The 60,948-nt window shown below is 53.3% G+C and overlaps 2 protein-coding genes and 1 pseudogene across 2 annotated transcripts; 1 reads left to right on the forward strand and 2 right to left on the reverse strand.

The window, feature by feature from the left end:
• The first annotated feature begins 13,082 nt into the window (after positions 1-13,082).
• Positions 13,083-14,477, forward strand: LOC141471180 (ammonium transporter Rh type A pseudogene; annotated as a pseudogene).
• Positions 14,478-20,349: 5,872 nt separating this feature from the next.
• Positions 20,350-26,256, reverse strand: C12H20orf204 (chromosome 12 C20orf204 homolog). Its single transcript, XM_074157686.1, is given in 7 exon segments — positions 20,350-21,273; positions 22,215-22,367; positions 22,473-22,535; positions 22,775-22,924; positions 26,061-26,117; positions 26,120-26,190; positions 26,193-26,256. Coding segments are annotated over 7 exon segments (714 nt in total). The 3' UTR covers positions 20,350-21,117.
• A 2,209-nt stretch (positions 26,257-28,465) lies between these two features.
• Positions 28,466-53,763, reverse strand: PRPF6 (pre-mRNA processing factor 6). The gene is made up of 21 exons (XM_074157031.1): positions 53,585-53,763; positions 52,512-52,680; positions 51,581-51,699; positions 50,860-50,938; positions 49,743-49,919; positions 48,741-48,896; positions 47,941-48,035; positions 47,065-47,221; positions 46,709-46,871; positions 43,848-43,966; positions 42,958-43,176; positions 41,275-41,397; positions 40,325-40,446; positions 39,037-39,175; positions 37,911-38,030; positions 36,518-36,694; positions 35,547-35,680; positions 34,977-35,068; positions 32,776-32,890; positions 30,590-30,716; positions 28,466-29,784 (listed from the first exon to the last, which is right to left on the reverse strand). The coding sequence occupies exons 1-21, from the start codon at positions 53,653-53,655 to the stop codon at positions 29,632-29,634; spliced, it is 2,826 nt and encodes a 941-aa protein (XP_074013132.1). The 5' UTR covers positions 53,656-53,763; the 3' UTR covers positions 28,466-29,631.
• Positions 53,764-60,948: the final 7,185 nt, after the last annotated feature.

The raw sequence follows: 60,948 nt of genomic DNA on the forward strand, positions 1-60,948 counted from the left end.
GGATGCTCTTCCCGGCTCTGCTCCCCAGCAGTTTCCCAGCAGCGGCGAGCCCTGGGTGCTGGCAGGCACGTCCTGCACCGCTCCGCCGGCTGCTGCAGGCAGAGGAGGGCAGCTGCCTGCAGGGACTTGGGGCCGTGGTATCGTAAATATTACAGGTTTTGTGAAAGAAAAAGGAAATAAGCCAGCAAGGGGTCCTTAATGTGCCCTGGAAAGTCTGCACAGCCTGAAACTCATTTTTTAGCATTTCTCTTGCTGCAAGGTTCAGCCTCTCCATCACGGGTGGAGCTCTGGTTGTGGTCCCCCAGCTCCCAGCATTGTCCCTGCCAGCCTCAGATCCCTCTCCCAGTCTTGGTGCCACCACCAGTACCTGGCCCCACAGCCCCCCGGTCCCATGTCACCCATCTGTTCGCCTAATACCATACTGAAGTCTCCACGGGAACATAAGGGAGGCAGGTTTGGTCCTCATTGCATGAGCCATGGGGGAGTTTGGGGGCTTGGTCTCCCCAGTGGCTCTCAGCCCAGCTGAGCCCCACAGACATCCATCAGAGCCACTTTGTGCTCCTCTTCCGAGCTGAGCCAGCAATGCTGAGACGTACTCAGAGGCCAAAGGATCACGAGGAGGTTTGATAGCGCTCTCCAGAGGTCACCTGCCTCAACCCAATACAACCCAACTCAACACAACACAACCCAATACAACCAACACAACGCAACTTAACCCAACACAACCCAGCACAACCCAATACAACCCAACCGAGCCAACACAACCCCAAATAAGCCAACACAACCGAAGGTAACCCAACCTAAACTAACAAACCCAACCCAATGCAACCAACCTAATTGATCTTAACCAACACAACCCAACTAACCCAACCAAGCGCAACCCAACCAACTCAACCTAGCCTACCCAACCCAACAAGTAACTCAACCTCCCGTGGAAACCAAGCTTCCCCATTCCCTCCCGTGCAGCTAAGCTCAGCCCTTCTGGGATGTTGCAGGGGTCTTGGTGGAAAGCTCTCCCTCCTCCTGTGCTCCAGGGGGATGAGCCCGGCAGGGAGCTGAATCATGTCCCCCCCCGCCGGCGCGGGAGCGTCACAGACTGTCTGAGGCTCGTCAGGAGAGTCAGGCCAGGCCGCGCGGGGCCGTTCTGGGAAGCCGTCCAGCCATCCGCTGGAGAGAGGAGTCTGCCTAAAAATGACTCTCCTGGCTCCTCTCCACACTCCGACCGTCCCATATGGAACAAATGTACATTTTCCATCAATTGTTTGTATTTTTCATTTAAAGAAAGAAGGGGAGGGGGGGGGGAAGACAGAAAGCAAGCGGGCTATACATATATGCGAAGTGTCGGTGACAGCAGATAGGCCCCATCGCAGAGAGGGAGAAACACTGGCCTGCGTTCAAGAGACTCAAACGTATGGTATGAAACAATAAATTTTAAGTGTGTTTTGACATATTTGGTGGTCTCTGCCTCACGCTTAATGAGCGTTGGTCCATGTTACGGGGGAACCGCACAGCTCGAGGTGGTTGGCAGGCTGTGCTGGGGGCCGAGGGGGGGGCTGGTGGCCAGCAAGGCCGGAGGTAGACATCGAGGTGGTCCAGGCATGTGTGCCCCAAGGAGACGTGGCACGGGAACGTGGCACGGGGGGACTGCGCCGGCAGGCTCGGAGGAAGGGATGCTGCGGGCACCGCGGCGCCTCGGCACCCGCAGGGGACGAGCTGCAGCAGTGACGATGCCAACTTGCAGGAGGAAGCATCAGGAGGTGGAGTTGGGTTGTAGCTGGTGCTGGGGGACACGACGCAACGGTGATGTCCCAGGGTAGCATCTCTTGCCACCGCAGGCCTTGGACAACCTGTACTCATATCTCTAGGCTGGCTCCCGGCCGGGCTGCGTCGCTCTGCCTGCAGGAAGACCACAAGCTCCCACATCCCCATCACCGCGGGGAGACAGCCCGAGAGGACGGGAGAAGCGGCAGGAGAGGCCAGCGCAGCCCTCCCGCGTCCCCCGCGTCCCCCGCCGCTGTGCCAGGCTACCCGGCTCCCCCCGTCTGACAGGGCTTGATCAGAAAGATGGACATGAAAGTGGAGCTTGGCTCTGGTTTCTCTCTCATTCAGAACATTCAAAAACTATTAACTGTGGTGGGGGTAAGCAAGCAGCTGGTTTTAATATTGTGCTCTTCCAATTGTGTTGGGTTTTTTTTTTTTTTTCCCCTGCTTTTCGCGAGCACTTTAAGTGACATGGTTACATGTATTTGATTAAAAAGCTGTAATTCAACGAGTGCGTTTTCTTGTACTGTACAAAACGGCTTAAAGACACAGGATTTATTTATGGTGGTCTCCCGGTTTTCCAGCTCTGCCGAAAGACAAGATGACAAGGCAATCGCGGATGGGGGGGATGGATAGCGGCAGAGGGGGACACAAAATCCTGCCTGGCTTTCCCAGCATGGGGACAGCAGTCGGACCCTTTCCTCTGCTGTAAGGCTCAGCCTCCTGCCACAAGCCTGGTCCTTGGGGCCATTCACCACTCCCAAAGGCACGAGTTCCTTTTCAGTGTCCCCAAGGTTGGGTCTCAGCTCACAGAGGCTGGAAGAGAGGGGACAGCGAGGAGGGAACACCCAGGGTTTGTCCAAACTGGTCCCCATCTTGCCTGCAGCAAGATGCTGAAGGATCTGGCGGGAGGCGGGGGGAGATGTTTTCTGCCCATGCCCACCCCCTGCCCGCGCAGGGATGCTGCCAGCACTGAGGAGCCTGTCCCAAGACAGCAGCTCTTTTTCCTAAGGAGGAAAAAGCCTTTACGAGATCCCAGCGAGGAGCCGTGGCCCAGTGCCGCCGAGAGCCCGGGATCGTCTCCCGTTAACCCCAGCATCTCCCGCCGCACGGCCACAGCTTGGAGCCACGGGCACCCACACCCCATCGACTTGACTGCTTCAAAGGTGATGTGTTTCACCCCAAAAGGCAGGCGTGGAAGCTGCAGAGGAGGTGATGAGAGAGCTGGGGTGCTGTGCACCCCCTTGAGTACCCCGATAGCCCCATGTCCCCACTCTGCCGGCACCGAGGAGCCACAGCACGGCTGCGGCACGGACTCTGTGCCCCATCCCATCCCCGGGCTGTCTGCGTTCCTGTGCCTGTCCCTGGCCTGTGAGGCAGGAGTGTGTGTGTGTGTGGAAAGCAGCTCCACCCGGCACAGCTTCACCCCTCTCACCCGGATTTGCTTATATATAATAAAAAATAACCCAGCGATGCATCCACCTCACCTGTCCCAAAGCTCCCCCGCGATGTGCAACCCTGGGGACGTGGACACCAATCCCAGTATCACCCAGAACCACCCCAGGGCACCCCATCCACACCCCCACCACCACCCCCCCCCCATCCCTGCCTGGGGGGGCCCGGGGGCCACCCGGCTGCTGGCCATGCCAAGCTGTGTCTTTTCCTCGGCTCGCTCCTGCCCGGGGATCACCTGCAGTTCAGTTGATTTATGAACGGAGAATTTTTCAAGCTCCGTTTCCTTTTCATTGTTGTTTCAGTTGCTGCGCTCGCTTCCGCCCGCCTTTGAATAACTCCTGCCACGCTGCGAGCGGTGAGAAAGGCAGCGAGTAAACACTCACACTCGGGCTGGGAGCCGGGGGGCAAGAGCCTTCTCCCCTCCCCGAAACCAGGGGGGCACGGGGCTGGCTGTCCACCGGCCGGTCCCACCTGCGGCAGGAGGATGCTGGGCTCAGAAAAGCCCGAAAGCAGATCCCTCTTTTGCCGCGGCTGTGGTTTGGGGTGGGGAGCAGCATCCCAGTCCCTCGCCCCACGGCACGGCCCCGTGGGGGTGCTGCTCTCCCACGCTGAAACTGGGGAAAGGGCGGGGATGGGGATGGTGGGTGACTTTATTGGAGGGACCCTAAAAAGTGCCTCGGGGGGGGGTGTTCATCTCTCTGGGGAGGGCAGGGTGTCCCCCCCAAGACCTCTGCTCCACCATGGTTGGGCTGAGTGATGGCACCCAGCTCCATGCCCATTCTCACGCCAGGGTGATGCCCAAATGGAGGCGGGGGGGGCTCCTCCAGCCAGTGTCACCCCCCCTGCGATGCAGAGAGGATGCTCTGGAGGGACCTTGGGCTGTTTTACAGCAAAATCCTTAAAGAAAGAAAAAAAAAAAAAAAAAAAGAAATAATAAAAGGAAAGAAACCCCATCCGCAATCTCAGCTCAGCCCAAGACCCACATCCCCACCGCTGCCACCTGCCAGCCCCGCTGCCACCCTCCCTGAGAAACCCCCCCACCCCCCAAGAGCAGACCCCCAGCCGGGGAGGTGGGCAGCTGCCCGTCCCTGCCTGCGCCCATTGTCCTGCCCTTCCTCCCCGCAACCCCCCGCCGCCGCCCCGGGGCCGGGGGGGAAAACAGGAAGCTCTCCCCAGCACGCTGCTGCGGAAATGAGACAAGCGGGCTGGAGCGGCGGCGAGGACGGCGGGAGGAAGCGGACGGGATATTTGGAACCGACGGCAAATTCTTGGGCTTATCTCTGCGCCGCAGAGGCCCAGGAGTCCTTACAAAACAGCGCCCAGCTGGAGCGAGGCCCGCGGCCGGGAACGCGTCCTCGTCCCCGTGCCACCGCCCCTGGTACCCTGCTCAGTGGTGGGATGCTGGTGGCAGGGAGGGGATGCCCGCCCGGTGCAGTAGGTGGCACCTGCATGACTTTGGTAGTGGCAGAAGGGACCTGACACCTTGCTGTGGGGTGGGGATGGAGACGGGCAGCCCCTGGGTTGAATGATTCCCAGGTTGCACATCCCATCCTTTATCACAGACTTGGGGACAGGGTCACCCCCCCCAGCATCCCTAAAGCCTGGGAAAAAAAATCCCGTTGGTTTATAAACCCCCCAGGGCACAAGTTCCCCCATGCCCATGGGGAACCATTCCCTGTCCTGCCCGCAGTCTACCCCAGTCCTCCCCACAGCCTACCTCCCGTCCTCCCCACAATCTGCACGGGGACACCACAAGCCCATCACCTCCCCTTCCCCTCCCGCGGGCACCGGGGCAGAGCTGGGATGCAGGATGCTGGTCCCCTGCCCGCCCTGCCCACCCCGCACCCCACGCTGCCAGCCCGTGAAGGGTTACGGCCAGCCCGGCTTGCTCCAATTCAACCCTTCCAGCTGCTGCTTGCCGTTTTGTTGGGTTTTAATTATTTTTCGTAACAATGCTGCCTTACTTTATATTCAGCGTGTTGGGCCTGGCTGGGGAATAGAAAGCGGGTCCGGGCTGGGAGCGCCCGACCCAAAGGCAAAGGTTTCTGCAGCGTTTCCTAAATGCGGGCAGCTGCCTGCTGCAGGCAGGGAAGCGGGGCTGGGACGGTGGTGTCATCCCAGGGGATCCAGGACTGTCACCAGCACCCAGAGATCCACAGTCCCCCTTTGGTGGGGTCGGCCCCTCATTTTTTAATTGTATGTGAAAATTAGGCAGGAGCCCTGCCGTGGGCAGCGGAGGCAGCCAGGGACACGCAGGGACCGGCACCAGGAGCAGCTCGAGATGGGACATCGCCTTCATGGAGTGAAGTGCCCCCGGGTGAGGGCACCCAACGTGATGGCAGCAAGGAGGCACCAGTGGAGCTGGAGAGCACTGGTGGTGAGGGTGATGCCCACGGCCGGGACCCGCCGGGGAAGGCTGCTGTGGCCAGTGGAGCCAAATTTGGTGGCTTGGGGGGGGGCCAGGGTGTGACGGGTCACCCTGGCAGAGGCTGAGACTCCTCCTCTGCGGGGAGGAGGACAAAGGATGGAAGCGGCTGCCCCGTTGCAACACATCCCCGGGTGAGCACAATGGAAATGCCATCCTCCGTCTTGTGAAACAGGAACCTCATATGATCTCGCTGAAGGCTGGGGACACTCTTGTAGGTCTGAGCGTGACGCTCCCCGGGCTCCTTTCTCCACCCGCGGGGAACGGGGACAGCGGGGACTCCCCCAGTGCACCCCTGCCCTGGCAAGGACCAAGCTGCCACCACCATCCCCACCAGCACCAGGAGGAGGGGACCAGGGGTGACCCAACAGTGGGAGGAAAGCGATGCTCTGCAACGTGCGCCCCCGCCCCGGGGCCAAAATACACTCAGGTCCCCCCCCAGCCCCACCAAAACACCGTCCCACAGAGCCACATGCACCCGCAGCCCCACTGAGCATCTCCCTCCAGCCCCACTCCGGGGCTCCTAAATAAACTTCATTCTCCCTTTATGTTCTTGACCCCAGATTTAATTAGACCCCCCGTTTCCTGCCTATATGAAAAATCACTTCCCCGAGCAGGTGGCTGCGATACCGCCGGAGCTGTTGTTGTTTTCTTCGGGGTGGGGGGAAGGTGGTAAATGGGGGGAAGAGTTTGTTGTTTATTTTTATATTTACAAAGCACAGCTTTTTCCTGGTGCCGGGCATCGGAAGAGTGGCAGGATGTGACCTTCATCCATCTCCTCCTCACTCACACAATGTGGCCGCGAGCGCCGCGGGCCGTCGCCGGCATTGTCCCCCCCCCCCGTGGCCGACGGGCACCTCCCGCCTCGTCCCGCCAGCACCTGGCGCCCGCCAGCACCCGGCACCGTGGTCGCTGCCCCCCAGCTGGGCCCCGTCGCCCCACACATGCACAGGGGGGAAAAAAATAGCAAAAAAAAAAAAAAAAATAGCAAGGTTGCCGGTTTCCTCTCTGGAAAACAAGAGGCAACGCAGCGGCAGCGTGGGAAGGAGGGAGCGGGGTCCCCTTGGGTCCCCTGGGAACCTCTCCTTCTGTTCTGGGGGGGTGGCCAGGGCACGCCGCCCCCTCCTTTGCCCTGTGTGTGGGGAAAACAAGCCCTTTTCCTCCCACGCATGGGGCAAGCAAACCCTTTTCCTCTGTGCGTGGGGCAAATGAGTCCTTTCCCCCCATACATGGGGTAAATGAGCTCTTTTCCCCCAATGCATGGGGTAAATGATTCCTTTCCCCCTATGCACAGGGCAAATGAGCTCTTTTCCTCCCACGCATGGGGCAAATGTGCCCTGTCAGCCCCCCACGCATGGGGCAAATGCGTCCTTTCCCCCCACGCGAGGGGCAAATGAGCCCTTTTCCCCCCACGCATGGGGCAATTGAATCCTTTCCCCCATGCATGGGGCAAACGTGTCCTTTCCCCTCATGCGAGGGGTAAATGACCCCTTTTCCCCCTGTGCAAGGGACAAACAAGCCCTTGTCCCCTGTGCATGGGGCAAATACCTTCATCCCCAGCCCCCAGTGGGGGCAGCAGGCAAGGAGGGGGTGCAGACCACATCTGGTCCCCCCCCCAAACACCCCAAGCTCCTGGGGAGCACCCAGCAGGCGAGAACCCACCCAAACCCCAGCAGGGACTCGCAGAGCGGGTGCTGCTCCCCATTCCCCATACCACGCAGCTCCTCCAGCTCTCCGGAGCATCCCGGTCCCCACGGGGGCTGCAGCGGCACGGGGGCCGGCAACCGGCCGGAGCAGCTGCTTGCCGGCTGGGGCTGCCGGTTGAGCTGCGGTGGGCTGCTCGGCAGAGCTGGCCTCGGCACAGGGCTGGCGCTGCCCGGCCTCCCCGCGCCCAGCGTGGGACGGATGAAGACGTAATGAAGCGGAATCTGCTTTCTTTCATTCTTCTCAAGAAACACGGCGCTACGGAGGGCTGCGCTGCCGCTCGATCCGGGGAGAGACACGCTCTGACCCCGACTCCATCCATTTTTGCAAATCGCTGTCTGCGGTGACAAAGATGCGGGGACAAATATTTGATGTGACACCACCCACCCCCCCCCCCCAAACCTGAGGCTGGCACTCACATGCTACTTTCTGGTGGCATCGCTGCCCCAAATAAATAAGAATTTGCTGTGGTATTTTACACAGCCCAAGGGTCTGTCACCTAAAAGCATCTTCCCCAGCTGGCCAAGCTCTGCTCTGGAGTAGCCCCAGACCCCAGGGGTCTCAAGCAGCGGTTGGCACAGCCGGTGAGAGCCCCCTGGTACTCTCTGGCACTGCAGCCCAGAGGAGCGAGCTGGCATGGGGTTGGTGTGTCCCAGCGCTCTGCTTAAAGCCCAGCCCCACGGCAATGAAATACGGCTGCTTCTGGAGCAGAGGGTGGTGCCAGTGGGGGCACAGAATATGACACAGCACGGCATGGCATGGCACAGCATGGCACGGCATGGCACGGCACCAGGACAAGCCTCGTGCTTGCAGAAATGCCACCCAGAGACGCCAGCACCTCGGGGCCACTTCAGTCACAACCCAGCCGAGCATTTGAAAGCAGAGCATGGCAGTTTATTCCTTATTTATCCTTTAGTTCACCAGCATCTCCCCATCTCACCAGCCCCTCGGGACCCATCCCGTTCAGGAGCTCACGTGGGAGCAGGTGCAGCCCCGTCGGGGCTCAGCACCCTTCACCCCAGCCCAGACCCCCCCGGCACTTTCAGGACCCCCACCCCACAGGACTCCCCACCCCGTGGGACCCCCACCCATAGGTCCGGGGGGCCAGGGGTGCCCACCTGGGTACGGGGCGGGCGGCGCGCTCGCGCCCGCGCTGCTCGGCACAGTTGGTTATCGTTACATTTGGCATCAGTCGCTTCCATTGGGCTCCATAGGGGAGGGAGAGAGAAAAAGGAAAACTCAGCTCAGGGCGATTTAATAAGTTCAGTGTTACGAGCTGGGGAAAAGCTGTGGAACACACAAGTGGTAACGCAGGATTAATCTTTCCTTTAGTCTTGGGAATTATGTTTTCATTAATCCTAATTTTTCCAGATGTTTCACTCCTTATACCATGCTCTTCAAAGCCTCTGTGGCTGCAAATTCTAATGAAGCCATGAGAACATTTTAAAGAGAAAGATTCAAAGCTTAAATTGCTTCCTTTTTTTTTTTTCTTTTTCTTTTTCTTTTTTTTTCCTTTTTTTTTTTTTTTTTTAATCCCCCCTCCTTCTTTTCCCCCCGGTTGGGCTGTCAGGGAGTGCATGCGTGTGCGGTCCCAGCGCCTCCACATGTTGTGTTACACAATGTGCTAACAAGATGGAGAAGGCCACTCGGACCGCGTGATGCCGGTGTGACGTCTGTTGGGCTTTGTGTCGTGTTCCCCCCCCCCACCCCCGAGTGGGACCCGGTTGCGAGGGGCTGGGGGGAGAGGGGGGCTGGCCCCCCCGCCTACCTCCTGACAGACGGCACCAGGACTCCTGGGATCAGGGCTGGACGGGAGCTTTTAAAACGCTGGTGGTGCTCGCTCCCGGCGCGCTCAGACACAGGGCGGGTGTTTATGTAGGACCTACAGAGGGGATGGAGAGTGAGCCAGGTGAAGCCCAGCAGGCAGCTGGAATTTTGGGGAATTTTGGGGTGCTCCGGGCTCAGGAGAGTGGCTGGAGGAGAAGAGTGATGCCGAGGCCAGGGATGCCATCATCTGTCCCTACCCACCGCGTGGTGCCTCAGCCGGGCGTCCACTCGCTGCCCCGTGGGGATGAAGCCGGAGCTTCCTCTCCCTCCTGCCCAGCAGCGGGTCCCCAGCACCCATCCCTGGCTGCCAGCACATCACCACGGGGTGGGGGCACCTGGCCACCCCCCTGCCACCATGGCGTCCCCAAACCTTCTCCAGCCAACCCCAGCCTGGCGCAGCCGCAGGATCCGGCCGCCACCGCCCGGCTGGGCTGAGCATCCATCCCCTCCTCGCCGGGAGCCCTCGTCTGACGCAGGAGGTCAGACAAGACGATCGGAACAATCCTCCCGGTCTCCAGCGCCCGGGATTCAGATCCATGTACTTATATGGCCTGCAAAATGCGGCGGGAGCATGACCAACGTCTGGAAATCCAGATATGACTAGATCCCTTCATTAGTAATTTCTTGTACATGACTTTCTAGACCATAGGGATTTGTTAAATTTGCAGGAGTGTTTTCTCACAGTGCCATGGACTGGCTGTTGCCAGCATATATTGGCTCGGATCTGTCAGATCCTGTTGCCTTATATGACCCTCGGTTAATTCAGCTTTTCTTTGTATCCAGCCCTCAGCAGGGAACTCCTCTAGCAGTCTCAGCGTGGATCATGCTAAAATGGTTCCCCAGTCCTCCTGCCATAAAACAACTGCCCACACAGTGAAAGGGGGACGTGGGGGGTGGAATTCAATGGTCCCCTCCCCGCCGCCCCGGCCCTCGCCAGATGCTTCCTCCATCCCCGCTCCTTCGGTGCCGAAAGAAGTCTCTCCGTGCCTGGAAAATGTTACTGGAGGGACCGGACCTTCCCCCCGGTGCTGGGTCCCCCCGATGAGGACCGTGGCATCCCACCGGCACACCCTGCACCCCGGGGTTAATCATTCGCCGCCCTCGGGGGTGCTCCGGGGCTGGGGGGGAGACTTTCACCTTCCCAGCGACCTCTTGAAACTTCGACCTTCTTTTATGGGTGCCATAAAGGTTATTTTTTAATCTGCGCCCCGGCGGGGTTTCTCCCCCTCTCTGCAGCGGGGTCGTTGGACTGGGGAGCACTCGGGCATCGCTGCTTTCTCACCTCATCTGGTCCGGGGAGCGAGGAGGCTAAACGGGATGGCCTTGTTCCCAAGGGAAGGGGATGGTGGTACCAAACAGCTCGGCACAGGAACGTGGGGGTGGTTGGCCCTGGTCTCCAGCACCGTGCCCTGGTGCTGGCACAGCTCAGGCCCACCTTGGATCCAGCAGATCTAGGGATGCTGGTGGGAGGGATGCAGGGGGCTGCGGGTCACGAGGGAACCTTTCCATTGACTTCTGCCCCTCTGGGAGCCTGGATAGGCATCCCAAATCCCCAAGTGCTGCCAGGGCAAGAATTCTAGGTGGAAAAAGAACACGTGTGCAAGGACATCCCGCTGAGCCTGCAACTCCCTATCACCCACAGACCGAGATAAGGAGCCATGTGCTTTGGGACAACAGTGTCACCTCACGAAACACCCCTGTCCCTGAGCCCAGCAGCCTGACCCCGTGCTGCTGCTTCCCCATGTGCCCCCACACAATATCTGCTTACCTGGCAAGCCGAGTCCAGGGAGGGCACCCCAACCTCCCGGTGTCCCCACGCCTCCATCCCTTCCCAGAGGTGACATCTGAATCTAGGAGGGCTTTTACATCCTAAACCTCCCACCATGATGCTTGTCCTCTCCAGCAGATGTGGCAGTGCTGAGATGTTCCAGGAGAACACATCCCTTCCAGCATCCTCCTCCTCGCAGGAGGCACTCTGCCGTAACTTTGCAATCTTCGAAGCACTCTGCTTTTTAAAAGACCTGTTCAAAAGCTTTTTCTTTTAACCTTTTTTTTTTTTTTTTTTTTTAACTCACCTTAAAAAAGGCCCAAAGTGAAGCGGGAAGGGGAGGGCTTGAGCCGCTGCAGGGCAGCAGGAGAGGAGCGAGCATGCAACCCCAAGGGTCTGCACGCCGTGGTGAGCTCTGCCCTTGCTCCCACACAGCTCCCTTGCTCAGCCAGGGCCAAAACGCTTCCCCCAGCTCCTGAAGGGCAACCCAGCTCCTCCATTTCAAGAGCTCTGAGCATCACCTTGGGGTTTTATCTCACCTGTCATCAACCAAAGAGCTTTCACCTCACCAGGCTGTCCTCTTGAAAATAAATCCCTTTGGTGGGATGGTGTGACATGCGAAAGGTTACAGGTGAGGGCTCAGGGGGCTGAAATCACCTTTCTTTGCCTTTTTTATACCAACAAGGGGTGAGGGAGGCTTTGTCTGCCTCCCCTCGTCCCTGCTGCTGGTGGAGGTGGGAGCTGGGAACAGCCACGGGCAGTGGGTTGGGATGTGTCCCAGTGCGGGCACGGGCAGGAGCAATGGGAGCATCCTGCACACTCATCCCATCCCATCCCATCCCATCCCATCCCATCCCATCCCATCCCATCCTTGGCTACCCCTGGAACACCAGAGAGAAACGTACAGCACCGAGGGGACCCCAGCCCCATATTTCCTTGGGCGAGGGATCCCGTTAGCAGCACTGGCCGTGTGGCAGGGACACGTTAGGGGCAGACAAAGCATCCCGGGTCCCATCCCACAAACCCCTGCAGCTCCCACCACCCCTCTGCTGCCGTTGGCCATGGCTTGGGTGCAACGCAACCCCTCCTCAACCCCCCACAGGCACTGCCTTCAAAGCACCTCCTCCTATACGTTGCCCCCATTTCCAGCATCTTTGGGTTGAAAAATGGCCGGGGAGGGTTTGGCAGAGGAGCCTCGCGCAGATTATTCAACAATTGTTTCCCATTTTGCGCCCTCGCCTGCCTCATCCTCCAGTAACAATGACGAAGAGCGGCGCGGAGCCAGCGCCCGCGGCAGGGGTGTTGAGATCAGGGACAGCACAAAAATATCTTCTCTCTGGAACAAATATTTACCAACCCTTCTGCCTTTTGTTCTTGTGGTTCTCATATATTTTTTTTTTTATATATTTTTTTTTTCCAGACATTCACTGGCAAAATGTCACACTAAGCAGCAACCCAGAAACTTCGGGGTAGCTGCTTGGCTGCTCTGGGCTTTGTTTTTCTCGCGCGCTAATTGTTAATGAATTTCCAGCCATTCAAGCCAACACAAACCTGTGAGAAAATGATCTTTTCAGCCCCGATTTCGGAGCTTTACGGCGCTTCGCAAAAATCCGGGCAGTTGCCGAGCAAAACGTGCATCATCCTGCAGCGTGGGGTGGTGGCGGTGCCAGAGCCATCCCCGGATGGGATGTGACAGAGCCAGACCGGGAGCTGGGGGGGTTCTGAGCTCCCAGCATCACTCCTGGGGCTTCAGTGGTCCCCGCTCCCTGGGATGGGGATGGGTTAATTGGGGTGCACACTGTGGTACCCTCATCCCTGGCCGGCTCCTCACAGATTTTCCTTCTCCCCCACCCGCCCCATGGCAGGTTTTTCTTGTTTCCCTTCAAAATCGTAACCCCCCTCATGTCCATTTTTTATGGCGGCCAAACAAGAGCACGTGGGTAATTTATGGGCGTTGTGTTTAGAGAAGGGAGGGGGAAAGAACTTCTTCTGGCACATAAACTTATGTCTTCAGTTAAAAATTAACCGTGGCCATAAAACCCCGATGTAGGAGCAAGCGGAGCTCACCCGGCAGGTACTCCCAGGCTGCCGACCCACACCCAGCCACCCCACCGGTCACCGTCCCCTTCTGTCCACCCCGGGATGGCCACACCGTCCCCCTCCCGCCCCCGCCGCCTCCTGCCCCTCTCCCTGGGCCTCTTTCAGGGTGCCCTGCTCCTCTTCTTCGCCCTCTTCGTCACCTACGACAAGCCCTCAGCGCAGGTGGAGGATGCCAGCTTGGTGGCCATCCAGCTCTACGGCATCTTCCCCCTCTTCCAGGACATCCAGATGATGCTGGTGGTGGGGCTGGGGCTCCTGCTGACGTTCCTGCCCCACTACGGGCTCAGCGCCCTCACCCACAACTTCCTCCTGCTCAACTTCTCCACGCAATGGGCGCTGGTGCTGCAGGGCCTGCTCCATCACTTCCACCACGGACAGGTCCACCTGGACCTCCACAACCTCCTCACCGCTGAGTTCGCCGCTGTGACGGTGCTCATCTCTGTGGGGGCCATCCTGGGAAGGACCAGCCCCTGCCAGCTCCTCGTCGTGGCCGCCTGTGAAGTCCCCGTCTACCTTGCCAGTGAGTGGGCCATCGTCACCCATCTGGGCGTCCTGGACGTGGGGGGCACCATCACAATCCACGTCTTCTCCTGCTATTTCGGCCTTGGTGTGTCCAAGGCTCTGTTCAGGGCAGTGCAGCAGCCAGTGCACCCCAAGGAGACCCCAACGCACCGCTCCGACCTCATGTCCCTTGTGGGGACACTCATCCTCTGGGTTTTCTGGCCCAGCTTCGTGGCCGTCCTCTGCCAGCCGGGAGATGCCCAGCACCGTGCCATCCTGAACACCTTCCTGGCCATGAGTGCCGGTGCTGTGACCACCGTGGTGGCCTCCAGCCTGCTGGAGAGTGACGGAAAGCTCAGCCCTGGCCACCTGCAGAATGGCAGCCTGGCTGGCGGGGTGGCCATCGGCGCGGTGGCTGACATGGCCATGCCACCGGTGGCCGCCCTTGCCCTGGGCAGCCTCTCGGCCGTGGTGTGTGTCCTTGGCTTCAGGTTCCTCACCCCACTCCTGGTGAGGAAGCTTGCGCTCCGGGACCAGTGTGGCATCCACAACCTCCATGGCTTGCCCGGCATCCTCGGTGCCATGGCCAGCACTGTGGCAGTCCTGGTGGCATCCAAGGACACCTCCGGGTCCCACTTCTCCCAGGTGTCCCCCACTGGGGGCAATGCTAGAGAGGAGGCATGGGGACAGTGGGGGGACCACAGGGCGGGCAGGCAGGCGCTGTGCCAAGCGGTGGGGCTGGCGGTGGCCATCGGTGGCTCGCTGCTTGCTGGGCTGCTCACCGGTGTCGCCCTCCGGCTGCCCTGCCTGGCCCAGCCACCCGAGCGGCTCTGCTTTGATGACTCGCTGTATTTTAAGATCCAGGACCAGGCTGAGAGCCCAGAGCCAGGTGACGCTCCTGAGGAAGGAGCCCTGGCTCTGAAGGAGCGGGTTTAGACACTGGCATGAGTGCAGCCATGGGGAGGGCCAGGGGACCGGCTTTCTGCCCCCGTCACCTGCAGGAGATGCTGCCTGTGCCCGCTCCCTGCCCCATGCCTGGCTCCGGCCGCCAAGGATGCTGGCAGGGCCGGGGCAGCACTACGGGTCCCTTCTCCATCCTCCCACCCCGAGTCTGCAGACCCCCCCCTCCTCTGCCCTGGATGCTCCCAGGATCCCTCCATCCCCAGCAGATACCAAAGAAACAACCGGCTCAGGGTGTTTCCCCCTGAGATGGTTGATAACTCATGGCTAACCCAAACATCCTCGCCACAGGGCTCCGGCACCGGCTGCTTCACTCCTGGGGGTTGGCATCACCATGTGCGATGCCCACCCCAACCCTTGCCTCCAGCTCTCACTCCGGGATCCCCTGCCTGGAACAGGCAGCACCCGGCGAGGGCTCCCGGCTCCAGACACGGCGCGGGACTCAGCATCCACTCCCTGGAGGGTGGAAACGCAGCATCGGGATGAGGTGGGATGAGCTGAGCTGGCTCCAAGCGAGGGATTTTATAGGGATTTGATAACCTGCGCTGGGCAATCCGCTCGCCAGGACACGCTGCAAAGGGAGGTGCCAGCTTTTTTTACCACCGGTGCAGCAAGCGGAGATGAGGACACAGCCCAAGCAGGGTGAGGACTCTTGCAGAGAGCCTGGATGCAGAAGCGATCTCCACCCCACAGCACCCTCATCCCACCCTGAAGCCGGGGCTGGGAAAGCCATGCCAGCATCCCAGGGTGCTGGGGGGCCCCGGGGAAGAGCAGCGGCCCCAGTTCCATCCCGCCCTGGGCAGCGAGCCGCTTCCACCCCGCGGAGGACAAAGCCTGCGGTCCATCGCTGGCATGTGGCAAGCTGCGAGCGCGGGGCCGCATCCTGCCCGGGGAGCGAGGGCTGTGATTCACATCCCACCCACCCCCCCCCCCCGCCCCTCCATGAGTCACCGCTGCCCCTGCGCCACCACGGATCCCACTGCTGCGGAGACAATGTCGGCGATGCTTGCGGGCTCCCGAGGGGGTCGAGGCAACTAAACCCCCTCAACCCCCCCCACCCCCCCGGCCAGTGCCAGCCGCAGGAGCGGGGGGCTCTCGGCGCGGTTTGGGGTCCCAAACCCCACGCTGGATCCCCACCGCCCGGCGTGGCCCCAGGCAGAGCCGGCACCAAGAGGGAGCGAGGCAGGGGAATTCGCCCTCCAATAATCACAAACAGGCTCGGGAGCCCGGGCGTGTTTGGTTAATTGTTAGAATAAAATATTGCCGAGCTCTGACAAAGGAATCCTGCCCCGCAGCCCGGCGCGGCCGAACAATGGGCCCCGGTGCAGGATGCCGCGGGCCGAGCAACGGGGCCGGGGGCCACGGCAGCGGGGGGTAAAGCGGTCCCCCCCCCCGGTCTCCAGCCGAGCCCCGGTGGCCCCCCGGCTTCTCAGCATGGCCGTGCCCCGTGCTGGTGTTGGAGCCACGGCGCACCCGCTGCCGGGCTCCCGCTGGGCGTCGAGAGCTGCTGGAGCCTACGCCCGCCCAGGAGCTGCCATACCATGGGGGCCGGGATGGGGAGCATCCAGCCTGCCCTTCCGCCGAGCCCAGCATCCCGGTCCCGCCGGCTTCCCCCAGTGCCGAGGCCTGCCGGCTCCAATGCCCGGCTCCGGCTCCGGCGGCGGGAAGGAGGGTGCATGGGGCTGGCAGTGCCCATGGCTGCAGCCACCCCCTGGGGAAGCAGCCGTGGAGAGGAATCACACGCACACGCACGCACGCACACACATGTATTCACATGCACACCCCCTTGCACATGCATGTACACACACATATTCACACGCACACCCCCATGTTCATGCATGCACTCACACAAAACGGGGTGCACGCATTCATGCGCACACACATACATGCACGGACACACATACAACCGCATGCACACACACATACACACATGCCTACACATGTACATGTATGCACATGCGTGCATGGACATATACATGCCTTTGCACACACGTGCAGCCCTGAAGCTTCAAACCTCTTGCCGGCGGAGGTGGCAGTGGAGCTGGGCAGAGCTGCTTTCCCACATCCCCCAGCCCTTCCCGGCGAGGATGCAGCCTCCCACCGAGCACTCAGCGGGGGGAGCGGGTGACGGGGGTGTGGGGAGGGAGAGCCCCCGGAGCTGGGCCTGGGCGCACCCCGCCTCTCGGCTGGCATGTCCTGGCACGGGCACCCCAGCACGCCGTGGCACAATCTGGTTTGCAGATGCCTCCAGAAACCAGAAACGGGCCCAGGAAACAGGGGAGGGAGGGGAGGGTCAGCACTTTCCCGCTGCCTGGAGGGGCTCGGGCACCCGGTATCCCATGGCTGGGGGTGCCAGGACCCACTTGGGCTGTGGCACAGCTCCATGCAGCCCCGCTCCCTGCCGTCCCCGTCCCCCGGGACCCGCCGTCCTCCAGCTGGAGCCGGGCAGCGATGCCGCTGGGTGTTGCCGCCCCGCGCCCGGCTCTCCCCGCTCCTCCAAACCAGCCGCTCTCTCCAAAGGATGGAGCAGTAAAATATTCAGCAGAGCCCCCAGCGTTTATCACACCGTAAATCTGGCCTTTCAACAGCTTTACGATGCTGCAGGGAGATGGGAGAGAACAAAAACGCTGCTCTGCTTCGTCAGGCACAGCCTGCGTGTGCCAGTGCCCCCAGCGCTGGGGCTGGAGGGGACGGGTCCCCAGCCCGGCTGGCGAGGGGGATGAGGACCGAAGCAGGGGGTTCGTGTGGGTGAGGGTCATTCCTCCCCCCCCCAGATACCAGCCAGGGGGGCTGCTGGCACCCCAGGATGGTGGCAGCTCTGCTGCAGTCCAGGGGCAGTTGCGTTTCGGTGGGAGAGTGATGGTGCAAAAGGGAGAAACGTGCCTCCGGCATCGGCTCTGCGGAAACGCAGCAGCCACCGTCCCCTGGCACGGTCCCTGGGCACGGCACCTTGGCACGATCCCCCAGCGCGGTCCCTGGGCACGGTCCCCCAGCACGGTTCCCGGGACACACTGGGTTCTGCCACTGCCTCCGAGCTCCATCCAGCTGGGTTGGGATGCAGGACACCGGCCCCTGGTAAGGACCGCCAGTCCCTGTCCCTATCCCTGTCCCCATCCCCATTCCCATCCCCGTGGCCCCAGCAGCGCTCGCCACCGACCCCCCACCTCCCGGGGGGCCCCTGCCGTGATTGCAAAACAAGCGGGGAGGGGAGGAAGCCGTGATTGCGCTGTTTGCACGGCGCTCGGATGCATCTGGCGAGGCCATCAGCCGGCGGCACATGGCACGGTGCGGGGGCTGAGGGCACGGCCAGCGAGCCACCCCACCCCACCCCACCCCACCCATCCCCTCCAGCTCTAACACGCATGTGTGCAGCCTTTACACGCGTGTCACATCCTGCTCCACAGCGTGCCCAAGAGCACATACGGCATCCCCGCATCCACCTCGCCCGTGGACCACCCGGACCACAGGCAAGGTGGGGGGCTGGCCAGGCTGGCCAGGCACTGACTGGTTGCCAAGCGGCTAGCACAGCATGGGGCCGGGGGGGGCCACGGCGACAGCGGCTGCTGGAGCCACATCAGAGCGGCCCCCCCAGAGCAGCCAGGAGCGTGCGGTGCTGCCCTCGAAGGAAATGCGCTCACTCCCATGTGCTGCACACTTGGGTTCGCCTCGCTGCTATTTTTATTTGACTTTTCAGGGCCCGTTTCCTTTTTCCGGCTGTTTTTGCTGTGATTCCACCGGCGCTTCGACCTCGCTTTTCCCCTCCCTCCCTTTTGCCTCTTCCTTCACTCTTTCCTTCCTTTCCATGCACTCATTCTTGCCGCTGCCGCACCGGGGTCCCTCTCCCCCCGCCTTCCCTCCCCGCAGCCGGTGCTTGCCGGTGAATTTGCGGTGAGCTCGCGGCAAGCGTGCCGATGCCTGTAAACCCCCCCCCCCAAAAAAAACCACCAGTACTTGCCTCCCACCACCCTTCAGATGGCAAACGGGCAGCACCGGGCACAACATCCCTATTCCCTGCCTGCAGAGGCAACCGGGGCGAGATGCTGGGGTTGGCGGGGGCGGGAGGGGGGGGTCCACGGGCAGGACACAGTGATTTCCCAGCTCGGCTCCATCTGCCTTCCCCTGTTGCTGCCTGGGCGGGGAGGGTAATGAAAGGGGTGGGGGGGGTGGGTTATTGCTCTGTTTTATCTGGGAAGGTGTTGACGGGTCGGCGGCGAAGGGAGGGGGGGGGGGGGACTTTGCTCCAAGGCTTGATGCAGAAAAAGGTAGTGAGTCACCCTGGCCCAAGCCACCATCCTGCTCTTCTCGGTGGACAAGCCACCGGGTCCCTCCGAGGCGTTGCGGTTGTCCCGGCCGTGCCGTGCCGCGGGGACCGCGGCACGGCACGGCCGGGACAACCGCAACGCCCCGGAGGGACCCCCAGCCCCATCCATAGGATATCGACCATCAACAGGGCTATTTTGGGATGCTGGGGGGGGGGGGTGGTTGTGGTGGTGTCGTTACGTTTGGGGGTGATGGTTGTGGGGAGGAGAAATAAGAAAGAAAACTCAAACCTAAACCCATGTGAACCCTCCCGTGGAGGCAGCAGAAAGGGCCGGAGGAAAAGGTGGTAGATTTCAAGCCCGGTCACTCCTCCTCCCCAAGCACCCCGAGGAAGAGGATGGAGGTGGGAGGAAGGAGCCTGGGCATGGTGGGGCCAGCCAGGGAGGAATGTGGCACTGGTGGCAGAACGGTGCAGCTCCGGGAGGCTGCTGGCATCAGGATGTGCCGAACCACGGCTCCCTGCGTGGGTCCTGCTGCCGGTGCCAGCCTGCCCCGTGTCACGCAGATGGCATCTCCCAGGGCCCATGGGCCTGACCCTGTCAAACACCCACGGGCCCTGGTAGGACCCCACAAGAGTGGCATCCCCAGCCTGTGACCCCCTGCTCTCATGCCCAAGCCAGTGTCCCTGTCCTGCCCCATCAAACCAAGGGGCCTGTTCTGTACCCTGCTAAACCCTGGGGGCTCAATGTGCCCTGGGGGGGGGGGGGGGGGGGACGGACACGACTCTCCTACCCATTCCTGGGAATGCAGCACCTTTCCAGGCTCCTCTCCCAGCCCGTGGGTGGGAAGCAGGAGGGTGGGCAAGGACCCCCGAGCATCCCCTGCCCTCCCATCCCCTCCCTGCATCCCCCAACCCCATCCGGCTGCTTGACACCCCCCTGGGGAAAGGTGGCCCCCCATCCCCTCCAAGGGACGCGGGTGGGGGTCCTGCATCCATCAACTTCCCACGGCTGCAGCACCACCGGGACCGAAGAGGGTGGTCGAGGCCCCGGTGGGGACGGAGCCAGGGATGCTGGCATGGCCGTGGTCCAGGCGACCGTGTGGCCCAGCCCACGGGGACACGGGGCCGTGGGCAGCCGTCCGGCTCCGCTCAGCGCTCACAGCCCACTGCTGCCACCTCGTGTCCTCCACAGACGTCCCCGCAGCCACAGAAACCGGGCTGGCCCTGCGGTGACAGCGTCCGCCGGGGCGGAGAGGGGCTGGGGAAACTGAGGCAGGAGGCAACAACGCCAGCCCTCCCTCCCCGGCCGCTGCTCCAGCCCTGCCCGCGCCTCGGGGAGGGGGAATGGACCCCCAAGAAAAGCATCTCCTGCAGCAGAGCCCCGTCCTCCACCACTAATGCTGCAGCATAAGCAGTGCAGGATGAAGCCCCACGGGCCAGGGATGCAGGCACGGTGGCTAACGACAGGATGTCATGGTGCCCATGGCCACTGCCCACTCCTTCCTGGGCTTGCCGTGCCCAGACCCTGCACCCACAGCATAAGAGACCCTGGGTGACCAGATAAAGCACCCAAAGGGCTTCCAGGGAAGGAAGGGGTTTATTTCTGGCTTCCCAGAGGCTGTTTGCCACCCAATGGGGGAACGGGGACGCCGGCCAGGGCACTGGCAGAAGGTGGGGATGAGGGAGGATGCTCCTCAGCTCACCAAACCCCATGTCCCTCGGGGCTCAAGTCACCGGGGGGATCTGGGGCACCTGCCGTGCCGGACAACCGGGTCCCTCTGGTTTGAGCCCCCACAGTTACCTGGGGTTTTGCTGTTTATCGGGGGGCACTGGCACTCCTGAGGCTTCCCCCGACGCCCAGTGATGCACCCCAGCTTTCCTGTCCACCACAGTGCACCAGGGACACGTGTCCCTCTCCGCAGCCCAGCCACCCTCAGAGCTTTACGGGTGCACCACAGTCCCACTTCCAGCAGAGTCCTCCGAGCTGTGGCCCCACATGTCCTCTTTCTGCCCCAAAAAGCCACCATTGTCCCCAGGAAAGCAGCAGGCGATGCAGGGCCAGGAGCATCGCAGAAATCCAACATCTTGACTCCTTTTTTCAGTTCTTCCCCTTCTCCCGCGTGTTTCTGGTGTTCCAGCTTCCTGAGCAGCCAAACCAACCCACCAGCCCCCAACCACGTGCGACGGGGCCCGTCCCCGGGTACCGCTTGAAACAGGAGGACGAATTCAACTCGGGCACCCGCCGGTAGCGACTCTGCTGCCTCCAGGGTTGAATTTTCCCCAGGTTTCCAAACAAGACGCCGGCAGCCACGGTGCCGGAGCAGCGCATCCCTCCGGCGCGTGGCGAGGGCATCCCTACGAGTCCCGGGGGGCACGGTGGGGTGCGTGGAGGGTGTAGAGCTTCTCCCAGCAGGTGGCCAGCTTCTCCGCCTTCCTCCCGATCTCCCGCAGCTGCTTCCTCCTGCGGCCGGGACCCCCACGCCGGGGCTGTGCCGGGACGTGCGGCGGGCTCTGCGGTGGGCTCTGTGGTCGGCGTGGCGAGGGAGCAGAAACACCCCCCCCACCACCATGCAGGCGTTAATCCAGGGGGGGAAAGCCACCACCCCAGCACTGAGGATGTGCCTGGGACATCACACCCCATGCACACAGGGTTTGCGTGGGCAAAGCTGCAGGTTGGGGTGGCCAAACCACCCATGACTACAGCCAAGGATGTGGCTCTCAGGTCCCCAGGGGTCCCCAGAGCTGTTTGTCCCCCTCTGAGCTGGCAGCACCCACCCCATGGCGCATCCATGGGCAGGGCAGATGGCCAGGTTGGGTCTGAGGGCATCTTTCCAGACCAGAGGCACTTCCATCCCACACCAGCAAACCCTTGGCAAGGTGAGTCCCCACTGATTTTCCCAGCGATAGCGGGGAGGATGACAGCACCGGAGCTGTGGATTCAATGCCCTGGGGTTTCCCCGCCATTTAAGGACTTGCTGTCGACTGCTGTAGGGAAACCTCCTGGGAATCCCCATCAGAGCTCCGAGGATGCTGAGGGAGCCCAGACCAGTCCTTTGGGGAAAAAATCCCAGTTCCTGCCTACAAGTACCGGGGTGCAAAAGCAGGATTGGGTGCGCCCGCCCACTGGACGAGCATCCCACCGGGACAAGGCTGTTCCCATCAGCCACGGCATCGTGGCACAGGCTGAGAAACCCACTTGGGAGCTGGTGGTAAAAACCCATCAGGTTGTCCCATGCTACCACAGCTGGACCTCCCTCCCCAGTCAGTTTAAAGCTCTCCGGGATGCGCTGTCACCATCCCCCAGCCACAAACCCAGCACAGACCTTCACCCCGCCCCGGGATGCCACAGGCAGAGCCTGGAGACTCCTCATGGGCAGCCAGAAGAGTGCGCAACAGGGCAGGCTGGGGGACTGGGAGCCACTGGGGTGACTGGGAAGGGGCAGAGCTCCCACCTTGCTGATTTTCCTGCAGTTCTCCCTGAACACGAAGTCTGTGTTTCTGGCCACCTTCCACACCGCCAGCTCCTCGGGGTCACGCAGGGTGCCGGCCGCCACCTCCCGTAGGGACATGCTGATGTTGTAGATGGAGAGCAGGATCTTCTGGTCCTGGAGAAGAGAGAAGCACATCCCAGGTGGGGACTGGGGGGCTCAACAGCTCTGCCAGGGGCTCAGCCCGCATGATGCCCTCGTCCCAGGTCCTTTGGTGCTCACCTTGTCCGAGCGACACACCAGTCTGACCCTTCCACTCCTGTCTGCCGACCCGGTCAGGTTTTTCTGGAGAAATAGAGCATTTATTTCAGGCATCCCAAAGCATTGGTGTCTCCCACGCGGGACAGGAATCCCCCATTTAAACACAGCGCTCTCCCCAGTGATGCCAGCAAAGGGGCCAGACCCATATTAAGTTTCCTGGCTCATCCCTCCCTGCCCACATTCCACTATGGGGCCACATCCAGCTCGGCAGCATCCCCTGGAGCAGGGAGGCAGGGCCCTGGGCAGACACCCCCCCTGCTCACCAGGTTCTGGATCTCGTGGAAGATGACGGCCCGGTACTGTCGGAGGATTTTGGCGATGCTGCACCTCTTGCCTCTGCTCAGCACGGCGACAACTAGGAGGAGCAGAACAGCGCAGGAGAGCACCCGGGGGAGAATCTGTGCAGGGAAGGGCTGGGTGTCAGCGGCAGGGGAAGCCAGGGATGAAGGGATGCTCCCTGCTCCGCCTTCAGCCCCTCAGACCTTTCCCCCGTCCCTGAAGATGCAGTGTGTGCAGGAGGGGGCTCAACTGTGTCCTCTCTCAGGGGACATCCTCCTCCCAGATGAGCCATCTCTTCTTGGAGCAAAACCCTTGAGAAATTGCTCCAGCTTCAACCCAGTCCAGGCAGCGCTGCCCATGGCACCCACTGAGCTCTCTCCAGTGCCATTTGGGTGCTTGGCACAGAGGTGTGCCAGGGACCTTTGTAGGTCTACGGGGTCTGTCCCCGAGCTCTCTGCCCCAATAGGATACCCAGTTGCTCCCCCAGCTTGTGGTATTTCAAGGCCAAACCTCAGCCACCAAAAATCAGGGGGAACAGAAAGGGATGTGCCCTGGTCTTTGGAGAGGAGCTGGAGGCAGGGAGCTGCCTGCTTCCCCCACCAGCAAAGCCTCCACAGCTCAACACAAACGGCTTTGAGCACTCCCGGAAGGATGCTCCCCGCACCACCGACAGTTATTCAGCATTTTTCCAGCTCCCCCGCAGCCCCTGCTTGTCCCCGGGTTGGATGCCCTCACCCAAGAACCAGATAAGAAGCAGCACAAGCGCCAGCGCGTCCCGCCTGCCTCCGAGCCTCCCTCCTGGCTCCGAGCCTTCCCGGCAGCCCCGAGCCGGCCCCGACAGAGCGGGGAAACCCAAGAGCTGACATCCAAGCTGGCAGGGAGCACAGGGAGGGGGTGGCCGGACCCTCCAAGGGATGAGTCCCAGGCTTTGAATAAAAGCCAGTGCAGCCTCAGGTGACCGGGAGTGGGGGACATTTGAGCAGTCCCACAGCAGCGGGGAGAGGATGGGAAGCCCGATACATGCACAGCAGCTGCCAGAAAAGGAGCCCGACAGCTCCACTCAGCGCTGCAGCCCCATCCTGGCATCGGGGCATTTCTATCATCTCCCGTTTGCAGGAAAAGCCCCCAAAAAATTCCCCCCCCCCACTTCATCCCCTCCTCTCTGGGCGTCAGGTCTGGGCAGGCAGAAAGCAGCTCAGCTCCTTCCAAATATGCAACCCCTGAGCTGTGGCCAAAGCGTGCAAGGAGGAAGGGGCAGGCAGCGCTGCTGGCACCCGCCTGCCCCCCCAGCCCCAGCTCGCATCTCAGTGGGTTCACTGCCACCCCGGCCATGTCTGCCTCTCAGGGTTGGTTTTTTGCTCAGAGAAGCCAGAAGGAAGATGTTTCCTCGCTGAAGTCCAAGCCCAGGCAGACACCATCCATCCTGCCCTTTGGCGAGAACCTGGAGGGTTTGGTTGTAGAACCGGCATCCGCTCCGTGTTCCCCGCTCCATAAAGGGCTGGTCCTGGCTCCAAAAGGAGCGAGGAAACCTTTGATCAGCAGGAGCAACGGGGACTTAACATGAGGCAAAACCCAACACGCCGCAAGTCTGGGAACCCACGGATACAGGCATCACCTTGGAGCAGAATCGCGTGCGAGGAGATGAGCAAATCTACGTGCAACCAAGTACAAATCCCACCGGAGTCTTCAGCTTCCTTAATCACCACATGCCTTCCAGTAGAGCCGTGACTGAGCCCCATCCAAGGGCTGGGAAGGGCAGGGAAAAGCCTCCCCATGCTGCTGGCTTTGCTCTCTGCAAACCCACAGAGATCTCACCCCAGAGGGGATTCAGCAGAGAACCGAGGGTATAACCCTCAGGGACACCAAAGCAGAGCGCTGCTTCCATGAGGACACCCTGTCCAAAGTCTAAGGGTTGCTCTCAGGAAGCCTCCGCCGCCGGGAAGACAAGGCCATGAGATTTTACCATTAAGCCGGGAATGACTTCCCTGAAGTGGCTTATTAAACAACTGGGACCAAATTCCAGGAGAAAGCACACCATTTACAGCATTTCCAGGCAGCCGAGCCTGGCGCCGGACTCTCAGTCCTTAGCACGGGAGGAAACGCAGCCGGCAGTTAAAAAAGCTCAGCGAGCAGCCGGGAGAGGAGCTTGGAGAATGCAGTAGGTGCTTCCCACCACCCCCAGAGAGAGCAGGGAAGCAGCGGTGACAAGAGAGGGACGTGGGGGAGCGATGAAGCCGGCAAATCCCAGTCCCAGCCATTGCTCCCCACCCTTCAGGATGGAGGAAGGTGGGTTCAAGCGGCTGATTTGGGGTTATTCCTCGTCCCCTTGCTCCCATCCCCACAACAGCAGGCAGGGCAGCTCTGAGATTTGGCACATCCCTTCCCACAGGAGGGCTGGCAGGGAAGGAGCAGCTCGTGGAACACGGGGTGCAGGACAGTCACAGCCCGCTCCGCCTGGCAGGGAAAGCTAATCTCTTCCTCGGCTCTAATCCTCCAGCAAACACGAGGAGATAAGGGAAATCACCATTATTGATAGAGCAGCTCCTGGTGGCACTCGTGTTAGCCCCAGCCACCCTGGCAGCGAGGGGCAATGCCGGCCGCCTGCCCGGGAGCCCCACTTCCCAGGTTCTTCCAGCCAGACGGACCCTGTCCCCGACACCCTCCTACCCAAAGTGACCCTGCCACCCCCAGAGCCCCAGCACCTGCCGCAGCCCCAAGCAGGGATGGACCCTCCGTTCTCCCCCCTTGGGATCAGCCGATTCCAAGCCCCATCCCGGCCACAGCACCCTGGTCCCTCTGGACCAGCCCTCCCACCGGACTTGAACCCCTTCCCCACCGGCTCCCAGCTCCATCCCGTGTCGTGACCCTCCCCTGCCGGATCCGAGCCCCATCCTGACCCTGCCCAGCCCCGTTCCGACTGGTCCAAGCCCTTTCCCGGCCGAACCGGCCCCATCCCGACCATTTCGAGAGTCCCTTTTCCCGGCTGGACCAACCCCTTCCCGGCCGGACCGGCCCCTCTCCTGGTCGGTCCAAGCCCCGTCCCAGGAGAACCAGCCGCGTTCCGAGGGGTCCCAAGTCCCATCCCGGCTGCTGCGAACCCTACCCCGGCGGAACCGACCCCATCCCGGCAGAACCGACCCCATCCCGGAGGAACCGGGGGGCTCCGGTCCGGCACCCTCCCGGGGATGGGGGGAAAGGGCCACCGCCGCCCGTAGATCACGGATCCCGGGCGGGGAAGGGGAAAAGGGGCAGGGACCCCGGCGCACTCACCATGGAGCCCCCGAGGGCGCGGACCCCGCGGCGGCTCCCGGGGAGCCCGGCCCGGCCCGGCCCCTCCGCCGCGTCCCGCTCCGCCGGGGCTCGCGGTTTGAACTTGGCTCCACGGTGGGAGGGGACGGGCCCGGCCACACCGCCGCCGGCCCAGCCCCGGCCCCCGCGGGGGAGTGCTGCCCCGCGGCCCCGGCATCGCCTCCCGCGTCCCCCCACCCCCCCTCCGGGCCACCGGCTGCTGCCCCCGGGCGAGCGGAAAGGGCCGGGGAAGGAAGGCGGCAGAGAGGGCAGGGAGAGCGGGGTCGGGGAGTCGTGACTGCGGCTCCCAGGGACGGGTCCCGGCTCCCAAAAATGGGTCCGGCTCGGGGTGAGCAGTGGTGGCCGGAGGGCGAGGGCAGGAGAGGCTCCCTCTGCCCCCAAAGGGCCAGCAGAGCCATCACCCCAGGGTCTCACCCACCCGAGATCCAATGCGACGGCGGGTCCCCACGCCGGAGCAGGGCCGGGGCTGTATTTCGCGGGTGGGAAGATGTGCAGGAGCCCAGGGACACAGAGCACGGCAAGTTTCGATTTCTGTTAGCGTTTGTGTTGATGGTTATCACTCTGGGTTCAGGCAGCAGCTGCCACTAACCCCAGTCAGCGCTTAACAACGGCCACACACAACAGAGGTGAGACCCCTAAAATACCTACAGGCATCGCGGGCCCCTGCTTTCAGCCCCTTCCTCTTTCCCCCTCCAAGCTTTGAACAGCCACATCAAAACCAGCGGCCCAGAAAACTGCCCCGACTCAAGTTTCAATTGGTTTTGTACAAGATGCAATGGAAAAAAAATTTAAAAAATAAAAAAAAAAAAAAAAAAATGAACCGACAGCAACACGGAGTGGAGCGGGTGCGTTTTAGGAAGAGATAAAAGAAATGGTTGAATAATCCAGCTCTTCCTCAGCTTGGCAAGAATGTTCCACCACGCGAAGCGAGACCCGCAGCATACACAGCAACATACCGCTGCAGACAGGACCCATATAACTTGTTTATTGAGCTCTATATATAGTTAAAATTCTTAGGTGCCATAATCTATTTAAAAAACACACCGACATCTACAAACGTTAAAAGGCTCTAAGATTGACGATCCCTTTTACCCCAAAAATATAAAAAAATAAATAAATAAATAAAAAACCCCAAGCCAAGGAATCTAATTCCCTGGGCAAGGGGAAAGGGAAGCTGCAGGTGGCAAAAGGAGCTCGATGCTGCTGAGCTCCATCTCCATCCAGCCCAGGTCCCCTTACACGGGGCTTCCAGCACATCTCAGTGCACGACGCTGGGAAACAATCTCTTCTCTCACCACCCACAAAGGGCAACTCTCCTCCAGCAAATCCTTCCCCTGCGTTTTCTCAATCCCAGGGCTCTTGGGCAGCCTTTCCCAACAAATCCTTCAGGGACGTGGGTGCTGCCACCCGAGCAAGGGGCAGGGGAAACGCACAGATCCCGATCCGTGGGTGCACGCACAGCATCTGGCTCAAGGGAGATGCTCCAAACGCAAGTGGGGAATTTCTCTAGCAAGAAAAGCCACGGATCCAGCCGTCCTTCCCCATCCCAACATTCCCAGACACCAAACGAGAGCACGGCAGGGCAGAGGGATTTATGTCCCACCATCACTCAGCTTTCCCAAGCACATCACCACGCTGGGAAGTGCCACAGCAACCAAAATGCCATAAATCCCTTCCCAGAGAGGTGGGATACAGCCCCCACGTCCCAGCACTTACACACATCACATTACAGAGGAAGAGTAAGAGCCGCGTGAGAAGCACAAGGGGCTGAGGAAGGGGTAGCACGTGCCGAAAGCTACTTTTTAGCATTTTTTTCCTCCTACGCTTTCTGGCTCAGTCTTGAAATCCTGGCCTTGCCACGTTCTCTGCCCGCATGTCCGCCCTCCTCTTTTCACAACAGATTGACGTCTCCGTTCTCCTCCCCAAACTCCCCCCCTTCCCCTTCGCTTAACCCCACACACAGGGAGGATGCCGGTGACGGCACGGAACCCCTGAGAGCAAGAGTCTGTCGACTCCCAACACCTCTCACTCACCTTTGGGAAACTACAATTCCAGGGAACAGTCGTGATCTACACCCTCCTGAATGAAAATGCAGCTTCGCGCACTTTCACCAGCTATTCAAGAGAAAGCACAAGAGTTTCCGTTATAAACTCAAAGGAAAACAGGCTTTTTTGCCTTAAGACCAACCGTTTCCACTTAACCCGTGCTTAAACACGGGTTTTCTCACCCTTTTTTGGCAAATGGCACGACTTGGTGTAACCACCACTGGCAGCCACATTCCCAGGGTGGTGGGAGCCTGATAAGTTCAAAGGTTTCTGCTATCAAACCCGCTCTTTCCAGGCAAAGGGCAAGACCACACTCCAAGAGAACATCAGGAAACGAAGAAAAAAAAACAAGCTGTATTTTATACATATTGTCCAAACAAGCGAGAAGGGCTTTTCTCCTCCAACTAAACACATTCTACGATGCACAAACACAGACCTGAATACTTTTGCTACATCCTAACAAATAACACGTTACAGCTTTTCATTCAATGATCACAAGAAAGTCAGGTTTTTAAGGGTCAAAATAACACAGACACAAGCGTAGAAAACTACAGACAGCTTATAAAGGGTCCCAAACACAAAGCTTTTCCTCTCAAGAATCTGCTGCCTTCCTTCTGCACTTGAAGAGAGTCGTCCCAAACATCCCAACCCACAGCAGCTATCACTGTCAAAGTGCACATTCTCTCAACGCCTCTGAATAAAGGTTGTTCCTTCAAAAGAGCCTTCAGGGATTGCTGGATTTTGCCTTGTTACTTTAAAATACCACTGTGCTTAATGTGCTTAATGAAATCAGACACCTAAAAGAATAAGGTTATAATATATACATTTTTTTAAAAATCGAGGAAAAGCTCCCTAAAAATATGCTCTTGAATTTCACAAAATGCTCCATCTGCTCAAGTTTGAGGAATATTTCCAAGTTGCACTGCGTGGCAAAAAGTCATTTAAAAAAAAAAAAGGGCCAAGAGCAGCCCTTCCCCTCGGCTGCCCCTTCCCCAGCAGAATTCATCTCCTGCAAGGACGTTCAGCGGATTCAAACAGCAGCAAAGCAGATTTGCCGCCACCAAACCAGCATCAGATGGGCCAAACACTAAAGAAACTGCACAAGGAAGGACAAGGCATGCTAGGCGAGAAACCAGAGGAACTGCTCAACGTCAGAATCTATACGATCAACTAATCAAAGCTTGTATTACAGGGGGGATTGAGGCATCAAAATGGAAACGCCAAGGGAGCCTCACAAGACCGCTCGTCTCTCCTGCGTGACACCAGCGTTCAGATGTGTGGCAGACGCTGGTGACCACGTTGTGTGAGCCAAGGGCACTATCACAGAGAAGAGGAGGAAGGAGCAGCCTTTGGTTTTGGAAGAAATATCTTAAGATCTTTCATATTGCCACCGATCTGTCCTCTGAGATCTGTGCCACCGTAAGGGCGAATGCACCGAAGCAGGCAAGTCCTACGGAGACGACTAACGAGGCTGAAGCCAGCAAACTCTAGAAGGTGTTTTTAAGCTTGGCTGCCACAAGCACGAGAATCTCGCCGATCTTTTTCTGCCAGTTCTCTATGTCCTTGGAGACATCACACCAGAGCTCTCCGTGGCGAGGTTCGGCATTCTCACAGCGCTTCCTCACCTCTTCTTGTTGTTCCTACGAGGGAGAGAAACGACAGTTTGCACGTCTCTTAACACCCTGGTTTGTTCCTGCACAGAGACAGCAATTTAACAATCCCCTCCCTGATTCAAACCCTCTTCCAAAGCTTACGGTGGGTTTTTTGTTTTGTTTTGTTTTTAAAGGCACTGTGAAAGCCCAAAGACAAAATCCAGTGGCAGTGAGTCTCCCGCCTTGCTGAACAAACCAGCTGAATTACAGTCAAGCAAGTTTGGGCTACACCAGAAAAACTGCAGCCGAAACTTCCTCCGCGTTACCACCTGCACGAGTTCTGTCAAGTGAGAGGTCTCTCTGAAGTCAGAAGATAAACATTCCCATCATTTCAGTAATATCAGGCAGTAAAAACCGCCGTAAGAGATTAGAACAGACTGTTCCTCTGGCTGTGTTCACATGCAACCTGTACTTGACACTTGTGAGGAAACAGGACCAGTTACACAAACCCAGCATCGCAGTTACAGGAAAATCTCCCAGGAGAAAGCTTGCGTTTTACAGGAGAAAGACTGATTTCACATATTTATTTTTTTTTTGCACAAACGAGCATGACTGCGGACAGCAAAGCAGCCTGAAACACAGCTCAGCTAATGACAGAGCCTTTTAAAAACCACCACACAGGCCTGTTCATGCTCATTCGTGACCAGGCGTGACAGCCGCAGCCTCAGCTGCGAGCCACACAGGCAGCGGCAGCGTGCTCAGCCCAGCATTTCCCAAGTCCCTGGGACTGGATCACCAGCAACAGCCAGGGATTCCTGCTGCCTTCCCCAGCTGATCCCAGGCACACACTCACCTCTGTGCCGTGCTGCAGCTCAAACTTGTAAAAGAAAGCCCAGGCGTCCCCCAGGTCAGAGTCTATCTTCACCGTTCGGTGGAACCATTCTCGGGCCTTGGTTATTTTACGCTCGCTCCAGAACAGCCTGTTGAGAAAAGTGAAAGTGAGTCAACAAACAGCCTCTCTTTAGAGGAATGTGGCAATCCACACAACTTAAAGGCTTTACAGATATTTCAGTTTTGTGCTCTCCCAAGAAGGAAACAGTCGATTTTGTAAGCGTCTGCTTACTGGCCTTCCCCTGGGAAGAGACACGAGAGGAGTGAAAAGATCATCCACCACTTCCTCTTCACTCTCCCCCAAGTGAAGCAGGTTAACTTAGCCCCAAGGAAGACACAAACACTCCCAAGGGGGGAAGTATCACTCCCTGAGCTCCATCTTGGACCCTCCGAGCTGCATCTTTGCTAACGCAATTGCTTAATTTTGTTTTTCCAGATTTGGAGTACACAGAGACAGGATCACACACCTACATCTATTTCCTCTCCTTCAATTCCTTCATATTTCACATCGATTTTAGTACCTAACAATTAAATAACTTCTTAAAGCTGAAAAATGCATGCAGGTTCCTGGAGCCACGGCTCCACATCCCCCAAGAAGTTTGCAGGGGAGCAGACCTGTCTTGTCAGCCCCACTTGAGGAGGAAAATGGGGGGCACGTCATCTCCCACGCTCGAGCCCCAGCCTGGCACCCAGCCCGGCCGCTGCCACTGCACAAAGGTAACTCCCCAGTTCTGCAATGTCTCCCCAGTAATTAACCAGCTGAGTCAATAGGCCCTTGGTTTCACTCCTTTGCACCAAAGAGTTCATTTGAGCTAGTAAGGTCTTTATCAAATCAGCCAGCCATCGCTCATAAAGAGCTTAGCCGGTCATAAAATTATACAGCTTATGTGATTGTTTTTAAGCCCTATAATACTCTTGATTGTTCCACGTTAAATAAACTGTGATTTAAAAGAGGACGAACAATGATAGCAGAGGCTTAACACCTGCAAGTAGCGGCCATTTTCAGCAATACATTTAACAAAAGTTTTTCACAGCCGTGTGACACTCTGGGATTACTGCATCTACACGCACCTCGTGACGGGAGGTAGAAGCTGATTATGCTGGGATTAACTGCAAAACCGTCTGAGGTTGCACCAGAAGGGGCTTGGAAGCAGTTTCCATAAAGCAAAAGTTAACATTTTTCTCACTTGCTGCTAAAGCTGAACGAGTCAGCTGTCATTATCTGGCAGAACCCAGCATTGCAGTCACTGGAGTGTATCCTACAGTTTTCTTTGGCATATAAAAAAGAGTTGTGAAAGAATTGGGCAACTGTTTGGGCAACGTGCTTCCTGTGTTAACCTCTTCTGGTATTCACAAAGGAAGAAATGTCAGTTTGTTCCAATCACGACTGCTTGAAGAGCCGTTCGTGCATCAGATCAGAAAGGATACGGTGTGAGTCAATTCTAATAGCGGTTTTTCATCACTAGAAGCCTCGCAACTCAATCTAGACAAGAACACCATTCCTAGTAGACTATCTTCCCGTTTCAGCAAACTACAGCAGGACCGGTAGCTTGCATTCCAGGAAAGGCCACAACTGAAGAAACCCGACATTTCAGAAATTCAGGAGGAGAGAAAACTACAACAGCACAGAATTTAGCTCAGGATTAAAAAAAAAAAAAATCTCTGACAGAATCTAGGATAGAGAGAAAATATGAAGAATACACAGCCACATAAAAATTGCAAAAATAACCAACAAAATGGTCCCTATTTTCGCAAGTCCTTAAAACACACCCTATAAAACTTAACTAAGCCTGGTTCATCTGAAAGCACACTGAAATCCCTCTGAAAGGACACAAAGATAGCAATTTTCAGAGCGCCGATACCCAGCGCTGGAAAAGGACTCTGTGTGAGTGGATTTGTTGTCCTTGCCACAGCCCCTGGCCCATCAGAACCGGCTGAGGGCAGGCTGACATCCCCTGCTCTGAACCAAGGGAGAGTAGCAGATTTGCAGAGTTACCAGGAGACAGCTCGAGGGCTGTTCCTTGCTTTGAGGCTTATTCGAGCTGCTGCAGCCAGAATCACAGGGTCATGCTCGAGCTCAATGTTTCATCATGGACGTAGCCACACGCAGACACGGGTATTTTTACTACATCAAGCGCAGGAACTCACTTGGCCACGGCCAACAGGACATGTGGGTCGTGTTCACACTTCTTGAGAGCATCCACACTCTTGGTCTTCCGTTGCGGTCGCGCTTCAAGGAAAATTGCCTCCGACCACAGGATTCCTTAATCAAGTCAAGTAGGAAGATTAGTTTTTAGTGTTATTTCTGAGATTAACCCTCCCCATCCTATCATCAGGCCAGTGATCCTTAACACAAACAGCACCACGGCCCCCATCCTGGTGGTTTTCCATGCCCCAACCTCATCCCAGGTCACTTTTTCTGCATGAATACTTCCTTCAATAACCTGAATTTTTAGCTATCGCTTGCACCACGCTGGACCTTCAGTTCTGAACATCTCTGTACCATAACCCTCCTGCAGCTTCCGCGCTGCCCGCGCTCACCCAGAGCTCATGGCTTTGAGGTGAGACACAGCAAGCAGTGGAACAGGGGTGAAGTCGATGCAGCATTTCAAAAAAGAAAGATACCCGTTTGCCTGAACGGGCAGAAGTCCCTGAAGGTGCAAAGCACACCTTTTGGAAGCAGTTCCAAGGGTGCCAGAGAGCACCCATGGTGTTATTGATGCTGGCTCTCCCCACACACGATGAAGGACAGAGAAGGTCCAGGAAAGCTGGGCTTAATCCCTAGTTCCTTTCACTGCCAAAAGCAAGAAAGGAAATACGCTCAGAGGAGCATGAAATCTTCAGTGTCTCATGTCAGCCAACCATACCTGCTGAGCACTTCAAAATAAAGCCTGAAAGCTCGTGTCTGCCAGCACTCTATCAAAAGTGCTCTCGCTTCCCATAACCTGCACCACGGGAACACAGACAAGCTTTGATGTGACAGACTGGAGCAGAATTCTTCTCTTCTCGCTCTTTATATATAGGGTAAAGCCACATTTTTCAGGCCTCTATTTTCAGGTCTGATGAAGGCACAAACACCATAATATCTCAACTTTACTTTGTGCAGCTGCCCACAACAGATATAAGCAACCGGGAATCAATTCAGCAATTGATGGACACAAGCCTTTGGTTTACATGACTGGAGGTGTCCAACAAGCTAATTCCTGCAGGCTTTTATCCCGGTTTGTAGAGTTTTCTGATAGAGTTGGAAGCGATTTTATTTAAACAAAAACTGAGATCCTGCTCCCCATTTCCATAGCAACAGGCAGATTCTGTGAAAAAAAAAAAAAAAAAGCCTGTGGTGGCAAACACTCATGAAACATTAGGTCATTCACAAAACAAAGTGGGACTTGGGTGGTATTGCTTTGTTGACCCACCCGCATGGTGAGCAGCTTGCAACGAGTTTATCAGGTCATAAAAGTCACTTAATTCCCAATTATTTCACTGGGACTTCAACAGCCGCCAATTAAACACCTTTCAAAACCTAGCTTGAAGGCAAGCTAAAAACGGCTTGTCCTGCAGTAGACTACTACATTTTGTAGTTTTTTGTAACATCTTCCCTCCGAAGATGTCAACATGTTTAAATAATTAAGTCTTCCCGCAATTCTGCCAAAAACCAGGGAAGCGTTATGTGCTTTCTTCCTCCCATCCCAAGAGGCAAATGTTTCCACTGCTGGTTACAACCAACTGCCTTACATTATACGACCTATTTGCCTTTTCTTAAATGAGTTAAAAGAATCAAAACCCAGGACTAAACGTTTATGGTACATGATCCCCTAATCATGACTGTAACTGTAATTTGCTGCCAGCACAAGTTATTAAGCACACAGAAGCGCAACCAGTGCAGGCAAACCAACGACGGGAAGTCTCCTCTGGCCAGCTCTACTCCAATGAGACAGGGAAAAAACCCATTCTTTTTCCACTGAACTTCCTCTCTATGAACACTCAAGAGTCCTCCTTTAATTTTAAACCCTGGCAGACTTCTACCAGCTTCAGAGAAAAGCCACTTATATCCAGGGTGCTTTCCCAGGAAACCCAAGAACAAACTGTGGACCACAGACCCAATAAAATAGTGGTTACTGCAGCAAAACGGAACGAACACCAACCCATGACCTTCCTGGTGTGGACCACACAAAGCAACTGGGATTATTCACAAAGATGCTCAACATTTCATTTGCAGAAGGATGACCAACAACTCTCCAAAATTTAGTATTTTGAGACCTGGTCAGAAGGGGCATCTTGGAAAGAGATGTGCCTTTATCAACTGGGCAAAACAACCGTGTTTAAGACAGAAATGAGTTCCATCTCACCTGAATTGGGGCATTCCTGCAATGCCTTGGCCATCAGAGTATTTGCAATATTCTTCAGCCCAGCTCTGTACTCCAACCGCACAGACTCTAACCTGGTAAGGGAGAGACTCAGTGATGATATTTATGACAACACATTCATTATGCAGAAACAAACACTGAGTCACATGAAGGTCACTGGAAATTGCAAACATCTGCCCATATTCTGAATAGGTGAATGTGTCCTCTCTGTCTAAAAATAAATATGATCTTTAGTCTATAATGGCCTGGGTCAAAAACAATCTAAGAAAGGGATTGTAACAGAAATTAAGGATCCCTGGGGTTTCATGCTCTGTGCACTACAACCATCAGTAAAGAAATAACTAGTCCCCCCAGCTCCTTAGAGTAGCTACATACTAGCCAGGATCACCAAAGCATTTCTGGTATCCAGAAAAAGTTGTTAATCCAGAAGAAACTCTAGGATGGGCACAGTCATATGCTCCAGGCTCAAATGGCTGAGAAGATGTAAAATAGCTGGTCTGAAGAACGCACTGGCTTTTTAGCCCAAATTCAGTTCATCTCCACACAACTCACCAGAGATCTGGATTCTTTGGATTCTTTAGGCGAGACTTTTCCAAGATGGCTCTTGCTCTAGTCAACTGCCCAACTTTCTCCTCCAGCCTGGACAGCAAAAGCCACAGGGGTATAGAATGGGGGCACTTTTTCAACTGTTGAAAAAAAAACCAAAAATGTGGTAATAAGTAGATTTGGAAAAAAAAAAAAAAAGTCTTATAACCCCTATAGAAACCCCAACATATTCCTGAAGAGTTTAGAAGAAGAGAGACAAAGCTGATTACACTGCTCAAATTTCTCCTAGTTAGTCTTAAAGCACAGAAGTTTCTCCTCTATCCAAAACAGTTGGGTACATCAACTACGACTGAGATATCCCAGTAGCAAGAGAAAGAATACATCTCCCTTAACGATACACCAACAATTTGTGCTCTGTCTGGAGATGGAGGGCTCTTACACACACCCAAGCTGCAGCAACAGTGTGTGCAGGGAACAGGCTGCCTTTGAAGCCTGGGAAGTCGTTAGGAGATACACTAGCACAAACCTGCTTCCACATTATTTCATGGCTGAGAATTTCAGAAGCATTCATACCCAAGGACACCCATTACCATTTAAAAGAGACCCGAGTTCTCTGTAGGCCACCTCCTTTTACAGTGTGTATCTAAGAGCTCGTTAGGAGGCTTTTCTTTTAAGAGTTCTGCTTTCAGTCTTCACAGATCTTAGAGAATTATTGTGCAATGACTTATTTCCTACCAGTAAGGAGTCAAGCATACAGCAAACTCTCTCAATTTTGCACATGGATATTGATTAAGAGAAATTCTTGCTGCTTATTTCAAGGTCCTAATTTTTTTCTTTTTTTGGTTTGTTTTAACCAGTGACAGAGAGAACAGAGATCACCTCGCTGGTTAGCCTGTGGCACAGCCCTCTCCATTTTGATTCCAAGACAGATCCCATGCCAGAAGCACAAAGCAAACCTGCAATAACATATATCTTACCCCTTGATTATAAGCCTCCCGTGCTTTCTCCACCAGCTCCTTTTGTTCCTCGATTTGTCCCTTCATCATCCACAGTTTGGGGAAGTCCTCATAGTGCTTCAGAGCTTCCTCACAAAGCTCCTGGGCTGCAGCGATGTTCCCAAGCACCCATTCTAACTTCACAGACTTCATGAAGACCTGAGAACAAACCAGAGCTGTTCACCACCAGCAGCCATTGAAAAAAACATTGGTCTGTCAATACTGCGGGTTCCTCCTTTCATCCGTTCATTGGAATGTTATTGATTAGCTACAGTTTGAAATAAAATAAAAAATAAATAAATACCAGGGTTGACTAATAGCGGAGACAATAATGAGAAAGGGAAATGCAAATCGACTTGTGTGATCAACCTGTATCTCCCCTATTAGCATAGGGTCGACATCTGCATATTTGTACAAAGAGCACAGCTTTAAGAGCACGATCAATTAACAAACTTGAACCTACTTCATCAGCCCCATCTGATCTCCTCAGATCCAAGCTACCAAGACCACCTATTCTTACTTATGGCAACAAGCATCATCCTGCTAATTACAAACTGGTACATATACTTTTCAGCCCCCAAATGCCCTTCTTTCGGCTACATCTGGAACTTACAGCTGTGACATTATAGACTGAGGGCTGCTTCACTTCTCTTTGATCCCAGTCCTCCCCATTCCCAAACTCCCCCGCCCCCATGACTTCGCAAGAGAAGCACCAAGGCTGAAACCAGCGTTCAGCCCCAGCTGCCAGAGAAGTTCCCTGACTGACAAAGGAGGAAGAGGATGGTTTAAAAGATCTAGGATGAAGCACAAATTGGGAGCAGGGACGGGGAGGGGGGAAACCACACTCATTTTTCTTTTACTTGGACAAGTTAAAATGGTTCTGTACGGACAGCTGAAAATCGACAAAGTTTATCATACCAGAAGTAACTCTAGAGATAAACACAAGAGTGTAACTTTAAACAACAAACTCGACCAGAGCTGTCTTTAGTACAGCAAGAATAAGCGAGTCTTCTGTGAAAGTATTTTCTCTCTCTTTTTTACAAGACGTGCCTTTATGCAACACAAACATTATACAAAGAGCTGCAAACTGGGAATTTCCTGACTTTTGCCATTTGTGTCAAAAAAACTGAAACCCTTCACTTGATCCTAGGCTTTCTTTTTTTTTTTTTTTTTTTCCCGTCACGCCGTGATTGTGTGTCGCAATTCGCTGGAGAAGCGCTGCAGCAAAGCGGCCACAGGCCTGCAAAAGGCAACGGGCAGGGAGCCATCCGGTCAGTCCCTCAGGCCGCCGAGCCGAAGGAACTCCTCCTTCCGCCTCGAAACTCCCCCGTGGCCGAGAGAGGTCTCGGCCTCCCCACCCTTGGCACATCCTTACCCTCGCGGTGGGGGCACTGCTACGGGCTTTTGCCAGCAGCCTCCTCGCTCTTTCGTATTCATTGTTTTCCGACTCCAGCTTCACGGCAGCCAGCCAGATCTCCTCGCTGTTGGGGTTGGCCTGTGAGAACAGAAAATGACAGACAAATGCATACAGTGAATCAACAGCAGATTTAATCCGTCGTTTGATCCAGATTAAAATTGAAATCAGAGCTTTGTCAATCCACGCTAGGATTTTTTTTTTTTTTTCAGTTCAAGCTCCTCCCAATCTTCTTTGACCTTTGAAGTTTATAGAAGTTCTCCAAAACAGATGCGCAACACAAAGATATATGCCAGTTTAGAAGTTGGATGCTTCTCAATTGTTGAAAAGCATTAATGCTTGATCTTCTGAACTTCCAGTTTAAATACTGAAAAGATCATAGGCTCTGCCACAATAACACCCTCATTTTATTACCCCCGAGCAAAAAAAAAAACGAAGCTTGAATTCCCAACTGAGGTCTGTGAACACTCCTCCAATAAAAGTCATTCCAGTGGCAACCATGTCAAGAGGCCTTCAGGACAATAACAAAAAGCACCAAGAACAAATTTATTAGGAAGAAAATATCTTTTACCTTCCATCTCAGGACTTGTCATTTGGGTTTGCTATCACTTGTCTTTTAAACCTCATTCCCAGTGTTAGAACTGTACCGCTCTGCCCACCTTTCTTTTCAGCATCCAGGAGATAATTTCCTTCATTTTCCTGTGGATTAGTGGGTTTGGTCCAAGCCAGAAGTAACACAGTAACCTCATTAATTAGGGTAAACCACTACCCTTTTTTAGTGAGGAGACAGATGACCCAACACAAGGGGATTGTGACCCATGACTAGGGTTGGTGGGAACCATGGTAATAAAATTAATGGTTTGCAAACTAAGAACCTGGTGTGGTGCTACCAAGAGTAGCAGTACACTATTGCTTCCAGCTTGTCACTATTTTACAGGAGAACATTTTGCCGCGTATGACAATCAAAGAACAACGGAAGTCCCCATCACTTTGAAAGGCAGCAGGAATCGTGTGTTGACAGAAAAAGCCCACTCCGTGTTCTTTACCAGTCGTACTTAACACTATCACACAAGTCTAACACACCCACCTGGAAAGCCAAGGCCAAAATGCTTCTGGCAGCTGGCACGTCTCCCGCCAGCCACTTCGATTTGGCTCCCATCAGCCAGAGCACTTCTGCTTTGGGACAGTGAGCCACAGCTCTCTGCAGAAGAGCCTCCAAGGATTCTCTGAGACAAGAAAGAGCAAGTTACAATCACTCAAAATACTCCCAAAGGCGAGCTCTCACACCATTTCCACTATCACTCAATGTTATAAATATTGTTGCAAAGTCCAACGTTGTAAACCCTGATAAGTTGTTTCATAACAAGGAAAGGGTGGGGTCTTTTTTCACAAGGGTTCTGAAATCAGCACTCCACAAACGGCTCATTGTTCAGACACCTTTCTTTGATAGCCTCTGCTGCACACAAACAGCTCATTTGTCTTGGAAAGAGCCATTCTTCTTAACAAACCTTAGTAGAAACTGAGACAGGAAGTTTTTCAGAATTATGAGAAGTTGGCTTCATCTTATTGAATTTTTTTTTTCTCCCCTGGAAAATATACTTTTCAGGTAGAACACGGGGTTTAAAAGCCAGCCACCACGGGGAAACATGGGAGAGTAACATCAAAAGGAAGACACATACTTATTTAAAAAAAAAAGAAAAGGCTTGAATGAAGCAGAACTCAGCATCTGCAGTCACTCCCACGCTATAGTCTTGTTGGCTTTAATAAGGATGACTCCACATGTACAAGTGGTCTATGGTATAGATTGTTTGCTTTATTCTAAACTTCGGGCAGAAAGTTTCAGATGTGTAAAGCTTTTCGAATAAACGTCAAAATAAGAGGCCTGAACTGTGACAGCATAACTCCAATTTCAATAAAGAATGTGATACACAGTATGTTTAATCAGAAAATGCCAGAGATGCTCGGACAACTTCAGCAATGAAGTAATTTATCTATGAAAATTAAATGAAACACACACTGTATTTTTAGGTGATTTGCACTCCCAATTTTTTATAGAAATGCCTTCTCAAAGATGAGTGCCCCCACCTTGCTTATTCCTAGCTATTTTTACCAAGTAAACCCTATTGCAAAAGCAACTTTTGCAATAAAAAAAAAAACTTTTTATGACTTCATAAAACCCAAAGATGTCGTGACCACAACAATAACAGAGAAGATCAGACCTGCAGGCGATGCCAGCGAGTTTCCACCAGCTGACCTAACTCTGCACGTGCAACACAGCACTTTAGGGCTCATCTTGTAGCTTTTCCACCTCCCCAAATCTACCACCCTGTAACAGGGATGAACCCCTACGCTCAAGGATTACACAGCAAGCGTACCTCGTTCCGTGGTTCTTTTCAAAGTACGCAGCTCGCAGCCACACGCTCTTCTTGCTCGGGAAAACTTGCAAGGCATAAGCATAAATTGCTCGGGCACACTCCAGAGCATTATGAGCAACACACTAAGAAAAAAAACAAATCACAACTAAGTCAGTTTAAGATTGCACTGAAAATCAAGTGCAAGAAGGATTGACACATGCATAATTCAACACAGAACTCAATAACTCAGAGTAACACATGAATTGAGTCATTATATATAACAACAGTTACTATCTGCTTTTTAAAAGGAAGCGGGGAGGAAATTTTCAAGCGTTCCTCTATCAGAGCACAAGTATCACCGTTCTTTCACTGGGACTGACACACACAGGCCAGCTCAAAACATCAGTAAGACATTGTAAAGGCTTTCATGTTTGCACTTCTTTTTTAATTTTTTACAAGGAGAACTCTAAGCGCTACAGCATATGCCCCCACTACTGCTGTAACCCCAATTCAAGGCCAGTGAAGTGGACATTTCTCAGGCTGAAATATAATTTAGTTTTTAGTGCATGTTCCAACTACTCCCCTAAAGCAAAGAAAGCCTGGTAAAACTTTTACCCGTTCCCTTGTCCAGTCTTACATTAACTGTTGAGTTACAACGTTTACGCCTTGAAATTCAACTCCCCATTCCTTTAACCAGACCCTCAATCCAAACCCACATATAAAAAAAAAAAAAGAAAACAAAAACTCCAGCAAGCAATCTATCTCAACACCAACTTTTTGTTTCGTAAAAATTCAAGTCTGAAAGAAGTTCTACAATACAATAACCACCCAAGAGGCAAACTGGCCAAACGCAGGCAGATGCTGTGGGAATCACATCCACTTTCACTGATCAAAAAATGTCATTTCCCAGGCTCCAGTTCAATTTCCCCCAATTCAAACCCCAAACCAAACCAAACCCCAGCTGTACATACACTGTCTGCATCTTCCATCCAGGTATGTTTCCGATCTTCTTCCTCAATCCCAATCCCAATCACAGCTCGCATGATTGCCTGGCATGTGGCCACACTTCCAGCTTTATCACATTCCTCGGCATCCTAGAAAGGAGAGTAAAGCCCTGCTCATTTTGAGGAATCAGCACGGGAAGTTACAATTCTGCAACAGCAACTCCTCGTGTGCAAACACCGAGACTTTGTGGGTCACTGCTACATTAAAAATATCTTACTACTCAAACATATCTTGACACTAACCAGTGAGCCCACACCCACAAGGAAGATGCTATAGTTGCACACAGAATCAATCAGAAACCGGGTAAGAAACAGAGCCTGTCACTTGCCTACACTGAAAAGGACTTAATGTGACAATGCGTGACCTTCCCAGCCTGAAAAGTCTCCTCTGACCTGCCCTGGGCTGGGCGAAGCAGGGACCTGGCCAATAAAAAACTGCAAGGATTTGAGAAGGAAGAATCATCACATCAAAACTACTGACCTTCTTTCAGCTTTAGGTTGATCCTTAAGTCTCAATAAGGGCTAAGCAATACCTGAATTTAAATGAATAGACCCTCAACCACTGTTAAGATAAAGGCACAAAGGTGCTCTCTCACCAGAGCATACATGAAAAAGTGGAGGTTTATGACATATAAAACTTTTGGAAAGCCAAGTGTGTCTTGCTTAAACTTGTTAAGAAGGCCTCTGATCAGATAACAGAAATGGAACAGTTTTAGTACTGAAAAGGAACTCGAGAAGACAATGATGCAGAGGCTGTGGTGGTGGTTTTTTCAAACAGAAGTTGAAATTAACCTTTAGTTGTTTTACTGCTGTAAAGAAAGTTATAATTCTTTTAGATGTAAACAAGGATATCCGTTTAATATTCAATACTTTGTTCATTATCAATACCCTTCAGCGGTGTGCCAAAGAACATTCTGCTGCCTTGACCCACTCTAAGAGATTTCAGTAGCAAACCAGTTTAAAGATTTACATTTAAACAAAGCACAGTACGTATTCAGGAGGAAAGAGGTTATTTTAACCTGAACATCAAGCCATTTAGATGGCAATAGTCTTTGTTACTAACGCAAGAAGCTCACGTACCACAGCTTTTGAATGTGATCAAAACACTGGAAACCCCTATGACATTTTGTAACATCAAAAATATGACAAGCTCAGATGAACCTGTGCAGAAAATGTGTTTTGTAAACGTCATTGTACAACACATTTCCACTCTGCACAGCCTCAGGACTACAAGCCAACAAAGGACTAACAGAACATTTCCGGCCTGCTGCATTTGTATTGACTTCTTCCACCACCATCTGACAGAGACTTCTTTGGCAAACAGATACCTTTTAAGCCAAAAGAAACATATGCAAAAAACTACATAAATCCTTCACTGGAGGCGTAAAGCCTCTGTCCTACTTAAGGCAGCAGCTGCTTCACCCTGAAGCTGGTTATCTTCCAAGACAGAAGTAAATCACACATTCCTCAGCTCAACACATGCGGTCTTACCCCAGAGCATCACCTAACTGTGGCCTTGGCTCTCAGCTTTTTAGTATTTTTCCACAGGGAGCTCCACTGATAAGCAAAATTACTCCATCCTACGATACCTTGCATCAAAACAGAACCTGAAGAGTTCGTCTGGGGCTCTAACCAAGACCAAGCAAATACCTGTATCCATTGCTCTCTGTTGATCTCCACACCGTTAGCCCTAAGCGATGTGATGGCTCTGTCAATGATTTTCTCCACCATCTGGGTGTTTCCATTGGCTTCCTCCAGTTTGGCAGCAGTAATCCAGATGTGACGATCCGTCGGAATATTCTCCCGGGCTTTGTTAAGGACTTTACGAGCATTCTCATATGTCTCCAGCCTCGCCAGAGCTAGCCACAGCTGCGGAGCAACAAAAGACGTATTTTAGATTAGAACAAGGAGATGACAACGCCGCCGTACGGCAGTGTCAGCCCAAAGAGATAAGCAGCTTTATGCCATTTGCTACTGGTTGGCAATTGTCCTCGAGCAGTATAAGCAGGCGGCAGAATATCAATGAAGAAATAGTAGAAACAGAGTCTACTACTGTCCTTAAAGCTCAATCCTAATCATTTTAAGATATCATCTCTGTTTGCTGGGCTGCTGCACTTAATATTTTCTGTTCACATCACCTTTCAAACAGCTGGATGTAACGCTCTGTTTCAGCATTTCAGAAACGAGCAATTTTGTTTTAGATTCCCCAGGCTATATCTATCCTTATTTTCACAACTGTCGAGGCACGAAACACGAAGGTGAACACGGCTAATTGGCTGCAGCAGGCACAGCAGTGCGCTGGCATAACCAACAATTACATGTAACAATTACACAGGAAAATGAGGCATATAATGACCACCACACAATTAACTCTGGAAGAAAAAAAAAAAAAGGCAGCACAGTCCACTACTCATCACATCCTTCTCGTGGCATAAAGTGTGGGGTAGAGAACTCACACCGCACTCACCCTGCCTTTTGTTTTCAAAGCTCTACTGCCAAGTGTGTAGGGGGTTACTTTATTTTACTTTTTAAAAACTTACTTCAACGCTGGTCGGACAGCACTCCACAGCCCGACTCAACATGATCCTGGCATCCTCAGGTTCTTCTAACTCCACGGCTGCTTTCCACAAACGCACCGAGTTTGGAACGTGCTCAAGGGCTAGAGAGGCAAAACAATTATGTCAGTCATGACAAAGTAGGTTACCAAAGAGAACTGTATTTTTTAAAGATGATATATTAAAGGCTTTGTCCTATTACAGATGAAATTTCCTGAAAGAGAGAAGGAAGGCAACTGTACTTCTGTTAGTGAGAACTTAAAATCAGAAGATAAAAAAAAAACTTAATAAATTTAATTGGAAACAGGTTTTGGAGAGCCAAGGGCTTTTTCCCTGCACAAGCTCTAATTGCATCCTCTTGGTAAAACACCTCACTGCACAAAGCCTCCAGTCTCAGCAAATAAGCATATGTAGGATTGTCAAAATTGGGCAGCCTAATCATGCTGAGCCCTCCCTTTAAAAAAAAGGAGCCTCTTCAACACTAACTAATAACACAACCTTATTCCTTAGATGTTGAAATTGTCCCTTCACAATTTAGTTGTCCCGTAGGCGTCTCGTAGCTTAATGGATCCCAGTTTAGCTTCCCAAAAAGTTACTGGCCCACTATGCAACAATAAAACAGGAGGATGCATAAAAGCTTAAAGCTATCACTGACACTAACACCCTAAGCCACTGAATCCACAGTGTTCTTTCCACAATCCAGTATGGGCTCCATCTAATTAAGAGTCTTTCAGGCTTCCTTAATCTTGTCCAAGAGTCAGCTACTGCTGGTAGAAACTGCGTTCTCTGCAGAGTGTGCTATGTGTGCTGCCTGAAACAAGTCTGAACAACAGCTTTGCTCAGTTTGTCTCTTCATAACGGTGTATCTTAGAGGGACATTGAGAAACTAAAGCGGGGTTTTTTTAGGCTTTTGTGACTACAACTTAAACCACAGATTACTAGTATTTGCTGCATTGCAGCAATAGTTTCTTTGCTTCCATGGTGACTGTACGCAAATGTGTGATAGTAAGAGAGGACTGAGCGCATCCTTCTGCAATAACACAAGCAGAAATGCAGGACCACAGAAACAGGTGGGAAGAGGCATCTAAACCTACTTTGAAACTAGCCAAGCTTCTAGGCACAGCCGTTCCTTCCACTGCTGAGGCTCAGCTTCAGAGCACAACCCAGCTCTACAGAAATACACACAGCATTTACAAGCAGTGTGCACTGAGGATTCAGGCATTGACCATTTCTCCTCAAGTCTGCAGCAGCAGGAGATTTTTCTGAAGAATTTAAGTGAATAATATCAGCCTGCAAGAGCTGAAAGCCTCACTCAGCAGGACAGAACATGTTTTCGTAGATAGAGCATTCCATTTTTACACCTCAAGATGCATTTTAAACACTCAGTTTGCTGGCTCTCCAGTCAGAGAGGGGCTTTAAAAACTCCAGAGGATCTGCTGGATGGTAGGAATTCACACAGCCAAAAGATGAGAGAAACACACTATGAAAGCTCACACTGCACTGACATTACCTAGCAGTCAGTCTTCTTTATTTTAGGAGAAATAATGGGTTAAACTGCCACTTATCTTAAGGCTGTCTATACAAACAGCTCCAAACATCACACTGCTGATGTTCCCTAGGTAGCAGAGGAGCCCTGGGAAGCTCTTAACATGCAGAAATTGGAAAGAGAATGATAAATCGTGTTCCATTCCACTAACGGCTTTGTATTAGAGATTAAGTAGGTGGTTCCAAAAACTGAAGCAAGATGTTTTTCTCTTCACAAATACAATGTTTAAAGCGAAACTCAGTGCTTAACCTGTAAGTCATTGCTTTCACACAAGATGCTCTCCTACCTGAGCCAGTCTCAGAAATCTATTTCTCCTCATGGAAAAATGTTTTTCTGTTCAGCATCTGTTATTGCCCTTGAGAAGTTCACACAGTGTCACAGGAGCGACACTTCACAGCACACGGCACTGCTTAGCCAATGAAAATTAAAAAAGCTACTGAATAGTTAATATGTGAACTCTTACAACTTCAAACTGCCAGGAATCTTTAAGCACCTTTCGTCCACACACAGTTAAGAGGTCATTTCACCAGAGATGTGCAATTTTACACGCAATAGTAAGAGGTAGGAGGCAATTTACTTCCTTTGAAGCCAAGCCATTCAATACTGTAGACAGCTTCACAATGATTTAGTAAATGTATTAAATCCAGACCCTTTTCCCTGTCTAGACTAAAGTCATGAGATATAATTGATACAATTCAATAGTCATGAAGGATCTAATCTCTACAGATACAGGCACTGTGAACTAATCAAAGAAATAATACTACAAACCTGGGAGGAAGACCTGGGTTCAGGACAACACAACAAACTGCTGTTAAAGAGATCATTGTTTGGAAAAGACAGGAATTCCACAGAAGAGGAAAACCTCCAAGTGCACTACAGCAGAAGACATAAGGTTTTAGGTAAGGACCACATAGAAAAGCTGTTTGCCAAGAGCACAGAACTTGCTACAGAGCAAAGCAAACCCCAAGGCCCACCAGGCTCAATGACACAAGAACCCCAAGGGCTCTAAAGCTCCTCCAGCAGGAATCACTGTGATCTCTAACAGGTTACAGACAAATTGGAACTCAAACACAAAGTCCAGTATATCTTCCAAACTGTATCACAAGGTGACAGTTAAAACACCCTTTCTCCTCAGAGCATCATTTTTTAATTGCTTTCATCTACCTATCTAACTTTGATGAAGTTAGAATTGGGTTTGGTTAGTGAAACGTCATTTTGCAATTGCTCAGTGACAACTTACAACGCAAGACAAACAGAGGGAGACTCAGACTTTGTTCCCTGACCCGTCAGGAGCTCTCACCTTTCCGAAGGACACGTTTCTTTGCACGGATATCTGTCTCCAGCTCTGCTGCTCTTATATAGATTCGGACAGACTGTGGGAGGTGGCGGACAGCTTGGGCCACAACAGCCTTGGCCGTATCTCCAGGCTGAAGCCGAGCAGCTTCTAACCAAACATCTTCACTCTGCCAGGAAAAAGAAACAATCTTCCTTAAAATTAGAGCTTCTAGCTAAATATGTGTTCTTTTAATACTCCAGATAGTGAAGCTGTATCAGATATTGACTGATACAAGCTTAATAGAGAGATGATGCTGCTCATAACCCCAACCTTTCCCTACTGCCCCGCAAGGATCAGCAGGGAAGCAAAGCAATCTTGACCTTGGGGCACATCTCCGTTCCTTTCATGATGAGGTTTCGAGCCACTTGGAGTTTGCCAGTGACCTCCTCCAGTCGGGCTGATGCTATCCAGGCTGGTGGATGATGAGGATTGGTCTCTCGTACTGATTTCAGAAGCAAACGGGCTTTCTTGATATCACTAAAGGAGGAGGAAAGACAGGCAGAAAAATTTTCAGCACGCTAGGGAACAATTCTCCTGAATCACTAAGTGCTTTGCAGTCAGTCCTTCACAGCCACACTCAGATGCACAGTAACTGTGACCTCAAATGTTTCCACAAATTACATATTCCCAAAACAAGCTCACAGTATACACTAACACAGCAAGATCACAGTGAAAACCGGTTAAGTATTTAAGAAAGATTTGTAGGAATTACAGCTGGGTACTTGCAGTTGGAAGCTGATAAGCACAAGCGTTGATTTAAGTCAAGTGTTAGCATCTACATTTGCACGTATTGCTTTGACTTAAATGGCAATCTTTATAAAACAGGTGTCAAACTTCAGGTTAAAGAGGTTTTCAGAGATTGTCAATCAAGCCTAAATTAGCAGTACACAGGTACAATTAACCAGGTTATTTCCTGGCTGGCAGGCAGCCACACATTGCCATCACTCTGGTGTGTTAGTCCAGGGATAGAATAGAAACAATCCCCACAATTGATGCATCCAGGTCAGATGCTAAATCCATCACTTGAAAGACTCTACCAGATCTCATGTTAAAAGAATTCATCCTCAAAACCTCACCTGGCATCTTTTACAAATTAAATGCCAGCTGAAAGCCACCCACTCAGACAGATTTCCATTTATATGCAGGATCACAGCCATTACTAAGAGGATAAATCAGTTAATCCTTCTTAAACTTACTTGATATCTCCTCCATGTGTGGGAATCATCGAATTCAAGTCTGTCAAATATCCTTTCGGGTCCACTACAGTCTGGCCACTCACAGAGTCCGACACCTGCGAAAGTCAAGTCAGCACTACTGAAATGACCATTCACGGGCCCACAAACCGCCTGCACACGTTAAAGACTGAAAAAGACTCTGCAGCTGTGCAAGAAACCTAAACGTTCCTCTGTTACCAAAACCAAGGAAGGAGGAAAACACAAAGCCCTGCTCATAAGCTTTTTTCCCACTTCTAAAATACACAACTTTGATGTTAAAAATTTAGTACCACTGAAAATCCAGAAAACAAGCACCCTGGCTTTCACTCACCAAAAAGCCTTACAGCCCTGCCAGCTAAAGTTCATCTTTTTAGTTTAAACCAGATTTAGATGGGAAAATCAATTAATAAGAACAGAATTCAACAACAATTTAACAGTATTTTTCAGCATTTTGTCCTGTACTCCTACACAGACAGAAGATATTCTTCCCTTGGTAAAACTACCAGTGCTGTTCGCCCAAAGTCCACCTCTGGTATAACAAGGCAGTCTGTTCCCCCAGAATGACCAAAACTTCCAGGATCGAACTTTTATTTCTCAGGAAATTCTACTGGTGTAAAGAGGATGAGATTTGGGGAGGAGGAGTATAAAATTATTTCACAGATGAGCTGTTTCTTCTAACATCCAAGAGAATTAAAAGACTTTTCTAAAACCAGGTCTTAAAGAGCAGCCCAACACCAGCTCTGGATAAACCTGTGACAGATGCTGCCTCCCAACATCCTTACCTGGCTTAGCCTCATGTCCATCAGGGTGTTCCTGGCTTGGCCGATCTTCCTCATATCCAACTCACCTGTCCCAGGTGTCATTAAGCCTGGTGTCATTCCTCCTGGGTAGGGAGTGTTCAAGCCCCCTGGATACGGAGTATTCAACCCACCAAATTGCTAAAAACAAGAGTGAGAAAAATACATTCCTGAAATCTCTTCCAAGAGTTCAAAAATAATTCAGGCTGTTGGCTGATCTGCTCTTCTCCAGTGGCCACAGGACAGAGATGCCAAAACCCCACAGGTACTTCCAAAACAGTGGCTGCCCTGAACCACCAAACGTTTCTCATACAGGTTTTGCAAATCTGTAGCTAATTACTCAAGTTTAGTCAAGTCAGTGAAATAAGGAATAAGAAAGTGAAAAATTTAAGCACAAACATCTAAACCTAGCACATTTAAACAAGAACATCCCCTAAGTCGTCCCATGGACACCTGGTGCCAGTTCAGGGCAGTCAGCTTCTCCTGTAACTGTATGACCATAGCAGCCTGTGGCCACGTAGCAACAAGCTAAATTAATTAATTTTCAGTTGATGGAAAGGCAAATAATTTTTAACACAATTGCTCCAGGGCTGAGCAAACCATTAGGTGAAAATGAGTGTTATTTTCTGTTCCATTTTTGCAAAATGTTGTAACAGAAACAGATGTTGGTTATGCTCACCAAAAATCATTGTCACCATTCTACAGCCAGAGAAAAGAAAAAGAAACACATTCTTCCATTTTCAACACAAGAGCCAACCTTTCCCCGTCTACCCTTGAGTTTTGCCTGGCAATGGGTATGCACTGAAAGACTCCGGGAAGCACAGGAATTTAACATCCAGCAATTCCTTGGACAGACTCACAAATTACAGCAGCCCTTTTTGGTCAAGTATCTTTTTTCCAAATGCCACCAACGAATGCATGGTTGAACCCTCATCTCTAATTATAAAGCACAGATCACACCTTCAATAGGTTTGCTTTCGTACTCACCGTTTGCCGTGGGTCCACAGAAGTGTGATTCTCCCCTGACTGTAAATGCTTTGCAAAGAAGCTGTCGGGCACAGGAGTCAGCTTCTCGTAACGAGGATTCCTCTGACGCTTGTTCCTGGCATCGCCAACTTCTGGAATGCTCAGCCACTCTTCTTCCGTGACCTCTGCCAGCTTCCGCTATTCAAAGAGGAGGTGTCATCATTATTTGCTGTAGAAATGTGTTTAAACTGCTTTAATTCCTTAATAGGTTTTTTTTTCTTTAAAGAGTACAAGATCAATTAAAAACTTAAAAGTCAAAGGTCAGGGTTTTTTTCCTAGTCCAATGTACAAAAGAATTAGATGCATTTAATCAGAACTTGGTTTTAGTCCAGACTGAGATCCCAAATCAATTTTGTTATTAAATTCAGTGCTACAAATATTCAGATTTATCTCAGTGCCTGCAGCATTAAGTGATTTATTACTAATCATTAGACAATGGCTTAGACAATACCTTTTATTTAATTAAGATTTAGAGTCAGGACACCCTGCTCAACCACAATTTCAACGGCAACAAGTTATCAGTCCCTCAAAGACAGAAGCGTAGCACCTTCTCAAGAACTGATGTGAAGTCACAATAAAGCACAAACCAAAAGCCTAGTATCAAAATTTGCATAAATTTCCTTACCTTGCGTATCCACATGGAAAAGTGCTCAACAAGCAGAACCACTGTATTCTCCCATATCCCTACAAATTAGCTTACGAACACCCTCTTCCATCCACTGAGCGCAGCCCTGAACGCCGCTGTCGGCGGAGACAACGTTGCTTTATCGCTTACCGCAGATTCCATCACCGCTCTGATTTAAATCAGCACAACCAATTACACTGTCTGTAACTGGGCAACTGGCTGAAAATTAGACTGCGGTACTTGACAGAGCTTCAAACCAAGAAGAGGTTCTGCACCGCTGGCTGCCAGCTTCGTATTCCTTTACTTACTTTTCCAACAGAAAATAATCCTAACCTGGAGGATAAGGAAGTACTTGTTTGCTAACACACAAAATCTGAGCAAAGAAATGCAGAACATACGTCCACCTCTCAGATATCAAAGACAAAAGCCATATTTCAGACATTTTTTCCTTACTTTCAAGTCGGAGAACTGCTGCTGAATTTTGGGTCGTTCCATACGGTATTTTTCTATTTCCTCTTTTTCTCGTTGTTCCCTTAGGAAAAGGAATCCTGAAGTTATGCTCAAACTAACACTCGGCAAGTCTTTAAACAAAGTGTTGATATTGCAGAAAAATGTGTTTGATCATAGCTAAGGCATTAAAAACCGCGTTTTTTCCAAGCTTAGATTATCACCATTACGAGAGAGATGTCTTATCAAGTAAGACAATATTATAAACGTAAAAACAGACGCCTCCAAGTGAACTTCAGTCTTTAACGTCCTCTTACCTGTAGACCAGGTAGTGACTTTAACAAGCTAAATAACACTCACCAGTTTACATGACACCTGCACTACACGATTTTTTCTAACAGTGTGCTGTGCAGTATGCGATGCGTCAAAACCAGTCACTCCCCACATCATCTTAATGAACTACAGTGAATCTTAATTAGCTACAGTGAAGCAATTCAACCACATCAACTCGCAGAGCAAGCTGTGCAAAATACCCATCATCCTTAAAACTTGTAAGCCTCAGGGTCAAAGGTACGACATTAAAATAAATAAAACCTGCATACGCATCTGAAAATGTACCCAGTAGACAAGGGCAAAATCTGAACTGGAAAATAGAAGAGGTAGAGGAAAACTCTAAAATACAAACTAACTGGAAAACACTCCCCGCCAGCGTTGTAATTTATCCTACCTTCTTTCTTTTCTGCGTTCATCCATCCTCTTATCCAAAGCTGCATAAATAGCATCTGCTTCCTCATCATCTTTTTCATAGGGACCGCTTGAGAACAGGCTCCCAGCATATCCATTGAACTAAGAAACAGGAGAGAAAGAGGAAAACAAAGCGGGGAAAAAAAAAAGAAAAGAAAAGTAGAATCCTCAGTTTAAAGCTCCTGTTATGATCCTGCTACAGCCAACAGTCACCCAGAACAAGGCAAATGTATGAGCAGGCTACTTCTAACAACATTGCATCAGACTAACACATGCCTAAATAAAAGCAGCTTTCTTCTACCACCCCAAGTGTTTATTCTCTCCCACTCAATTTCAAAAGCAAAACTGCTTCAAAATTGCTTCTCTTTCAAAATTGCTTCTATTAAGCAATAAATGAGATCCCAGTATAGAAAGGCCATTTTCTTCCACTAACCACTGTTATTTTTTTAAACTACTGAAAGCAAACAAAAAGAATAATACATTTAACTAACCAAAGTGGGATTTAAACACAAGAGACTACACAGGGCACATAAAGACAAATGTATGTCAAAGCACAAGAGCTTAGATTTCATTTGTGCAGAATGAAAAAATACATCCCCCAAAGTACTTAAACTAATCTTTTATTTATGGATTTCTTCCTAAGACTCTCAGGGCTCTGTCTAGATCATTAAACCACAATAGTTGGACCAACACCACAAGAAAAATCTGCAAGCACTATGCCATTATGTATAATGATGTCTCAATTAATTAAAAAAAAAAAAAAAAGAAAAAAGGAAGTGCTGCTCGCAAACTACAGGAAATTCTGGCCTTGAAACCTCAGCTAATAGAGGGTTTCACAGCAAGAGAGGAGGGAGCTAAAAGATTCCTCTTCCACTAGGGGAGAAACATCTCCAGGTCGATGAAAATCTCATCACCTCATCATAATTGGTGTCGTTCAAATCTTCGTCATCATCATCCGCCGTCTGATTCTTTTTCATTTGATCCCCAACAGTTCTCTTCCCCGGCGGAGCATGACGATCATCCACAGGGTCATTGGCATCACGCGCAGGGCCAATATCAGAGCGGGTGGTGAAACCTGTGGCTCTGTGTTAATAAACCAGTAGCAGCTATTTAGCACACTCTGTCCAAATTACTACTTACAGCAGACAATATCATTCTTTTACAAGAACGGCATCAACCGTCCCCCATCCCTATCATTGATAAAGCCTGGGAGGAAAAACTATCCTTTTATTATAGGGAGAACTTTATCTACAAAGAGACTGCAATCACTCGGCTCACTGCTCCACCATCCACCTCCTACTGAGAGATGCTGTCCCTTCTAAACTGCATCTCTCAGTGGAACACATCAAAAAAGCTGATCCTGCAGGTTGTAGGGCACTATGGGGTGGGGAACTGGGTGACTTGGGCTCATCAGAAAGCCCACACGCAACTGGCCAGCTCTTCCCAGGGCAGAGTTGATAGAAATCACCCCAGTGTAAGGGCACCAACAAGGCAAACATCACTCACACCCAGCAAAAGGGCGACCGAAATCTGCCTCCCCCTGTTCCCAGTACAAGCGCACCCAGATCTGATGATTTTTAACGGGGCCCCACACACATACGCAGTTATCAAACCCAGAGGGACACAATCCCCTCCCAGGAAGCGGGCTCTAAAGCACCCAGGAACTTATCCCCGGCACCAGACCCCCATTTAAATACAAAATCGCCCATCTAAAGGGCAGACGCGAACCATCTCGTAGCAGTAACACCTGAAAAACCGAGTAGGCCGCGCAGGGGCCGCGGCCTGCCCCGAAAGGACGGGGATGGACGGGGCATGGGCACGCAGTCAGGCACCAAACGGGGCCCGGGGGCGTCCCGGGGGCCGGCAAGGAGTACGGCCGGGTGGCGAGGGGGGACTGGGCGGGCGGCGAGGCGGGGGGGGGGAGCCGGGGCGGGGAAGGCCTCGGCCGGGCCCGCGGGGGACCGGAGGAGCGCGGGAGGCGCCTCACCCGCGGCCCAGCCCCGGCACGTATCCCAGGGGCGCGGGCATGCCCAGGAACGGCTTCTTCTTCTTGTTCATGGTGCCGGTGACGACGACGGCGGCGGCGGAGAACCAAAACCGGAGCCGGAGGAGCGGTGGCGGCGGAGGCGAGGGCTGGCAGCACCACCGGGAGGGGCTACCCAGGAGGGCAGCGCGGCACTTCCGGTCCCGCGCGGGGTCAGAGCGCCCCCTGGCGCTGCGGCGGCCCCCAGCGGAGGGAGGTGGGCCTGAGCCGTGCGCGCATGCGCGCAGCTGGTGGGACCTGCCCGTGCGGACAGGCGGGCGCACATCTGGGCGCACATCTGGGCGCGTGTGCTCACACACACACACATACACACACACCCCCCGCAGCTGCATGCACGCCAGCGCACACACACGCGTCCGTCTCTCCCACCGGGTGTGAGACCCGCCATTCCCTCGGTGCCGGCAGCGTCCGGCAGCCCCAGCTCCCACCACACACGCGTGTGCAAGGGCCCGTCTGCACCCCTGTGACCCCTCACACAGGCGTGTGCAAGGAACCGCGGCCCCGTCTGCACCCCTGTGACCCCTCACGCACGCGCGTGCAAGGAACCGTGGCCCAGTCTGCACCCCTGCAACCCCTCACACAGGTATGTGCAAGGAACCGTGGCCCCCTCTGCACCCCCGTGACCTCTCACACAGGTATGTGCAAGGAACCGTGGCCCCATCTGCACCCCTGTGACCCCTCACGCACACGTGTGCAAGGAACCGTGGCCCCGTCTGCACCCCTGTGACCCCTCACACAGGCGGGTGCAAGGAACCGCAGCCCCGTCTGCACCCCTGCAGCCCCTCAACACACACGTGTGCAAGGAACCGCGGCCCCATCTGCACCCCTGTGACCCCTCACGCACGCGTGTGCAAGGAGCCACCACCCGGTTGAATCGCCACCAGCAAAAAGCCTCCACGGGCATTAAACAACTGGGGTGGTTTTGCTGGTTAATTACAAATGGTGTCCTCCTCCTTCAGCATTTGCAATTAACGGAGCAGATGGTGCGCCATTCATGTACAGCCAGCGGGGCCTTGCTCTGCCGGGGCTCTGCTGGGGCTGGGGAAGGTGGGGATGAGGATGCTGGGGATGATATGGATGCTGGGGATGGTATGGATGCTGGGGATGCTGAAGCTGCGCTATCACGGCATTTAAAATCTACGGCAATTATTATCAGGAAACAAGTAGCCACTGAGGATGGCTTAGAACAGCCCCAGGAGGTGAGTGTCTTTGCTGAGGAGCGAAGCCGACATCCCATATTTAACAATCCCCATCCAGACCCGTGGGGGGGAAGGGGGAAAAATGAGCTGGAAATGTCCCAGCAGGGCCCGGAGCTGGATGAAGCTCCTGGCGCTTCTCACCTTCATCCGTCCCCAGCCCTCGTTTGCAGGGCTGCGAGGTGCAAGCCTTGCTTCCCCCCCTTCCCCTCCGCTTCCCACCCGCTAACCATTTCCCGAGACAAATTATCTCTGTGAGCACAAGTCGGTTTTTGTGCTCATCGCTTCATCAGCCCTGGGGGCTCTCGCCCCCGGCTTCGCAGCGTGGTGGCAGCGGGGACAGCCGTGCCAAGGGGCTGAGGTATCCTGTGGGGATGGGGGCAGAGGTCCAGCCCCTCCGGGGGCAGAGATCTGTCCCCCTGGGGTCCAGCAGCCCCTTTGCCTGCACCATCCGTCCTCCCAGGGGACCCAAGGATGTCCCAAGGGCTCTTGCCTCAGTTTCCCCATCCAGCAGCACCGAGCAGGTTTCTCTCACCCCCTCACACTGGGGGCGTCAGGATTAATTAGCTGCCTTTTGCAAAGACACTGAGATCCGTGCCCAGCTGTAACCGAGAGCCAAAGGGTCCTTGTCCCTCAGGAGAGGCTTGGAGTCATGGATCACAAGGGTAAGGGGGAGCGAGAGGGGCATGAAGGGCCTGGGACTGGTTTGGGGGCTGCACCCATCCCGTAGCCCCCTCCCAGCACCCAGCCCTGCCTCCCGCTGCCAGCCCCTGCCAGGTTTCCAAGCTCCAAACCTTAGAGCAGAAACCAGCTGCAGGGAAGACAAATAGCCCCATTTTGCATGCTAATGGCAACCCAGCCCCCAGCCGCTTCCCATCAATCTATTTTTGGGTTTCGCTGGAGAAAAAAATAAAAAAAATAAAAAAAATTAAAATCACTTTTGCCAAACAGTTGGGGGGGAGGAAGCGGGGAGGGAGGCTGCAGCATCCCAGCTCTCCTCACTGGGCACCGTGGAGCGAGGGCAGATCCTACAGGAGCATTCCCAGTGCCAGGGAGAGGTGTGGGAGCCCCCGAGCCCCCAACCCCGCAGAGGCTGGTCTGCAAACGCTCCCCATTGCAGGAAAACCCAATATTGCTGGCTTTACAAAGCCCCACCATGCAACCACACAGCCAGGGACCGTTTCCCCACTGGGGCAGGATTTGGCCCCTAGAGAAGGGCCCGTCATTCTTCACCAGCTCTTGTGTTTTTTATAGTGGGGCTAATAAAAGATATCGCTGTCCCAGCAAGTCCAGCCTCCCGAGCAATTTTTTACGCTGCATCCGTGCTCCAGCACATCCCATGTCACCGAGCACTGAGTGAAACCCAGCAAGTCTTCACTGGGGGGTGGAGAAATCCCTGTCCCTGCCAGGGGATGGGGGCAAAGGGAGCACATCCTTCCTGGCAGCAGCCACCAGGAATGTCCTCAACCCGAGGGGAGAAGCTGTGCCAAGTATCGGGAGAGCAGGGAAGTGCCCGGTCTCTGCTGAGGCCGTGGAAGCTGCAGGAATTTCACTTTTGGGGGGATTTCCTGAAAAACAGAGGTGAGGGATGGTGGCAGGGTGACCCCAGCATAAGTCTGGTGTTAGGGCTATAAATCTTCTCGCTGGCACGAATCCAGCTTTTCCATATGCAGGAAGGTTCTCACCTCTCCCACAGCTGGCTGGTGTTCGCAGCACAGGCACACTCCAACCAAGGAGAAAACTCAGAATAATTTATGGGTTGAGTAAAATGAGTCGTAAATGATTTTTAATCATCTCTCTGCATGGACCTGGGGTTTGTTATGTACCGCCAAGTGCAGGGGAGAGCCAGCAGCCGGCCACCGGCTGCGCATCCTGCTGACCCCGTGCACTGGAGACGCTGGGAGCTCTGGTTCAATCTTCCAACTGTGTTGGAGTATGGCAGGGATGAGCGGTTCAGGATCCGGCCCTCGAGCATCTTCATGGGCCAAGGTCTTGCTCTTTGGACACCACCATGGGTTTTTCCTGGGGTTTCCCACTCCTACCCAAGCCCTGACACAGGGCTGCTGCAGGGATGTGGCCGAAAGCCCCAAGGGCTTATTAATCAGCAGTTATTCTGAACGAATGCAGCTGGGGAGCAGTGGGCTGGAAATCCAGGGAGAGGAGAAAACCCTGAGCTCCTCCTCGGGTCACAGCAAAGTGGCCGTGGGCGTCAAGCAAGAGGTGACCGGTGTCTGGAGTGCCATGGCGGGAATGAGCAGGGTGTCTGTGATGTGTGTGCTGCCGACATCGCTCTGCCACGCAAAACCACCTTGAAATGGGGTGAGAAGAGAGAAGAGATGCTTTCTCCCTGGTGCAGCAAAATCTGAAGGGGCAAAGGGGTAAATATGATGCACCACCCGCATGGACCTGTGTCTGCACCGCACTTCTTATCTCCTCAATGGCATTATTGTGGAGGGGGAAATTAAACCCCGGAGGAACGGAGCCACCATCGGCAGCCACTGCCGGCTGCTCCTCTCTCCTGGATGCACAGAGTCACCCCTCTTCTGGTTTGGGACTTCCCGAGCTCAGCTTCTGCACGCCTCGTTAAGAAAAGCGAGGGTGGGCAGGGGATGCTGGGCACGTCGGTGCGGACACGCGTGTAATCGCTCACAAAGGCTTGAAAGTGAAAAATAATCACTTAGATGGGAGTGCGAGGCTGAGCTCATTTACTGCGGATCCCGCTGGGGGCCGAGCAGCTCAGGATCTGGCCCGAAGCCGAGCGAGGAGCTGCCCGGCCCGTGGCCGGGGCTACTGCAGAGGGGTCACTCACACAAAGCCACCTCTGTGTCCCCAGGGAGAACAGAGGCGGCAGCAGCTTCTCCCGGGACAACGGGAAAACAAACCCCAGGGCTTTCCCCAGGCTGGAAATCAATGTTTTCAAATATCACATAGCGCAGCAAAAATGCAGCCGTGGGACTGGATCAACGGGTGCTCATTCCCAAGCACCGTTTTTCCTGGTGCCTGCCTCCAAAATTCCTGCCTGCAAATCCCTTGCCTGCAAACCCCAAGCAGAAACCCAGCCCCACTCCAGCATCACCTCCCCGTGTGCCGGTGCCGGTGCCATGCCCAGGGTCGCGGCATCCCGGGGGTACCCAGAGATACCCGGGGGTACCCAAAGCAGTGCAAGCTCCTCAGCTGAGCCCTGGAAGGTAAAAGGGACCAAATTCACTGCAGCCCTGGGCACGTTTGCACCTGCAGTCGGTGCGGTGCTTGCTGGGCGGAGGTGCCTCTGCTTTGCCCTCCCGAATGGGATGATTACTTGGATTTCAAATGTGGAAGTGTGAGAAAAGACTAAAACAGGGGCTTGTTTTTAATCCCTGTTGGCTCAGCTACTAAATTAACACTTTTGGAGCCTGTTCTCACTTGATTATCACCCCGTGCCGTGAAATCCTCTGAAGACAGGATGTCCTACTTAGCGAAATCAACTCCGCATTAGGTAAATATACTTCCTGAAATTTTAATTAGTCCCATGCAAGGATGCGGAGGGGCCCCGAGGATGCGTCTGCAGCATCTGCTCCTCTCTGCCTGCCGAGCCGAGCACCAACGCACGGCGGGGAGCTTCGCCGGAGCCGGCAGCAGGCAGGTGCCGAGCTCCCACCGCAGCTGGGAGGGAGCGAGGTGCCTTTGAATGTCTCCCCCGAAGCCGTCTGAGATCTCAGAGACAATTAGCGGAGGCTGATAAAGGGTCTTCAACGCGGAGCTCGCGCCCTTGGCAATTGAGAGAGCAGAGCTGGCGTCAGCCGGAGGTTTGCTGGGAATAATCCCCAAGTGGGAGAAAGCTCAAGGGCGCGGGTTGCTTGCCAGCAGCATGCTAATGATGCTACCCGAATGGCATTCATTAAAATCGCCTTTTAATCCAGGGATATCTAAAGTCAAGAGCTCCTGGAGATGGCCCAACGTTTTCCCAAAATTCCCGGTGATTTGGGCAGGTGGATGAGGCGGGTGCAGAGGGTCCCCATGCCGAGGGCAGGGTGCCCATGCTCACCGATTCACCCCACTGGAGCCTGGTCCTGGCCCATTTCCAAGGGCTCAGTCATCAGTAAACCTCCCGAGCCCCAGCTGCCTCTGGGCTCCATCGCCCCAGAGCAACGGGCTTGGGTTTGTGGGGTTTCTGCTCGTTCCTGCCACCCAAGGCATTGCAATCTCTGACCGTGGGCAGGGTAAGGAGTGAAGGTGAAGGTGATGGTAAAAGTGAAGGTGGTGGTGAAGGTGATGGTAAAAGTGATGAAGGTGAAGGCAAAGGGCTGCCAAGCATCACCTGAAACACCAGGTCTCCCAGTGGTTTCCCAATTCTGTTATTTTACATCGCCTCTGCTCTCCCCATCTGCTCTGTCCTCCCGTCCACAGCTCATTCCTAAAAACCGGTGTCACTTTGCCCCCTCCTGTTCCCCGGATCCAAGCTGCTTAAAGGAGGGGTGACACATCGCAACTATCTGATCTCCCCGGCAGCAATGGTGTGACAACCCTTGGGGGGACACCATCTAATCCATCCCACTGCCCCCCAGGACCAGCTTTCCCTGCATCCCAAGAGACACGACCGAAGGTGGTGGCAGAAGACAAAGCACCAAGAGGCATGGGCGGTTTTAAGCCTGACCTTCCCGAACTCTTGAATCCCTGATTTTTGCAGCCTGACTGCATGAGAAGCCAGTTTCCAGATCCCACACCAGCATGTGGGAATCAGAGCACGGCAAATCAATTCAAGCCCAGCTTTACCTTGCAACGTAAATAATAAATCGGATTCTGTAAGCAATTGAATGCAGCTAGCGAGCCCTGAAATTGGGCTCGAAGAAAACGAAGAACTTCAGGCTGTTAAGATGTAACGAGACCGCGGTACGGTCATTAACTTGTTCGTGCTGGTTAGCAGCTAGATGCTGGAAAACCTTTCCCAGGTGATGGTTTTCGTTTGTGCCTGTTCTGGGCACTGAAATAACAACCGCAGCGTTGGGGTGATGGCGATGCCCAGCCTTGGGGTGGACCCCTGGTGAGAATGGTGGAATCTGACCTGCTCAGGCTTCAGTTACCTAATGGAGAGCAGATGGAGATGGATGAAATTATTTTTGGCCAGGAAAAAATTGCAACACATGTTAAAAAACTGCCCCAAAACTAATGGCAATTTCATCAAGTTTCGGTTGGGAGAGAAAAAGCCTGAGAACAGCGTCCGACCGCCCTCCTCTGCCACGGCCCCGGGTTTGCCGGGAGATTCGGCCGTGCCGAGAGGATGCAGGGGCTGCCCTGTGTCCGGCTGCATCTCCACGGTGCTCAGCATCTCCACACAGGGTATATAAAATATCATAAATAACCACGAGCAGCTTCTCAGAATATACATTTTTTTTTTTTTTTTTTTTTTTTGTTACTGGAAAGAATTAAAATATTGCTTTGCCTTATTTATTCTTGCTGTGAATTGATTACGAGGCTGGGAAGCGTGAATCACGCTGCCTCACTGTGCCCTTGCAGATGATGGCATCGCCTGTGTCCTCTCATTGGATTAAGTAGCAAATTCACAATTTCATTTCGGGAAATAATATTAAAAAAAAAACCAAACAAACAAACAAAAAAAAAAAAACCACCAAAAAAAAAAACACCAAACCTCTCTGTGCTGAGAGAACGGAAGCGATCCGGGCTGCGCTCTCAAATAATTACAGGCTGCTTTGAAAACAGCCGTGGCATGCCAAAATCCAATCAGAAATATGGCTATATAAACCTCCAGATGAAAGAGCTTCCACAGTTTCAAGCCCCGCCTCGTGTCCCAAGGAGCAGAAAACAGGGAGTGATGCCTCGGACATCCTCTGCAAGTAAATCATCACCCTCAGGAAGGTGCAGATCTCACGCTGTGAGCAGCGAGGGGGGTCCTGCACGGCCAGGGAGGAAAGGAGACGGTGGGCACCACCTGGGCTTTGTAAACCGGAGCTTCGGGGTCACCTGAAGCAACCCCCACCCCGCAGCAATGAGATTTGGGGCTTTCTTATCAGTGCTAAAATAAATTATATCCAGGGAGAGATTTTCCTAACACTAAATATTTCCATGCCCAGCCGAGCGAAGCGCCATCCATCACCCTGCGCCAGGCAGGAGGCT

The sequence above is a fragment of the Numenius arquata genome, chromosome 12 (assembly GCF_964106895.1).
Source record: "Numenius arquata chromosome 12, bNumArq3.hap1.1, whole genome shotgun sequence".
NCBI lineage: Eukaryota > Metazoa > Chordata > Aves > Charadriiformes > Scolopacidae > Numenius > Numenius arquata.

Coding starts and splice junctions, on each gene's coding strand:
- PRPF6 (XM_074157031.1), bottom strand. CDS start 53,655: ATGAACAAGAAGAAGAAGCCGTTCCTGGGCATGCCCGCGCCCCTGGGA. Junction 43,967..46,708: donor GAAACGTGTCCTTCGGAAAG/GTGAGAGCTCCT, acceptor TTGCCTCTCTAG/CCCTTGAGCACGTTCCAAAC. Junction 39,176..40,324: donor GAAAAGAACCACGGAACGAG/GTACGCTTGCTG, acceptor TTCTTGTCTCAG/AGAATCCTTGGAGGCTCTTC.